This window comes from Humulus lupulus, chromosome 7 (genome assembly GCF_963169125.1).
Source record: "Humulus lupulus chromosome 7, drHumLupu1.1, whole genome shotgun sequence".
NCBI lineage: Eukaryota > Viridiplantae > Streptophyta > Magnoliopsida > Rosales > Cannabaceae > Humulus > Humulus lupulus.
Window position 1 is genome coordinate 196,188,911 of NC_084799.1, and position 72,089 is coordinate 196,260,999.

A 72,089-nucleotide genomic window follows, 5' to 3' on the forward strand; every position below is an offset into this window, starting at 1 on the left:
TGCCCACTGAGAAGCCTCTTAGAGCCAAGGCGCTTTTAGCTTTATCTACCATTCTACCTAAAACATTCGCTATCAAAGTGAACAAGAATGGAGACAAAGAGTCCCCCTGGCGAATACCCCTATAACCTTTAAACTTTCCTCTCGGACGCCCATTTACAAAGACAGAGTAAGAAGTGGAGGATAAACACCCACGCATCCACCTCCTCCAAACTACACCAAAACCCTTCATTTCCAAAACTAAATCCAAGAAACCCCAGTCCACACAATCATAAGCTTTAGTGAAGTCTATTTTAAACACCCAACCTTTTCTTCCTTTGCTTCTATATTCCTCCACTGCCTCATTTGCAGTCAGAACTGTGTCCAAAATCTGCCTTCCCTCGACAAAAGCACCTTGATTTTCGGCAATTATGTCTGAAAGAACTCCTCGAAGTCTATAAGCCAACACCTTTGAAATAACTTTGTACAGACTAGTGACTAGACTGATAGGCCTGTAGTCCCTAACCCGACAGCTATTCAATTTCTTCGAAATTAGGCAAATGAAAGTTTCATTGGTCCTTTCGTGGATAACACCATCCTTGAAAAAATCATGAAATACATCCATCAAATTCTTTTTCATTACCTCCCAATTGTTCTGATAAACTGCAATGGAAAACCCATCTGGCCCCGGGGCTTTAGAGCCATCACACGAAAAAACCGCTTGTTTGATCTCTTCTTCAGCAAAAGGACGCTCAAGGAAAGAAGCCATAACCGCTGAAATTGGAGACCAGGAAATCCCGTCCACCCCCACCCAATATCTCGGAACCGCCGAATACAAAGATGAATAAAAACCCACAATAGCCCTTTCAATATCGGGGTCTTTATCCCAAATAGTTCCATCCTCTTCCTCAAGCCTAGAAATGAAATTCCTTCCTTTCCGAGCACTAAGAATGCTATGGAAAAGTTTGGAATTAGCATCCCCTTCCTTTGCCCATCGACACTTAACCTTAAACCAAACACTTCTTTCTTCTTCAAAATCAATTTGCTGCCAATCCTCCTTCACCTTTGATCGTTCCAAAAGAAGATTCTCATTCCAAGAACCCCCTTCCTCCAATCTATCCAACTCAAACAATCTTCTTTCCAAGAAATGTTTCCGCATTTTCCTCTCCCCAAAGACATGACGACTCCACTTCTTAATATGACTACGAATAGAAACTAGTTTTGACATAAATTTCATGCCCGGCCCCCCTTGCCCCTTAGCTGAACCCCACCACTCCTGGAAAAGAGAAGAGAAATCCTTGTGCTCCAACCAAGCATTATCAAATCTAAATGGAGAAGGGCCCCAAGATGAAGGATTAGAATCCAACACTACCGGACTATGATCAGAAACTACCCGAACCAAAACTTCCTGTCGAATGAAAGGATAAAATTCCGACCACGAAGGAGAGTGAAAAAACCTGTCCAGCCTACAGCAAATTGGCTTATGTTTGAAGTTTGACCATGTATAACGACCATTTTGAAGCTTTGGATCAACCAATTTTAATTCTCTAATCAAAGCGTCGAACATCTTCATGCTCCTAGTATTAGAATTGCTATTCAACTTCTCCTCAATTCTTCTAACCACATTGAAATCTCCCCCAACACACCAGTTATCCCCACAAATAGCACTCAACCCAGCCAATTCATCCCAAAAACTGTCTCTGCAACCATAGACTACAGGACCGTAAACACCTGAGAACCACCAGGGACCCTTCCCCTCAGCCTCCAAGCGAATTGAGACGGAGAAATCCCCGACTAAAGAATCAATTACAGAGACACACCTCGTATCCCAAACTACCAATGTGCCTCCCGAACGGCCTATTGGATGCTGATAAATCCAAGCTTTAAACCTAGATCTCCAAATGCTTCCAATGAAACTCCTATCTACTGAGCTCCTTTTTACCTCTTGTAGGACAATAATGTCTGGGTTTACTTTACAGATCAATTCCTTAATTGCTTTCCGTTTTCCTTTATTGCCACAACCTCTCACGTTCCAAGTAAGCATTCTCATAACTTGTAATTGTGCCCCAAGCCCCTATTTTTCCTGTTTCCATAGTTAACATTAAAACTCAGCTTGCGTAATTCCCGGTAACTTCTCTGAGATAGACTGACAGATTCTCCTAAAATTTCCCCTCCCAAAGCAGAATGGATCACCGATATACCCAAAGAATCCATAGACTTAAGAAGTCTAGAAGACTCGCTCAACTTCTCCTCATCCTTGCTCCTAATATTGTCGAGAGAGGCTTGCCTCTCCTGCGAAATACCGCCCTCTGACGACCTTTCTACACACGCAGTCCCGTGAACTTCCTCAACCTTAGTGCTTTCTTCATATCTTCCTCCATCCCACAGGTATCTCACCTGCTCAACACAGTCCTCTTTGTCATTCTTTTCGCCGTCTCCAATCTCATCCACATATTCATCTTCTGAACTGCCTGAATCAAGCTCCTCCTCTATTGGAAAAACTAAATCCTCCTCTTCTCCTACAGTTTCAAAAGAAGGCTCCCCCCCATCTTGATCTTCTATAAAATACTTACTTTCTACGCCACTGTTATTTTGCCTGCGAGAATACACTTTCAATCCAGCCATGTTATCTTTAAACTCTGACTCCTTCTCCTCAAACTGCTCCAGCAGAACACTCTGCTTCGTATTGAGCTTTCTTCGCAATGGAGCATCCCAATAAATGATATTCCCTTGTGAAAAACTGCCACGCTGCTTAGGAGAAATTCCTTTTGAATTGGGCAGCTTAGCTTTTGATTCTGTCCAACCCAAACCATGGCCCAAAACCTTAAACATACTTATTGGATTGAAGAGAGCCCTTGGCTTGACAACCAAATTAAAAAGACAAGGCCCATTTGCCAAATAAATTTCAATCCGGCCCAAAGAAACTGCTGAAACAACCCAACCTTTTTCCTTAAAAAGCCACGTGTGAGAATCATTTTGAACCTCCTTTTTGAAAGTGAAGCACGTGCTTGCCATCCCTCTAAAATTAATAGATAAGTCTGACTTTATTCTATTAAATATTCTCCTTAATGGCAGGCATAAGTTACGTGAAGCAACGGAATACTCATTAATGTCGACCATGTTTGGCGTCGGTCCTCTCCTTGCTGTCTGCAACTTCCGATCAGTCATGGCCACCATGGCGCCGCCTTCCATCTCCTCAGCTTCCCCATACGTCTCTTCCTTCTCACCGTTGGTCCCCTTCTGCTTCTCCAAAAAAACTCCTTCATCGGGACCCGAGCCACACCTAGACTCCCTGGACGTTTTCCTCACCCAGAATTTCCTGACCGGAAAAAACTTCTTCCCTCGAACTTTAAACAAACGCAAGGAAAGTTGATTGCCATCATACGGGAAAGAGATCAAACTTGGAATAAAACCCGAAGCATCCCCCTTCACTTTAATACAGGCACAAAATAAATTCTTCCTTTCCAAAGTATGCTTGTCTATAGCTAAAAGCCCTCCACAGATTGAGCCGATCACCTTGAAAACATGGTGGTTCCATATATTCAGCGAAATACCTTCAATACCAATCCAATCATGTTTACAAGAAATTTTCCTATTCACCAGTTGATTTCTCCAACTCCATTTTGCAAAGGAGACTGTTGACACTCCAGGAATAGTAACCGAGCCAGTAGAGATCAGCCTTTCCTGCGCCCTCTCATTTGCACACTAGATTAGAGCCCTGTCGTCTGAGAAATTCGAAACACATAACTTTTTCCCCCACCATCTTTGGACTCCCTCATGAACATCCGACCAAGGGCACCGACTGTCCCTTTTGAACATGAAAACAGCCAACCTCCAATCGAAACAGGCCTCATCCCCTGTTAACAAAGAATGGCAATCCTTGAATAACACATTTTCCGGATTGACTGCCCCTTCCTTCTCATCCATGATCACCTCCTTGGGATTTCCTTTAACGATAGAAGCCCAAGAGACTTTTCTATCCACCTTCCTTCCGAGATCTCCTTGTAAATCAAAGCCCTTCTTCTTAACCAAGTGCCTCAGGCAATCCTCTAGTCCTTTCCATCCCTGAGCAAAGTCCTCCTCCGGAATGATGATCAAATTGAAAGCACTGTTCTTGAGTACGGAAATCTTCAAAAAAACTCCTCTAACGTTTTGAAAACATTCCAGCAATACCCTCGTGGAATTATCCCTGTAAGTTCTCCTCCGATGCACCCTAAGGTCAACTTTAGCATCGATCGACCACACTAACAGCCACCTAGAAGCGTCTAAAGATAGTGAAATCTCATAACCTGATAGCCTTGTCCTCTCACAAATCCTTACTGAGCCACCATCCTTAGAAAGGGTCAACATAAACACCTTGAAGACAGTACGAAAACTCCAATACCTCTTACCAGAAGACAAGATGGGACCCCCGGAACCAGATTTTTGTCCAAATCCAGTGGGAAAATGGACATATTTCTTCCCATAACCAGTGGGGTTATGGTGCGCATTAGATCTGGACATACACTCTCTCTCTCACTACACTCTCTCACCACACTCTCTCACTACTTTTGTTGTTTGGTTGTATTATTAAAACTAGCTAATCATATGATTATATAACTCAAAATCCCTTTAATAAAGTTAGTTCATTGAGACATTTTCACAAACATATGGTTTGCATTATTATTAAGATTGTAAAAAAAAATCAATAAACAAAATAAATATTATAGCAAAGTGTAATAGATTATACAAAAGTTTAATGCAAGAAATGGGTACTCACTGTCATTTTAATCCAAGGAATCAACTCATTCATATATATATATATATATAAGCTGAAAGAAAATAGAACAAACAACAAAAACAAAAAAGTGGGAAATGCACCTTGGCGTGGTAGTGGGAGTGACTATACTTTTTTTGTTTTGCTTCTTTTCAATTCTTTGGTAATTGTATTATGAGATCAATATTGTATTATTAATATTGTAATCAAGGAATGGAAAAAAAAAAGTGTGAAAATGGGGCGTTCGGAAATGATAGAAGATATTATATATATATATAGGGTTTTCAGGGTAAGGCTATTTTAGTAATTGTATTGTTAAAATTGTAAAAAAAAAATAAAAAAAAATATTACTCAAATATAAAGAGGTTATATTATTAAAACTAGTTAGTCATACGACTATATAACTTAAAAGCCCTTTAATAAAGTTAGTTCATTGCGACATTTTCACAAACATATGGTTTGCATTATTATTAAGATTGTAAAAAAAAATTAATGAACAAAATAAATATTATAGCAAAGTGTAATAGATTATACAAAAGTTTAATATAAGAAATGGGTACTCACTGTCATTTTAATCTAAGGAATCAACTCATTCATATATATATATATATATAAGCTGAAAGAAAACAGAACAAAAAGCAAAAACAAAAAAGTGGGAAATGTACCTTGGCGTGGTAGTGGGAGTGACTATACTTTTTTTGTTTTGTTTCTTTTCAATTCTTTGGTAATTGTATTATGAGGTCAATATTATATTATTAATATTGTAATTAAGGAATGGAAAAAAAAGAGGATAATTGTGGCATAAGTACCCATGTTTGGGTTTTGTACGCAGCATAGACCTAATGTTTATTTTTAGTGGCAAAAGTACCCAAAGTCAGTAAAACTGTAATTCCGTCAGCCTCCACCGTTAGGTTCCGTTTCGTAATGACTGGACCAACACGTGTCACTTCGTGATTGGTCCAACTCAATAATATATTAGAGATATTTGCGGCATAAGTACCCAATGTTTGGGTTTTGTTCGCGGCATAAGTACCCAATGTTTAAAAATAATTATGATTTGGACCAATAAAAACATGACACGTGTCTGCCTAACGGAGTCTAACGGAGGAGACTGACGGAATTACAGTTTTACTAACTTTGGGTACTTTTGCCACTAAAAATAAACATTGGGTCTATGCCGCGTACAAAACCCAAACATTGGGTACTTATGCAACAATTATCCCAAAAAAGAGAGTGCGAAAATGATAGAAGATATTATATATATAGGGTTTTCAGGGTAAGGCTATTTTAGTAATTGTATTGTTAAAATTGTAAAAAAAAAAAAAAATATTACTCAAATATAAAGAGGTTATATTATTAAAACTAGTTAATCATACGGCTATATAACTTAAAAGCCCTTTAATAAAGTTAGTTCATTGAGACATTTTCACAAACATATGGTTTGCATTATTATTAAGATTGTACAAAAATTAATATACAAAATAAATATTATAGCAAAGTGTAATAGATTATACAAAATTTTAATATAAGAAATGAGTACTCACTGTTATTTTAATCCAAGGAATCAACTCATTCATATATATATATATACAAGCTGAAAGAAAATAGAACAAAAAACAAAAACAAAAATGTGGGAAATGTACCTTGGCGTGGTAGTGGGAGTGACTATACTTTTTTTGTTTTGCTTCTTTTCAATTCTTTGGTAATTGTATTATGAGGTCAATATTGTATTATTAATATTGTAATCAAGGAATAGAAAAAAAAAGAGTGTGAAAATGGGGCGTCTGAAAATGATAGAAGATATTATATATATATAGGGTTTTGAGGGTAAGGCTATTTTAGTAATAGTATTATTAAAATTGTAAAAAAAAAATATTACTCAAATATAAAGAGGTTATATTATTAAAACTAGTTAATCATATGGTTATATAACTCAAAAGCCCTTTAATAAAGTGAGTTCATTGAGATATTTTCACAAACATATGGTTTGCATTATTATTAAGATTGTAAAAAAAAATTAATAAACAAAATAAATATTATAGCAAAGTGTAATAGATTATTCAAAAGTTTAATACAAGAAATGGGTACTCACTGTCATTTTAATCCAATGAATCAACTAATTCATACATATATATATATAAAAGATGAAAGAAAACAGAACAAAAAACAAAAATAAAAAAGTGGGAAATGTATCTTGGCGTGGTAGTGGGAGTGACTGTACTTTTTTTGTTTTGTTTCTTTTCAAATCTTTGGTAATTATATTATGAGGTCAATATTGTATTATTAATATTGTAATCAAGGAATGGAAAAAAGGGGAGTGTGAAAATGGGGCCTACGAAAATGATAGAAGATATTATATATATATATAGGATTTTCAGGGTAAGGCTATTTTTGTAATTGTATTGTTCAAATTGTAAAAAAAATTAATAAAAAAATAAATATTACTCAAATATAAAGAGGTTGTATTATTAAAACTGGTTAATCATACGGTTATATAACTCAAAAGCCCATTAATAAAGTTAGTTCATTGAGACATTTTCACAAACATGTGGTTTGCATTATTATTAAGATTGTAAAAAAAATTAATGAACAAAATAAATATTATAGCAAAGTGTAATAGATTATACAAAAGTTTAATACAAGAAATGGGTACTCACAGTCATTTTAATCCAAGGAATCATCTCATTCATATATATATATATAAGTTGAAAGAAAACAGAACAAAAAACAAAAGAGTGGGAAATGTATCTTGGCGTGGTAGTGGGAGTGACTGTACTTTTTTTGTTTTGCTTCTTTTCAATTCTTTGGTAATTGTATTATGAGGTCAATATTGTATTATTAATATTGTAATCAAGGAATGGAAAAAAGGGGAGTGTGAAAATGGGGCATGCGAAAATGATAGAAGATATTATATATATAGGGTTTTCAGGGTAAGACTATTTTAGTAATTGTATTGTTAAAATTGTAAAAAAAATAAATTAATAAAAAAATAAATATAATACTCAAATATAAAGAGGTTATATTATTAAAACTAGCTAATCATATGATTATATAACTCAAAAGCCCTTTAATAAAGTTAGTTCATTGAGACATTTTCACAAACATATGGTTTGCATTATTATTAAAATTGTAAAAAAAAATTAATAAACAAAATAAATATTATAGCAAAGTGTAATAGATTATACAAAAGTTTAATGCAAAAAATGGGCACTCACTGTCATTTTAATCCAATGAATCAACTCATTCATATATATATATATGCTGAAAGAAAATAGAAAAAAAAAACAAAAACAAAAAAGTGGGAAATGTACCTTGGCGTGGTAGTGAGAGTGACTATATTTTTTTTTTGTTTTTCTTCTTTTCAATTCTTTGGTAATTGTATTATGAGGTCAATAATGTATTATTAATATTATCACCAAGAAATGGAAAGAAAAAAAAAAGGAGTGTGAAAATGGGGCGTTCGGAAATGATAGAAGATATTATATATATATGGGGTTTTCAGGGTAATGCTATTTTAGTAATTGTATTGTTAAAATTGTAAGAAAAAATTAAAAAAAATTAAAAAAAAATATTACTCAAATATAAAGAGGTTATATTATTAAAACTAGTTAATCATACGACTATATAACTTAAAAGCTCTTTAATAAAGTTAGTTCATTGAGACATTTTCACAAACGTATTATTTGCATTATTATTAAGATTGTAAAAAAAAATTAATAAACAAAATAAATATTATAGCAAAGTGTAATTGATTATACAAAAGTTTAATACAACAAATGGGTACTCACTATCATTTTAATATAAGGAATCAACTGATTCATATATATATATATATATATAAGCTGAAAGAAAAGAGAACAAAAAGCAAAAACAAAAAACTGGGAAATGTACCTTTGCGTGGTGGTTAAGCAGCCAAATATGTACACAACACCACCTCAGCTCTCCACTCAAGGTTGGGTGAGCTTCTCTTTCCCTTTACCTGCACCACATAGCACCCATGAGCCAAGGCCCAGCAAGAAAACACGATAAAGCATGATATAATATCAACAATGATCATAATAACCATTCTGGACTATCAGTCCATAACAGATAGGTGACAATAGCAAAAGTCACAAAAGTGGGTACTGCTCCCTTTAGCCATGTGACGATAGGGTCACTAGGGCTTAACTAATAAGTGGTCCCTTCATAAGCTTAATCAGGATAGGTGCATGGTGATTGGTCACCAACATAACCTTCCACCCGACTCTAGAGTCGTAACTATGGACAGCGTCCCCTAGCCATGTGACAAACAGTCACAGGGGCCATATGCCCTGGCTATGAACATCTGGTCTTAGACCAGGCAAGCGCTTATAAGTTCTTTGACTTTAGGGTCGGTCCATCATTAACGCCATAGAGCCATTCAATGCATGTTCATCGACTTTAGGGTTGGTCCCGGACTAGTCAGTGCCATAAACAAGTAATCAACATTTACCAGCATTTAATATGCAATCCAAGTCCACATATATCAACCAACATGCTTCAATAACAAACCACGCATGTCATATACATATATAGGGTGCAGCTGTATCCATACACTGTTTTCTTACCTCAGGTTCGAGCGAGAAATTCAACAAGGACGACCCCTGAAAACGATCGATCTTTTAGTTCCTTAGCGGTTACCTAGTCACAACCAATGATAACCTCCATTAATAGGAATCCACATAAATAGGGTCTTAACCTAAGCACCACTCTCGGGACCTCGAAACATGCCCACACAGTGAGTAGATTCGATCCCGGGCCTTAAGGATTGAAACCCCAAGTCAAAAACCCTTAAAAGCACTCAAAACGGGACTTAGAAGGAACAAGGTAGCGCTACAGCGCTCAACCCCTAGCGCCCCAGCGCTATACTCAGAACCACCCAAATGCCAAAAAGCCTCCTGAGGAGCGCTGTAGCGCCCTAGGGTGGGCGCTATAGCGCTACCTCCAGACCCAAACTCCCCTGAACCGACCCTCTTCAACTCCTTCGATTCTAACTCGATTTCCAAGCTTCCAAATCCTATTCTTTATGCCAAATGAACCCAAAAACCAGTCTAACACACCCCAAACATCACAAGCATGGGAACCCTAGCCAAAACTCCCAACAAAACCAAGAATTCACCCTAGAAATCTCAGCTGCAAAACAGAACCAGAACAGGGCAAACCAGAGAAATCCATGGTTAGAAACTTACCCAAAGCTCGGCTTATGATGTTCTTCAATGGTGGAACACACTCCCAAACTCCCAAGGCTTGCTTCCCAAGCTTGAATCCTCAAAATTGGTTCAAAAATCACAAAGAAAGGTGAAGAGAAGAAGGTACGGGAGAACTCTTAAGCATGCTCTGTTTTTCCACTATCTTCTTCAGCTATCAAAGGATATATCTATCCTAGGGGTGAAATGTCCATTTGACCCCTAGGTCAATTAATAGTTTCTAAAGGCTCCCAAGGGTATATTTGGTACTTCCCTCCTATCTCGTTAATCATAATTAACGCTCTCCAATTCCCACTATTCTCAATAATCTCAAATACCAATAATTCACATCTCGTTACCCTTTAATACCCGGTAACGCTCTAATCATTAAAATCACCTCGAGACTCAACCCAAGCCCCGGCACCTTAGCCTGTTGTGACTAAACCGCTAGTCAATACTCTACGATCGTCTCATGCCGAATAGCTCAAACAAACCCACATTATAATGTGGTCTCAACACATATCATCGACACACATACAATTATACAATTATACTCTCAACGAGTCAAATGACCATCACACTCCTGTAATTAAAAATGCGGACCCACATGCATGCATTTAACATCATATTATAATATAATTCACATATACATGCATAAACACATTTAATGACATAATTAAACAGTTATGGCCCTCCCGACCTACTAATCCATCCATTAAACCATAATAGGGAATCCGGGGCATTACATAAATTATGGTGGAAATGACATGTGGCAAGCTACCATTGGTTGAGAGAGAAGCACATGAATTGCTAATTTTTGTTGAAAAGAAGTCACTTCTCTTAGTTGAAAATAAAACACATGGATTGTCAATGTTTGTTAGAATGAGTTGTAATTGACATATTCTATTGGTCGAGAAGAAATTGCATAGATTGGTGACATGACATCTTCATAAATTAGATTGGGCTTGATCTCTTCAAAATGTCAACTTTCTTCATTTTCTAACACTTTTATCTCTTTTTCTTTTATTCAACAAAAAATGTATCATTTTCTTACAAAATAAAAACAAATCAAATCAAAATTAAATATTTTCAATTATAAATATATATCATTAATTCCATGAACATATTAATTAAAACTTAATTTATTTTAACAATTAAACCCAAAAAATGTGTATTTTTGCTACTAATCAATAATCAAAGTACTTAATCATATTAAGAGTTTTGAGACACTGCAAATTATATTTTTTATGTTTTTTTTTTATAAATTTTTTTAGAGTGGGGAATTTATATCTTAAGTAGTTATTAACATTTTCATTGAATGATAATATAATATAAATCATCACATTTTGTGCTCGGAAAATAACCTTTTATTATAAATAAATTTTTAGAATAAGTGAAAGACTTAAATCATGATTTACAATGAATTTAACATGGTAGTACCATTGCAACATGTATAATAGAAAGAATGAGAATTTATTTAAACAAATTGTACCATTGTGAAATTTGTACCTTAAGAGCTAAAAATTTGAAGCAGGGACATTAATAAGGAAATTGTATCATTTTTTAGAATAAAAAGTTTGTTTATTTTATAGTTTTGTCTGCTGAATATAAGACCCACCTAAAATATAAGTTAGAGACTTTTGTCTTAAAATAAAAAAAAATAAGATTATACAACACTAAATATTCTCACAAGATAACAATAGTTAAAATCTAATGACTGCAATAAAATATAATATTGGGAACTTTAATTATTAAAAAAAATTAAAAATATAAGTGCAACAAATTAAAAACTATTATGGACTTTTGCCGAAAAAATAAATGACAAAATTTTCACCTAATGCACTTGTCTTGTTTTACACATTCCTAACAATAGTTACCATCTTTTCATGAATAAATTATTTTCATGTGATTGGAATTTGGATCTACACAGTAACCATGCTAACTAAAAGACAAGGGACAATCTTGATACTAACAAACCTACACACATCGAAATGACTGTCACTGTCATTAATTATGATTAGCCAAACTTTAAGTTAGCTAAAAAACAAGGGACATTATTGATACTATCGAAATGATTGACTAATTGAAGAGTTTATGACTCAACAATGGAATGCACAGAACCTGTGCTTCTTAATCACCATAGTAAGTAAACTTATCTGAGAGAAAGAGAGAAAGAGAGAAGAGAAGCATGTGTGAGGTGGGAGTAGAGGACTTGGTCAAGGCTGGGCTAAGCACTGAGGAGGCCAAGTATTTCCAAAGGGTCCTTGAAGATATAGTGAATGGAGCCAAAGGGTTGGACCCAAGTGAGGTCTGGAGAGAGGTGGTGGCTCGGAGACTGCTCAAACCATCACACCCACATGAGCTCCACCAACTGCTTTACCACTCTGTCTATGCCAACTGGGATGTCTCAACCAGAGGCCCCCCTCTCTACTGGTTTCCTTCTCTGTAATCTCACAACTTAATACTTCACTTTGACTCTCTTACTATGTTTAATTAAGTGCTAATGTATTCAAAATTTGGGAATTTGTTGGATAGAAATGTTTAAAGATAAAAAGAAACTAATAAAGTTCAACTCAGCCTCTTATGTTTGATGATTGCAATAGTCTAAACTTGCTGCTCTTAGCTTAACAGACACAAATTAATGGGTTGAGATAAACTTAATCTATGCTAACTTCTATGTTTTCTATTTCTAAGACATCAGTCGAAAACAACGAACTTGGGACGTCTCATGGAGAAGTATGGTTCAGAAGTTTTAGGGCCTTTGTATAAGGATCCCATAACAAGTTTTAGCCTCTTCCGAAAGTTCTCTGTTCAGCAACCTGAGGTACAGTGCATATTATTTACTTTAAGATAATGCTTACTCAGCGTTAATCTTTTTGACATGGTGCTTATTAGGCATACTGGTCAATTGTTCTGAAAGAGCTTTCAGTTTCATTCCAAGAGGCTCCAAAGTGTATTCTAGACAGTGCAGACAAGTCAAAGCGCAGCGGATCATGGCTGCCAGGTTCGGTTTTGAACATTGCTGAATGTTGCTTGTTACCCACTTCATATCCAATGAAAAGGGATGATAGTCCTGCAATTGTATGGAGAGATGAAGGTTATGATGATTCTGAAGTAAATGTTTTAACACTGAAGGAACTCAGAGAGAAAGTAATGTATGTATGCTCTTAAATCAGATTCATTCAAGTTCTTATGTAAACTACTCTTGATGCTTTCATGGTCATGTTTCTATGAAATGATTCTCAGGTTGGTGGCGAACGCACTTGATGCAATGTTTTCAAAAGGCGATGCAATTGCAATCGACATGCCAATGACAGTCAATGCTGTTGTTATATATTTGGCAATCATACTATCTGGTTTTGTAGTAGTATCCATAGCTGATAGCTTCGCTGCAAAGGAGATTGCTACTCGCTTGCGCGTGTCAAATGCCAAGGCTATCTTTACTCAGGTTACTTTTTATATTTGTAGAGATAGTTTGTATGTTTAGAAAAATGTATTAACTGTTTTGTTTTTTCATTAATTGATACACTATATATGAAGAAAAGCACACTGAGAGCAACCTGCTAATATGTTAAAACATACATTATTAGAAATTTACACTGAGCATTTACTTGTCTCACAGTAGTGTAATCTTTTCAAATTTGTGTTTAGGATTTCATACTGAGAGGAGGCCGCAAATTTTCACTATACAGGTATAATACTATACCAAAGACTACACTGTATTGAGAAATCTATTATAATAGACAATTCAAAACAAGTGAAATGACCAACTGAAAATGAACATTCTAAATTAGCTTTAAGTAAAAATTAGCATAATAGGTGTGACTGGAGCCCTTGCACCTATTCCAATATGCTATAAGTTATATAAAAGACTGGTTTGAGGCAAGTAGAAGATTTTTTATTAATGTTTATTACAATGCAAATTCTAGGCTTTGCATCACCTGTTATAACTTGCTCTAATTCCTTCGTGCAGTCGAGTTGTTGATGCTGCACCGCATAAAGCTATTGTCCTCCCTGTGAATGGCAGTAATTTAGGACTTCAATTAAGAGAACAAGATATATCATGGGAAAAATTTATTTCCAATGTTAGTAACCAAGCAAGGTAATGCATAACAAGACTATATTACTTGACATATTTAGGACAGCCTTTTGAATTTTTCCAGAATAATCTCTTCTTTTGTGGCAGATCAAACCATTACACTCCATTTTATCAGCCTGTTGACTCTCTGATAAATATACTATTCTCTTCTGGAACCACAGGTAAAACATTTGTTGATACTAATAGTTAGTTTTTAGTATGTTTGAACCTCTTTAACCTCAGTTTCTTTATCTTCCCATATTCCTTAGGAGAACCAAAAGCCATTCCATGGACACAACTTTCTCCGCTTCGTTGCGCAGCTGATACATGGGCTCATATTGATGCTCAAGTTGGAGATGTTTTCTGCTGGCCTACCAATTTAGGATGGGTGATGGGTCCAGTTTTACTATTCTCTTCATTTCTATCTGGTGCAACTCTTGCTCTTTACCATGGTTCTCCTCTAGGCCATGGTTTTGGAAAATTTGTTCAGGTAACAACTGCTGCAATAGCTTCCATCAGTGACTTGGTTTCTTCTTACTTAAACACTTTCACTAGAACTTCTACTTGATGCATGTCCAGGATTCAGGTGTGACTATTTTAGGCACAGTTCCAAGCCTTGTTAAAGCTTGGAAAAACACACAGTGTATGAAAGGCCTGGATTGGACAAAGATAAAGTAAAAAAAATCTTACAATTCAGACTTTTTTTTGGTAACTTTGCTTGCTTGACATGGAAGTATGAACCGATGTATAATATGTACAGGGTGTTTGCTTCCACCGGGGAAGCTTCTAATGTTGATGATGACCTTTGGCTCTCTTCACAAGCTTATTACCAACCCATCATTGAATGCTGTGGAGGGACAGAACTTGCATCATCTTACATACAAGGAAGTCTAGTGCAACCACAAGCTTTTGGAGCGTTTAGCACAGCAGCAATGACAGTTGGTCTTGTCATTCTTGATGAAAATGGAATTCCTTATGTAAGCTGGTGTTGATTAGTTTCCAATTTCAAGTACCTGTCACTAGATCATATCACAATTCAATTTTGTTATGCTAATGGTAAAATAAAAAAAAAAGCATTTTGATCAACTTGGCAGCCAGATAAGCAAGAATGTACCGGTGAAGTTGGCTTATTCCCTCTGTACTTGGGAGCAACTGATAGACTACTCAATGCAGATAATGAAAAAGTCTACTTCAAGGGAATGCCTTTATATAATGGAATGGTAAGAGCTTAAAATTACCCTTTTCACTTTTCTTTGTAGAGAGACCAAGCTCTTTCTGTGTTCTTATAATCTAAACTACAGTAACCTGTGGTTTTCTGAAGAATCATATTCTAAAAGCTGAGATATGTATTGCCAGAGCCTTAGGAGACATGGAGACATCCTCAAGAGAACTGCTGGAGGCTTTTTCATAGTACACGGCAGGGCTGATGACACCATGAACCTTGGTGGCATTAAGGTATAACATGGTGTAGTATAAACACTTGAGATCATTCCTCTCTTCAATTTGAATTAATCCTTGACTTACTACATTGATATTCTTGATTCGTAGACAAGTTCTATCGAAATTGAACGAGTATGCAACCGAGCTGATGAGAGTGTCATGGAGACAGCAGCAGTTAGTGTAGCTCCAGTCAGTGGAGGTCCAGAACAGCTGGTTATGTTTGTAGTTTTAAAAAGTGGACATAACAACGAAGCAGAAAGGCTTAAGAAGAAGTTCTCAAAAGCCATTCAGAGCAATCTTAATCCGTTGTTTAAGGTTTGACACTAATTTTCCAATTTTTTTTTTTTTATATATATATATTTGTAAATTGCCTCTTCCTTTGTGTGATTTTCCAACACTTGGATTATAACAGGTGAGCTTTGTGAAGATTGTTGAAGAGTTTCCTCGAACAGCATCTAACAAGTTACTAAGGAGAGTTCTGAGGGACCAAATGAAGCATGAACTGCTGGTTCGAAGTAAAATTTAGTGTAAACATTGTTGACTCTGCTGATTACATTTATAACCAATAACCAATGTGTACTGTGATCAAAGGCTTGGAATTTAAATATCCATATGATAATAAATTATAAAATTTTCATATTATAAATATTTAAACAGAAACTGAGAAAGTAGACATTATCTAAAACAAAAATTATAATTTTGTATAATGTGTGAATAATTTATATGCTATTAATGTTAATATCTGATATTTAATTATAGTATTTATAATAGTGAATGATGGTATATGGACAAATTCTTTTTATGGCACATTCTTAACACTATCGAAATGATTGACCAATCGAGCTTGTACAGGTGAAGTCAAAAGAATGAATGCGTATTCATTAAAAATGAAGACAACAATGATTAAATGAAGTTTACCAGAAATATGAAAAGGGGTAATCAATGAGAATGAATTAAGATGAATATGCTGCAATCAAAGGGCCTTTAGTTTACCCTGTTTTTAGAAGTGTAGTTGGAGTTTAAAGCAAAAGGAGAGCAACTGCTACACTACATTATAAGGTTAAAAACATGGAATAAATAAACCACAAAAAAAAAAAGTGTTAAGAACAAGGTTCATCCTTGATTATTATTATACAAAGAAATGATTCTCAAACTTGTCCAGTTACTCTCGCACCCTTTCCCTTTTCGTCTCCCCAAGGCGGTAGAGAAGAGAGCGAGCTGCTATACTTTCTTCTTAATGTTCTCTATCAATGGGTTCGCAGTTGCAACAACATTTTCAGATGAACCTCGATATTTAACTAATTCTCTTGGATCCTTGCAAGTTTTCAATATAGCCGACATTGCTTCAGCTTTTCGAAGAATAGAGGATCTTCGCGCACGAGATGCGTCTCCATCTCTTTTATAAGTATCTGGCAACTTCGTAGAGTGGGGAACAGAAGACATCATGCCACATACTTTCTGTGCCATCTCAGTCATTCCTTGTTTCTTTAGTTCATCATTTAGTCTCTAGAAAGTAAGATACTGAGGAACTATGCCCCTTCTGATCATATTTCCAAATTCCAAACTCGCCTCTTCGAATTTTTGCATATCACAAAATAGATGGATTAACATTGTGCTTGTAGCTAAGTCCTTATCACATCCCCTGGATCTCATTTCTTCAATAACTTGAACTGCCAACTCAAGTTTCCCATCCTCGCACAACATCTTTAACAACAGATGGTATGTGAGTCGATCAGGAGAATATCCAGATTCAATCATCTTAGTATACAAGTTCATTGCTTCCTCAAATTTTCCCAACTTTGAAAAGTACTTAAAGAAATAGTTATAAGTTGTTGGTGTTGGGACGAATCCCCGACCTATCATCATCTTGAGAATCTTCCTTGCCCCGACAAGATTTCCTGCCTTGCAAAAACCCTTCACCAGAGAATTGTATGTTGAGATAGTGGGTCCTGATTCCAGAACCAAAAAGCGCTCCATCATGCCCAATGCCTCCTTGAACATCCCGGCTTCCCCCAGCGCGTCAATTATTGGGTTATACACAATAGCATTCGGCTTAATTCCTTCTGTTTTCATCTCACTAACTAGTTCAATTGCCCTTTCAGACCGACGCATCCGACAGTAACCTTCCACAAGAGTACCATATGTCACAACAGTAGGCTTCACATTCTCCTTTTTCATCTCCATCTAGAGTCGCTCTGCGTGTTTGAGCTTCCTCATTCGAAACCAACCATTCAACAGAATGTTGTAAACTCGAATCGACGGAATCCAACTTGAGTCTGACTTCTTTTTCCTATCAAAATAAGCTGAAGCATCTCTAACATGCCCTTCCTTGCAAAGAGAATCCAACAAAATCTCAAACAAACTCATTTCTGAACCCAAACTAACAACTGTAGTCAAAGTACTCGCAAATTCAAAAGTTCGAACTGCAGATTCGGGCATACCTGCATGACCATATCGTCTAATCATGATCACAAACGTATCCATAGAAACCAAAGCGGGTTCATCCTCTTTGTCAATTTGATCCTGAATCAAAGACCACGCTGAGTCAAACTCCCTTGATTTCGCAAGCACATTGACCATGGAGTTAAAGAGCGCAGCAGATGATTGAAATGTGGTTTGCTTCTCTGCCCAAAGAAAGAGCGAGTACACTAACTTGGGGGAAGAATCAAAGTGGTCGACCACAGTTTGTAACAAACTTGAATCGAGCTTGATTCCTGTCCTGTCCAAGACATCATGGAGGGAAGGACTAGAGGAAATGTCAGGGTTGGTGAAGAGCTCAGAAACCGTGAGGAACTCATTCTGAGAAACTTTAGTGCCTAAGTCAGGAACCGGGGCTAGTTGTGTGGCTGGCGGAGTGAGGATGTCGTGAGGCCACTTGATCAGGGGCTTGCCAGGTATGGACAGCCATGACTGATCGGAGGAGAAGAACTGCAAGTAGTGAAAATGAAAAGGTTTGGAATTAGGATTTGGTCCAAAGAGAAGAGGGGTTAGTGGGATAGAGCGGCAACGTTTGAGAACCTAAAATCAATAACTTTCTTTGATCAATAATTGCTGCCACTGATTTTAATGGATGCTTTAACTTTCTTTGATCCTAAAATCAACTTAGATTTCATTTCAGTGATAATTACTAGATATACTAACTCAAGTGTGTATTAGTAAATTAGTTTGCAAACTCCTTTGTCAAACAAAAAAGTATTATGGCCACAGAAGTCCATGCTTCTTTTTACACAAGTAGATTATCAACTACAACTAATAAGAGAGGCTTGTTCTATTCAATTATAATAAATTTCAACTCACAAATATAACTTCTAATGTCAACTCACACTTTTTATTAAAGGCAAGCTAGAAAAGGCTACTGGGGCACTTCTTTATATTCTGTTCCGTTCCGAATTTCAGTTTTTGAAAAATGTGTCATAGCAGTCTTGAGTTAGTTAATTCTGTTATATGGGTGAAAGCTTTGTAATTGTCTTGTAAATACTAGTTCGAACTATATGTATGTACTTAGCACTTGCAAGGGTGATTAGGAGAGTGTTCTTTTGAGGGGCAGTGAAGTTTTTGACTGTAAAATAAAAGTACTATTCATCTAGTCGAATAAGAAGAATAAGCTGAGTTTTTTCCCTTTTGACTCAGAGGAAAAGAACAGTGAAGCTGGAGAAAATGAGAGAAAGAAATGAGGAAAAATGCTTCATTGATCTGGATTGTCTCAATACAATCCTGTTATTTATACAAGCTAGAAACAGAACAGTTACAAGGAGTAACAAACTAAGCTAACTTGTATAACTAGAATCTAACCACCAAAACTTGGATATAACTGTTAACTCTATGCAACAGTAACAAGCTAAGTTAACTTGTCTAATGGAAAATTTGAGGAAAAATATGAAGTCTGATACTCGTGTTCAAGTCTCATTTTAACTCAGTTTGTCTCATTTTGTTTTCACGCAAGTCTGGAACATCAACAATGATTTTAATCATGATCCTATCGTTTTCTAAAATTTTGCTACTCCTTAAGAATAACAATCACAACTGACTCAAGGTGTTTGGTACAACCATAACAACTAATGGCCATTGTGGTACAATAATAAAGGTGTTTGGTAAACGGTCAAAAAATAACTTATTAAAAATTTTATGCAAAAGGTATAGCTAAAAGCTAAAGTTGGCATAACCCATCTTTTGTTTTTTTTTTTTTAAATTGCTTTTTGAAAAAACTCTACAATGAATATGTTTTTTTTATCTAAATATATTTAATTATTTATTATATATTAATTAAAATTAAAATATTTAAAATAAAGTAATATGATAATAACATAAACATATTTAAATCTTAAATATTTTTATTTTGTTCTAGAAATATTTTTATAATTTTATATTTATTAGAAATTTTTAAATATTTTTTATTTTAGTAATTTTATATTAGCAAACCACATTAATATAGAATTGATTTTTATAAATGTCTTTTTATTATACACTACATTATTATTTTTGTATTTCATAGTATTTTTAATTTATAATTTATCAAACATATATTAATTTCATGCTTTAGAAAAAAAAAAGAAATAATTAAAAACATAAAAAGTGAGAGCTTCGTAGGACTTAAATTTTATATATTTTTTATTATATCACGAAGAGATTATTATACTATGCTTATTATAATTAGAATTTCAGCTACACCGACTAGTTACAATATATATATACAATTATATGTATATTTTATATAACTAGATATAAGCAACGTGCAATACACATTTACTTAGTTTTATTTATAGAATTTATTAATTATTTTTATTAAATTTGTATCATTGTTATATAAATTTCAAATAAATAAACAATATTATCTATAAAATAACGACATAAACATATTAAAAGAAAAATTGAATGAAAACATTTTTTATGGTTTTTTTAAAAAATATATATAGTATGATAATCATTTTAAATATAAATAATATTTTTTTTAATAAAAATTAAGATTATGTATTATATATCATTGATATAATGATATTTTAAAATATTTAAATTTATATTAATACAAGTACTAAATATCTAGTCTTGTATAAATATTAGACATTTTTTTATATAATGACCAAAAAGTATTAAAAACTAACATATTTACTGTAGCACAGAATTTTTTACTTCCGTATCGAAAAAAAATTGAAAATTACAAAAATACTACTTCATCTCTCTCTCGGTCTCTCTCTTGCAAGCGGCAAGCTATACCCACAGCGACTTCCGGCTGCAACAACATCCAATCTCCACCTCAAACAACAACGAAACCGCAGCCAAAAACTCTATCATGAAACCCATGACGATTTTGAATCCAAACAACGGTGAAGCTCAACCTAAAACAACAAAAAAGCTACAGGTGATTACGATCTGAAACAACACCCAACTACCTACGATTTAGATCTGAAAAACAACACCACAACAACTACAGATCTCGATCTGAAAAACAAAACCACATCTACAACCCGATCCCAATCTGAGAAACCAGCAACAACAATGACGTACTGTTTGAATTTGGGCAGAAATGTTTACAACAAAAAGACAACAACAACTATGTTGAAAATGGCTAGACACATTCAATTTCTAGGAAAATCAAGTCAACTATAAGCAACAAAAAACCCAAAAAAAAAACTAAAAAATTAATTCATCAAAACTGCTTGAATAATCTCATAATCTTTGCTTCAATTTTGTAGAAAAATTCAGATCAAGGAAGAAATTGTTGGAAAATAGTTGTTGTAACAATTAATCTCATTAAAACATTACAACCAAATATGTATTTTTCATATAGATTCTCCTCATTGTTCATCCAATTATGCTGAAAAAATATATTTGATATTTATGATAACAAATTGACTAAAGAATTTAGACTGTACATATTATTTGTTGCTCTTACGTTGTTTTACAGTTGTTGCATATGGTAACCCTGCTATTTAACATTTCAGCGAATGGAAACAATACCAATACTGATTCAGAGCAACAGAAAATGGGATGACAACAAGAATTACGTTGATTTGAATCTAGTGGAGAATTGATACCTAGAAATTGCAAATATGAAGAACTTGTGCATGCATTATTGTTGCAATTACGTTGCAACCCTGCAACAACACAAATGCAACTACAGTATCAAGTGAAGGATGACTACCCACCCCTCAAAATAGTGGATGATGCAAGTCTCCTTTTCTACTTGCAGCTAAAAATAAACGAGTCTGACTTCACAAGATATCCACTATGTGTGAACACAGTAGACAACATGGCTACAACATCAAATCAAATTCCATTCTACGCATATAAAGAGCCAACAGTAACATCGGAACTGACGATGATTGAGAATGGACCACGAACAACAGAATAAAAAATAGAGCAACAAGAATGTGAAATCACAGAAGAAATCAATAAAAAATTTGACTTCATTGACTATGCAAAGTTAGCCACTGCAGAAATGTTGGAACAACTAGAGAACAGCAAGAATAAGGATCAACCGCTTGACAATATAGATTCACTTGTAATCACAAACCCCCACCATCTCGAAATCAAAATCGGTCAGAACTACAAAGACAAGGCAACACTAAAAATCATTCTCAGCTACTTTGCAATAACAAACTACTTCCAATACAAGGTGTTTAAATCATGCTCTAAAGAATATACATTATTTGTTTGGACAAAAACTGCAAGTGGTCCATAAGAGCATCAAGGAATGGAACAACACAAGCATTCATCATCAGAAAATATTACAAAATACACACATGCTCTTTGGAAATCAGATTTGGTGATCAACGACAAGCAACATCAAAATTAATAGGCAACTACATAAAGAAAAAGTTCCTCAATCTGAAAACAACATGCACTCCACTAGACTTCAGAGGTGACTTGAATGATAGATACTGTATAAAGATGAATTATATGAAAGCATGGAGAAGTAAGGAACATGCACTCAACGAATTATGAGGAAATGCAAAGGAATCTTACAACCTCATACTGAGTTACTTGTACATGCTACAAAAACCAACCCTGGAACTATAGTTGACATTGAAAAAGGAGAAGATGATAGTTTGTTGTTTCTATTCATGGTCTTGAATGCATCTTTGAGAGGCTAGGAAAAATGCAAACCTATAATAGTTGTTGATGACACTTTCTTGAAGTCTGCATATGGAGGAACTAGGGCTGAGCATAAAATTCAAAAAACCGAATAAACCGCTCAAACCGACTACCCAAACACCGAAAAAACTGAAATCGACGAAACTGAAAACCACTGAAACCGCCTTGGAAAAAACCAACATTAAATCGATCGGTTTATAAGTTGGCCGCAAACCGACCGCACAAACCGAAATCGACCGAATATGGTTAGGTTCCAAATTTGTGGATATAACAGTGTAGCCATGTGCTTAGGTTTTCAAATCATAAAGTTAAAATCTTTAAGCTAACAAATTAAATGAATTAATTTCATATTAAAAAAAGCTAAAAAAATGGATTCCAATAATTTATATATTTTTTACCTTAAATTTCCTTAAAAATTATATAAAAAATAAAAAAATCAAGTTCGGTTTGGGCGGTTTTAACCGACCGAACCGCGGTCTAAATTGGTTGGTTTTTTTTGGTGTTGTAAATAGGTTGGTCGATTTTTGGATCGCACCAATCCGAACCGAAAACCGAAATCTGTATTTTAGAATAGAAAAAATTGCCCAAACCGACCGATGCTCAGCCCTAGGAGGAACGTTGCTCTCTGCTAGTGCCCAGGATGCAGGAGGTAAAATATTCCCACTTGCTTTTTGTATAGTAGATTTTGAGAACAACAAGTCATGGGAGTGGTTTTTCACAAAATTAAGAGAAACATATGGAGTTAGAGAAGACTAGTGTATAATATTAGATCGACATGAAAGCATAATCAAAGCAACAAACAAAGTTTTCCCAGAAATAACACATGGCTACTGCATGTTCCACCTATTAAGCAACCTAAAAACAACCTACAAGAAACATGCCAAGGAGTACATTGTACTTTTCTTTGTTGCAACAACTGCGTACACAGAAAAGAAATTTGAATATCATATGAAATGAGCTTGAAAAATTGGATAAGCGAATAAGGCCTTATTTGGAGAAAATTGGATATCATAAATGGTCAAGATTCTACTCCAAAAACAAAAGGTACTCGGCAATGACTTCCAATATTGCTGAGTTACTTAACGCAGCCATCGTGACAACTAGAGAAGTACCTATCACAACACTTTTGGAGTGTTTGCGTGGATTACTCCAAGATTGGACATACACTAATAGGAAACTAGCTCAAAAAACAATGATAAGATTGACACCGGCTGCAGAACAATCACTCACCAACAACTTCATATGCTCTTTGAGATTAGCTGTAAGATTGATCAATTTTTTAGTTTTTTTCAATTATTTCTGCCCATCATTATTGTTGCTATTATGTTGATCTAATGTTGCCACCGTACCTATACAACATATAATACAGGTAAAGCCAGCAAATGAATATCTATTTGAGGTATTTAAAGAAAATAAGTCATGGATTGTAAATCTCAAAGAACGAATTTGCACTTGCAATAGATTTCAGAAGGAAGAAATGTCATGTGGTCATGCTCTTGCTGTGATGAAGGAGATGAACATAGACCCCTACGATTATTGTTCACATTACTACACAACAAAAGTATGGTTAGAAACATACGATGCAACTGTGTATCTAGTAGGGAAACAAAAACATTGGGAATTACCAAACTTTTTCAAAGACATCATAGTGTTGCCTCCATTTGAAAGAGTGAAGAATGGAAGACCAAAGAAAAGAAGAATTATAGCTACTTGGGAAACTAAAAAGAAGAACAAGTGCAGCAAGTGTGGACAAAGAGATTATAATAGGAAGACATGTCGAACCCGACCACCAAGAAGTTGAGAATAATAACACAACAACACAAAAAAAGATGCTAGTTTATCAAATCACCTAAATAAATAACATTGGTTTCAATTTTTTATTTATTTTAAACACTTAAACATTGGAAGGAAATTAATTAATTCTTGTTGCTCCCTTGTTTTACAATGAAATGTTTTTTTATTGTCTTTATAGATTTTGCGACATATGCATCATACTGATATTAAATCATAATTATTGATGACCAGTTATTCTTTTTAAAACATAATTGCTTATATTATGAGGATGTTGTTGTTTTGTTTCTATATAGTTTTAATAGTCAAACAAACAAAAATGATAAAGAATAGAAAGATGAAATTCTGGAAATATATTGAAAAGGAAATAGGACCAACAAGATAATTGTTACCAAAATAAACCAAGAAACTAGACTATTATCTAGAAAACTAAAATTACATAAAAAAATAAAATAAAACACAATGTTTGAATTGTTCTATTGTTGCTAAAGAGCTGTTACAAAGTTGCCGACAACAAAAACACAATCATGAATCCTTCAAATGCAGCTTTTTACACTTTCTTCCAACTTTTTACTAATTTTTTTAGGAGACTTCTTTCGAAGTTCAAGTTGACTAGAAACGTTCTCTATCTGCTTCATTTGTCCATAAGAATAAAGAAGAACAACCTGTAATATCCAACATTTTTATTATAAATCAGAGTTTTAATACATAAAATGTACAAGTTTACAAATTTAAGAAATAGTAATGGAAAAATAGTGTTTAAAATATGATTTTATGTTTTAATGAGATTAAAGAGAGAGAAACTTGAGCAGTCAAGTATTGGACCCAAATGTCATATAATTTTAATTGGGGATTTTTATAAAATTAAGAAAGTTTTGCTAAAGGGCTTATTTGAAAAGAATTTTAATATTTTGGGTCCAAGTGTAATTTTAAAAATAATTTAAAAAAAAAAGAAAAGAAAAGGCTTCAGCCTTTCTTTTTTTTTTACCCGAGTCTCTCTCTCTCTCCTCAGAAAACCCCTCTCTCTCTCTCTCTCTCTCTCTCTCTCTCTCTCTCTCTCTCCTCTGCGTATTACTGTTGCTGACGATGCAGGAGTACTTTCCGGCCACCATTTTTAGCCACGCGCCGGACCGTTGGATTCAGAGGCCTCCGAACTATCGACCCACGTGGGAATCTAGAGCTCACTCGCCGATTAAACGCCTCAACCACTCGATTTAAGTTCGGCCACCCTGCGACTTCAAAGTTGCGATTCGGCCACCTCGGGCATCCGTTTGCCGATCCGTCACCACCATCGTGCTCCTCGTGTTGTGGGCTTCAAAACCCAATAACTTGTTCCTACATCTACCATAGTTGGGTGGTGGGCCCACCACGAGCCACCGCGATCCACCGTAGACCGACGGTCGAAACTTAGTGTTCGAGGTTCCGAAGTACGTTTTGAGTCTCAGAAAATCATCGTTTGACTTGTTGTGGAACCCGATCACTTTGGTATAATTTCTTTTACCTATATATTGTGATTTAATTGTGATTGATTAGAATAATTGTTATTATGTGTATTTATAGTATATAATTATATATTATTGATATATGAAATATTTTTTTTGTAATTATACTGGCTATCTGGAATTATATATATTTTTGATACAGGTTTTGATTTTTGGAATTGTCTACTTTATAGCCGTTGTGCTGTCCAATTTTCTAGAAAATATTAGATATTAAATAAAGTATAAAAATACATATTTAATTGATTTTATATTAATATGGAAATTATTATGATTAAGTAATTTTAATTATTATTGTTATTATTGTGTTAAGTAAATCAAGAATATAGTTTCATACATATATATATATATAAAGTGTGATTTATAGTAAACATGTTATTTAACAATTATTCTGATATATTAATATTTTGTTAATATTTGAATATTAAAATAGTATCAATATTAGTTTCTTACAGTTATTGATATTTGTAAGACCAGTGAATTTTGGATAAAGTATATTTATTATATCACTGGAATTGATATTATGACTAATTAATAATAATATAAATATTTATATTTATATTATTATCATTATACTGATTATTACAATTTTATGTTAAAAATATGATTTCTTTTATAAAATGACTATTGGAATATATACATTCATATACGTATTGTTATTGAAGTATTTTGTTATGAATATTGAAATAAGTTTATTTATAGACGATAATTATTATTATTGTTGGGATTATTATTATTATTATTATTATTATTATTATTATTATTATTATTATTATTATTATTATTATTATTATTATTATTATTATCATAAGAGTACATTATCTTATGAGCAAGGTTTAAAGCATGGTTTTATATGAAGAGTTATTTGCATTACGTTGATAATAATTATTATTATCATTTATATAGTTTCTGGTATTATTAATATACACTATCAATAGTGTATATTTATGATTTTGATAGAATTTAATAAATGATGTGCCTTGAATAGGATTTGTATGGATTTGATTGATTGACTCTTGGTGAGGAATTTTAAAATAAGCTAAGGACCTAAGGTAAGTAAATCTCACCTTTTGTGCTTAAGTGTAAGATGCATGACTACATTGATTGTGTACATCTGATGAGTTAAGTATGGTATGATGATGATGCATATGATAAGTATGTGAAAAATGGTTATATGAACACCATAAGGGTGTTGTGTGATATGTAATTGATGAATTCTGTGATATGTGAAAGATGTCTTACTTGGTTAAGAATGATATGAATTATGTGCAAGTATGTGTTCTTATGTTGATGGATATGTGGATTACTCTATGTTCATGATTTGTTATATGTTATGATATATGAAGCGTTTAAGTTTTTAGGCTGGAAACCTTAGACCTGAGCCATAGCTCTACGTTAAGGTATAACAACGCCACCAACCCAAAGCTTCATGTATTATGACTAAAGACGTTTTGAGTTATATGAGATGTGATACAATGCCTTGATTGAATACCATCAACATGAGTCATGAACATGAACATTGGCATTTCAGCATCAGCATGTATGCATGGCATGTACAGTTATGTGATACATTATTATGTGATATAAGACCATGCATATGAATATGAGAAAAGTTATGAAATGCCTTAAAAAGTCTTATGTAAAGTTAAACATTTTAATGACACAAGGCTTAAGCAAAGTGATAATAAGATGTTAAAAAGGGTGCCACTGTTTCGATGAAGCAATTAAGTAAGTGTAATGAAGAAGACGGAGGTCTATAAGACTTATAGTGGCTGCCCCTAGTGTGGGCTAGGTCAGAGTTGACCATTCAGATATGTTTGCCATGTTTCCGTCTTTCTCCTCCATATGTGTAATAAGTATGGCAGCTATGGCAACGATGAAATGAGTGTTATGATGAGCCTAGCTGAGATGATGGCTAGCCGGAGGAGAACCCATGGGATTCTATATGATATGTGTAACAAGCCCTGCAGGCATTGGCTGAATCAAACAGTGTGCACAAGTGATATTGGGCCCATAAAAATGTGAAACTAAAAGAAAGAGCATAAAAGTAAAGTTTGAAAGTGCATGAGCAATAAATGAAATGCATAAGTATATAAGTCAGCATATTAGTATATGTGCACTACAAACTCACGACATTCATGTGTATGTGTATGCATGAGATTTGCTTACTGAGCGTTAGCTCATTATGTTATTTTCCAACATTTTTCCAGGTGTGGCTTTAGCTGTTGAGCAACTTGTGGAGCACGGACTCAGTAGCAATGCAATAATAGTTTAGAGTTTTCATATGGCTGCCTTAAATTTAAAGTATTCATACGTGTAATAATTTCTTCTAATAAGTTTATATAAAAGTTTTAAATTTTTCTGTATTTCTTCGTATCAATTTATTTAATTCTTTTGGTCAAGTGCCTTACATACTCGTAAACCCTAGAATTACGAGTATGTGGCAGACGTACCCTACCTTAGGGACGTTACACAACCAATCTAGAACGGTGATCTTCAACTGAAAAATCACTTGATGGAATTTCCTTGCAATCAACAAAATACTCAGCAAATGATGCAACAAAAATACCACAATCACTACAAACAGACCCCATTTAATGGATTGGTAAAATGTAAATAAGCATTAAAAATATTAAAGAGAACAAATAAAAAAAAGCATAGGACATTACTTACTTGTCCTCTTGTTGATGCAATCCATCAACACTAACAATAGAAAATGAGCCTTGGAATCAATAGAAATTTCACTAGGGTCCTTTCTAATATTGTAAAAATTTAGCAACTCAAAAAACAATGGCCGCAAGACAGAATATGGCTCCATAGCTACCGCTTTATACTGCTAGACTTCAACAAGTTATACATGTAAAGAAATTTTCCCCTTATATTCAAACTCCCTAGAATCCAATGGCTCTCCTTCCTCATATTGAATGGAAACAAAACATGGTCACACTCAATCCATCGTTTACCACACATAAGCTTTTTACCCCTTATAAACTGAGCAACTGAATGCCTAAGGTTAAGAACTGGTGCATCCCGATTCTTTTGCAAAAATTTCTCATAAAGAGAAGATATGCTATCACTAAAAAACACAATCGGTTGTAGTGAAGTTCACCTTAGAAGAAGTTGAATACTTCCCCTTCTTCCTTAAGTAATAGAATATGACATCAATATGCTGAAAACAACATGAAAGAATAACAAAATAAATTCTCATAAACCACATCATGACAACATAAGCGCAACACCATATCAACATTAGAAAAAATACAAAAATTATATATAAGAACAAAAAAAAAAAACTCACCAAGTCTGTTAGACATTCTCCACAATGAGAAAGTGTGTGGAACCACATCTTATCATTCACTGTATGAACTACAAAGTCAAATGCAGGCTTAAATGTATTCTTACCCTTCAAATAAACATTATTTTTCTTGAAATAAAGAAAAAACATATTAAAAATAAAAAGAACAATATTAAATAAAAAAATTACTAATAATATGTAATATCCAAGTAGCTTAGTTACTTAATTGTTTGCTATTTAGTTATGACATGTTCATTAATAGTGTTAATTTAAAATAATACTTTTAGTTGTGGTATTATTTTAATTAATTTTAGAAAAGTGAGATGATTGCATAGATTACCATAGAACTAGGTTATCAGAAAAATTGGTATTTGTCTGAAGTTTAGAAAATACTCTATTTAATTATTTAAGTTCCTTGAGTTTAAAGATAGTTGTTAATATCTATTATAGATAAATTAAGGATAATTAATTTAAAATCTAGTTAATGGACTATATACATATATGTCGACCAAAATGGGAATAAGTTGATTGTTTTTCTTATGTTATTGGAATATCTACAATATTCAAAGAAGTTGGTAGTATTTAAATATTTCTTGAACGTTGTTGATATTACTTAATTAGTTAGTTATAATTAATAGTGGAATATATAGATATTTTCTTTGATATTCAGTTATAGAATTCAATTTGAATTGAGTTATTTGGAGCTAGTCTAAATAGTTTAGATGGTTGAGAGATTCTAGGTAGATTTGTTAAGATATTTAGAATTTTGAAATATGAATCAATGGTTTATATTATTTTTGGTGAGAATATGTTATAGGGAATCATGTGCATGTTAGTAATAATAATAATAAGATAATTGTAAAAGAAGTTGTTAGCATAAATAATTATTGGTATTGAAAAAAAATATTATTTTATTATTATGAAAAGAAGATTTCAGCTGGGCCTTATTGAAGTAAAACAAAACAGTTAATAGATATTTTAGAAAATTAGTATGATATTCTTGTGGTTTCAAAATTGAATAAAAGTGAATAATGTTTAGGTCTATATATAGGCTTTATTAGAAGCAAGTCAGATATTAAGAAAGAGAAGCTGGAATATTAAATAAGGAGGAGAGAAAAGGGGGATCGTTAGTCGTAGACCTTTCCAATTTTTCTTTGGAATCTCAAAGTGCAACTTGGTTAAGGTAAGGTTGTGTTACATTTTGATTGGTTGTTTAAATAATTTTCTTAGGAAGGTACTGATGAGAATTTTTTTTTAGGGCCCTAGCTTTGCGATCTCTCACATTCGTAATCTTTGAGGTAAGGAAAATTAGATAGTTTAGTATTGTGATCCAGTTTATGTAATGTATGATATAGTTTATGTTTGTATGACCTAACATTTCAGGTACAATAAAGGGGTAAGTGTGTCTGGACCTAAGGTGTCCAATGATGTATGACGGACTATGTCTGGTAGGCTCGGTTGCCAAAACTTTATGACAGACCTATGTCCGGTGTATGATGGACTTTTGTCCAGGGCTTAATTGCCACCCTTATATAAGCACTTATCTTTTTATTATATCTTATTTGTTATTTTTAGTTATGATAATGATATATGACCTATAGTTATGATTTATGACCTATGATCTATGACTTATGACCTATGACTTATGACTTAGAGTATGATTTATGATTTATGGCTTAGATTATGATTTAGAATTATGACTTAAGATATGATATGATCTAGATGTTTGTGTTTGTATGACTTTGGTGAATATATGTTATGTTTGATTATATGACTAACCCTTGTTTGTATTTTCCTTACTGGGCTTAGAAGCTCACTCCTTATGATGTCGTTATTTCAGGAAATTAAAGATAGAAAGGTCGGTGGCGAGTAGGACCTAAGAGCTTCGTGATGTATTCGTTGGGGACCATATAGTCGAGCAAGATCAAGCGAACCAAATTATTTATTTATTTATTTTAAAGTTTATTTTAAAGTTTGTTTCATTTAAATGTTGCTCATTTTTATGTTAAAGACAAGTATTTTATTTTTATAAAAACATGGATCCATGTATTTATTTTTAAGTTTTTATTAAATAAAAGAGCAATATTTATGATTATGACCCAACGCTGTGTTCTCAGTAATCTATGAGAAATTAGGGCGTTACATAATACTAATAACATACTTCGCTCTTTTATTTCAACCATCAAGAAGCCAAAGATCAAATTCCTTCTCATGCTCCTCATTAGGGACCTCTCCACCGTTGTCATCCAGCGGAAACAACCATTCTACATAAGTCACCATCTGAAATGCTTCACCTTCTTCACCAGAACCAGAAGATACAAAATCTTGCTGGAATTGAGATTTCAAAGCTACTCCAGGCTTCATAATTTTCTTCTCTATAATATTACTATCCTTAACCTCAACAACACTACCAGAAATAACAATATTAGACTCTTGCGCTGGTACAACACCAAGTCCCTCCTGACCTAATTGATCACCAATGACCATGCTTTCAACAACTACAGAGGAACTGGAAGGAATATCTGTAAAACAACACTGGATTGAAAATTGTATGCAATAATAGCAAACATATATAACAACATGTCAACAATAAAACATCAACAAATAAACAACAACCTAAACCTTCATTTTTTAAATAACCTCTAGTCCAAACAGCAAAGTTTCGTCAATTTGAAGCTGACTTAACCCATTGAAAAATGCATCAAAATATTTTTCACTGGGAGCCTTCAAAAATAAAAATAAAAAGTAAACAATGGAATGAAATAAATATTTTTTTAAAAATAAAATAAAAATAAACAAACTACATTGCCCGAAACAATATCTTTTTCATCAATAACATCCTTAGACACAACAACATCATTTTCAACTATGTCCTCCTTAGACAAAACAACTGCATCATCTTCAAAATCCATAGATTCATTAGAAGCATCAAGTTCACACTCCTTCATAGGTTTCACAACATCAGATACAGATGCTACAACATCAGCCACCTATAAAAACAACAACAGAAAAACATATTTACTGAAATATTTTAGTAACAAAATTGCAACACTACAACGTTAATAAAACAACAATAATGAAAAAATAAAAAGAAAACTATACATACTTAAAATATATAATAACAATAATAATGAATATATAACTTTATGCAAAAAAAAATTGACAATAACAATGACCAAAACAGAAAATATCCATTGAAAATATAAAATAATTACAACCATACAATGATAATTATCCAAAAAATGGATATGCATCAAACAACATAAATACATTAAAGCAAGAACAAGACAATAACTAAACCTATTTTTAGTCCCAAAAAAACAAAAAACAATGTTAAAAAAAACTACATTTAACAAAATAACAAAAAACTAAAGTTTCAAACATAATAACAAAAACAATAAATAAATCTTCATTTTGATGCCATGAGTGGACTGAAGTTGGCTATATAGATACCTTATGTTCCGTGTCACTCTGAGTGTCTTCACTGTCAACCTCATCATCATCTTCTCCACTAATCTCATTTTGCTTTCCTTTAATATCTACACCGGAATTTCCTTCTTCCCCCTTATCCTCGCCTTCATCTTTCTCAGCATCCTCTTCTTCTTCCTCGTTAACCTCTTCTTCATTTTCATTAATCTTCTCACGATCGTTGTCACTCCCTTTATTATCATCATCAGAATCATTCTCTTCACCCTACATTTAAAAACCAAAACATTAAACAACAAACATATATGCATCAACCAGGGTTGTAATATAACCAGAACAATAATATAACAACATATAAACAACACTACCTTATCAAATGCATCCACAAAAAGAGTGTCGAACTTCTCCTGCATAGCAGACAATAGAGCAGTAACAAGAATAAATTGAGAATTCACATACTCCTTCAAATCCAATCACTCTACAACCATTCCTTCATGCTTAGACACCAGCGAATCCATCTTAGCATGTAAATAATCAAATTGGGTGGACCCACCAGGGAGGGTAGTTGGGATTTCACCACCAACAAGACCCACATTAGACACTAAATCTACTTTTGCTTCCCTAACTTCATCAACGTTTGCGTTGAAAGCAAATCCACCCAACTTGTAGACAACAACCTCATTATCATTTGACTTCAGATTTCTCAACATAAACTACAAAACAACAACCAAAAAACATAAAAACATTAAAATGTAATAGGCAGACAATGCTAAAACAATAGTAAACTAACATATAAACAACATAAAACTATACCTTCTTAGCTGGAATATCAAAAACAATAACCTTCAACAATCTCAGATCAGGAGTACTAGAACAACTCCACCTAGCAATCGTCAGAATAGTTTCAGAAACCAATTTGCAGTACTTCCCAACCATATAGTTGCAACACTCATAAAACCAAACTTGAAACATGTAATAACCTGGATAGCCAAGACTGCTACATTGTGTGTTTATAAAAGTGCCAGACTTGCTAATCAAGTCATTTAATTAAAAACGTGTTACAGAAACTATAATGGAACTAGGGTTAAAAGATTTTGGTCTCAAAAGCTGCATTTCTTATAAATAAACATTTTATGTTTGCACGGGATCCCAAAATTAATAGAATTAAAACCATTTACAAAAGATTCGAGATTTAATTACAGTAGTAGCCATACTAAGGCAAAACAGACAGTTAAGCAATCCCTGTCCTGATCCACTCCTCGGCCATGGCGACCGAACAGCTGACTATGTACATTCTTCCCCGCAGCCCTCCACCTCAGGGTTGGTCCAACTTGCCCTTGCCTTTACATGCACCACGTAGCACCCGTGAGCAAGGCCCAGCAAGAAAACACAATAACAGAGCATAAGCAGACAACAGACAATCCAACATCTCATATCACATAGGCATGTTCTCAATCATATAAGCATTCATGATAATCAAGTATTCAACATACTAAACATATCAACTCATATCAATCACCAATTTACAAATGATAACTAGGGTTAGCGCCCTCAGGCCGCACCCTCTGTTTATCCCACTGACTCCGGCCCGCTTAAACCAAGCTCAGTGAATGTTAAGCTGTCCTCGGCTACCAGTGGCCAAGTCGTGCCCTGTGCGCAAATATTGTATATGGCACCCTTAGGCCGTCTATCACATGTCCATGGCATAATACCATCATTGACATTATACAGATATCGGGAGCACTTAGTCCCATCACAAACAAAATACCGGGTGCAATTTTCTTACCTTTTGATTTGCTAGCTTTGTTCACTCGATCCTTGAGCACGATCCCCCCTTTGAGCTCTAGCACGCACCTAGTCACAACCATAGGTCAGAACCATCACCAAACCTCAAGTCAAAAACCTAACCTCGGGACCAATTCCGAGCCCTCGGGAAGCTCTTATTCCACCAAACGGGGTGGTGGAATCGAATGTAATGACCCAACTACTCTAGACTTTTGGACCATTAACGAAAACTATACATAAACACTAATTCTTAATAACACTTACAAGTGATAAGATCATAACTTTATTAAAACTTAAAAAAAACAAAGGTCAAACTTACATAAAATTTAAGTTAGGATATGGGATCCCATTGTTTTAAAATCAAAACATGACATATTGATAATTAAAAAGAGATTACATAATAAAATGCGGAAAAATACATATAAAAACCATAAGAAACAAAAACTACATCCTCAAATCGAAACTCTCAGTTCTTTGAATCCATTCCGCCTCAATACACATTCCCCAAGCTTCCAAGAACCTTTCCCGCCATTAGAACTATTTTCCTGCACACATAAACAAAAAAGAAGTGAGCCTAATGCCCAGCAAGGAAAATCTAACATATAGCCATATACATAAAAATTCATAATGCAACATAAAAACATACCATAACACTTATGTCACATACATACTATAATGGGCATTATTACTTGGGGTCCCATAAACTAAACAAGTCATATGCCCATTATATTAGTGGGGTCTTGCTATCTAAGCAAGTCATATGCCCATAATCTATTTGGGGCTTGTTTGCTGTATAGGTCATATGTCTAAGTCTACAAACATACTTAACATAGCATTTTTCATAACACATATTCATAAGATAACATATCAAAATCATATAACTCACATAAATCCTATCCTATTTTCCTTACCAAAATAACCGGGATATGAGAACTGATTTGGGACCTTGGAACACTCCTAAAAACCATTTAAAATATGGTGAGTATATTGAAGAAAAGGGATGAAAGTGAAGAAGGATCTATGCTATATACTTACCAAAAACCTTGTGCTTAAGAACTTGGATTTCCTAACCAAAAATAAGAATAAGGTTAGAATGAGTAGAAGACTATGAGAACTTAAAGAACATAATACAGAAATGGACTAGAGTTTGGAAATACCTTGAAGACTTATATGATCAATCTAAACCTTGAACCGAAATGTGAATAAACCTTACTTCCCCAAGTGTTTGATAAGCTTATAATGATCAAGCTTCTAATTCCCAACCCAAGTGTTTACACTCTCACACTCACCTAGCAACTTGCAGCCTCTGAACTTAGAGTAATAGATGAATAAATGGCTGGGTACTAGGTCCTATTTATAGAGTTTAGGAATGAAAAGATCTCATTTAACTTGAATAAAAATAATGGCTTTTTAAGTGAAAATAATTTGAATTATCATTCAGCAGAGGCTGAAGACTCGTTTAGAAAGGTGCTGGACTTATCAAGAGGTTGAAGGTTTGAGTGGAAAACATTTTTGAAAACTTTCAAAATATGCTGAAGGAGGCGATATATCGCCCCCTATAGGAGATATATCGCCTGGACCATTATGCCTGAGGCAATCGTGCATCGTTTCGTGTTTTTCGTATCTTCGTACTGCGATATATCGCCCCCTATAGCTGCGATATATCGGCATACGCTGAATATTTAAACACGAAATTACACATTTTTAGCTTAATTTTAATTGAATAAACAGCCTTGACTAAGCCCTCTAACGTTTTCAAAGCTGCTGACTAACCTTAGAGTGTTCAAATTTTAACCTTAATAAATTTAATCCTCAAAATACTTAATCATTAATAAACCTATACATAACATGTGCTATTATCTTATTGGTTCTTATCTAAACCTTATAGTATAATAAATATTATCCTTAATATCAGTCATATTGATCAAACCTTAGGTTAAAATTAATATTCCTAAACTATAGGTTAAACTTAAAAAATCTACAAGTACTACTATGAGTGTCCAAATAAATCCCGGTCTGAACCAAAAATCCACAGTTATAAAGATAGTACTATTATTACTATTATACTACTATCTAACTTAGCTAAGTAAAGTTCTTGGACTCTACAATTCTCCCCTACTAAAAAGAATTTCGTCCTCGAAATTTACTTACCAAATAACTCCGAATACCGGCTTTGCATGTCCTCCTCCAACTCCCACGTTGCCTCTCGTTCAGAACTATTACTCCATAGGACTTTGACTATAGGAAAGCTCTTGGACCGTAACTGCTTCATCCCCTATCCAGGATGCTAACCGGTCGTTCCTTGTAACTTAAGTCTTTCTGGAGTGCTATCGTATCGTACTTGAGGACGTGAGATGGGTCTGACACATATTTGCGTAGCATCGAGATGTGGAACACGTTGTGACTATCGGCTAGTGCAGGCTGTAGGGCTAGTCTATACGCAACTGCCCCCACTTTGTTCAATATCTCAAAAGGACCTATGAATCGGGGACTAAGCTTGCCTTTCTTCCCAAATAGCTTTACACCTTTCATAGGAGATATCTTCAGGAAGACTTAATCTCCAACTTGGAATTCCACATCGCGTCGCTTGGCATCCGCATAGCTTTTCTGACGGCTTTGAGCAGCAAGCATACACTGTCTAATAAGTGCTACTACTTCTTGAGCTTGTCTAACAACTTCGGGCCCTAGAAGCTGCCTTTCTCCTACCTCGTCCCAGTGTAATGGTGATCGGCACCTTCTTCCATATAGAAACTCATAAGGTGCCATCCCGATCGTTGATTGGTAGCTGTTGTTGTAGGAAAAATCTATCAACGGCAAGTACTTGTTCCATGATCCTCCGAAATCAAGTACACACGCACGTAGCATATCCTCTAAAATCTGAATCGTACGCTCGGACTGACCATCTGTCTGAGGATGAAAAGCTGTACTAAGACTTAACTTAGTACCCATAGCTTGCTGTAAAATTCCGCAAAATCTGTAAACACCGATCCTCTATCTGACACTATCCTCTTGGGGATTCCATGCAACCGTACTATCTCTTGGATGTAGATGTCTACATATTGGTCTGCCGTGTATGAAGTCTTAACAGGCAGGACATGAGCTGACTTGGTTAGTCTATCTATTACTATCCAAGCGGAATCATGCTGCTTATTCATCCTTGGCAGACCCGTCACGAAGTCCATAGCTATATCGTCCCACTTCCATTCTGGTACGCTAAGCGGTTGCAATAAACCTGCAGGCCGCTAATGCTCTGCTTTCACTTGTTGGCATATAAGACACTTAGATACAACTCTGCTATGTCCTTCTTCATCCCTGGCCACCAATATACTGCCTTAACATCATGAGTCATCTTGGTTGACCCTGGGTGAACTGAGTACGGGGTACTGTGCGCTTCTTCTAGAATCGTCTTCTTAATACCTTGATCATTTGGCACGCATACCCGATCCTTATATCTCAATAAACCTTGGCTAGAGATTGAGAAATCTGTAGCTTTGCCTTCTCTGACTGCACCCATATGTGCTGCCAGTGTGTCATCATGTCTCTGACCAATCCGTATGTCCTCTAGCAGATTCGATTGGATAGAAAAGTTAGCCAGCTTTCCTATAACTACTTCTATTCCGACACTGATAAGCTCCTGCCGTAACAGCTTTTCTATTCCGGATAAAGCTGCTAAATTCCCATAACTTTTCCTACTAAGTGCATCGGCAACTACGTTCGCCTTTCATGGGTGGTATAGGATTTCGCAGTCGTAATCCTTTACTAACTCCAACCACCTGCGATGCCTCATGTTGAGTTCCTTTTGAGTAAAGAAGTACTTTAAACTCTTGTGGTCCGTATAAATCTCGCACCGTTCTCCGTAAAGATAATGACACCAGATTTTTAATGCAAAGACCACCGCTGCCAACTCCATATCGTGAGTTGGATAGCGTTGCTCGTACTCCTTCAACTGTCGTGAGGCGTAGGCTATCACCTTGTCATTTTGCATCAGCACGCAACCCAATCCTTGTTTTGATGCATCGCAGTAGACAACGAACTTATCGCTGGGTGTCGGTACACTAAGTTATGGTGCTGAGCAAAGCTTATCCTTAAGCAACTAGAAGCGTTCTTCACACTTATCACTTCAGTTGAATCTTTGTTGTTTCCAGGTCAGGTTGGTGAGCAGAGTGGCTATCTTTGAAAAGCCCTCTACAAACTTCCTATAATAACCTGCTAACCCTAGAAAGCTTCTTACTTCAGATGCGTTCTTTGGTCTGGGCCAACCCTTCACGGCCTCTACCTTTGATGGGTCTACTGCAACTCCATCTTTCAATATGATGTGCCCGAGGAACAACACTTGCGAAAGCCAAAATTTGCATTTCTTGAACTTGGCGTAGAGTTGATGCTCCTTCAATCGCGTCAAAATCAACCTCAAATGTTCCTCGTGCTCTACTTCATCCTTGGAGTATATTAAAATGTCGTCGATGAACACAACAATAAATTAATCTAAGTAATCCTTGAAGACCCAATTCATTAAGTCCATAAACGCGGCTGGTGCGTTAGTAAGACCAAAGGACATAACTAAGAACTCTTAATTTCCATAACGAGGCCTAAAGGATGTCTTAGGAATATCTTCTCCTTTTACTTTGAGTTGATGATACCCAGACCGTAAATCGATCTTTGAAAATACAGTCGCGCCTCGGAGTTGATCAAACAAATCGTCGATCCGAGGTAGCGGGTACTTGTTCTTAATCGTTACTTTGTTCAGCTCGCGATAGTCTTTACACATCCGCATACTTCCGTCCTTTTTCTTCATGAATAGTACCGGAGCTCCCCATGGTGAATGGCTTGGCCTAATAAAACCCAAGCCTAGGAGTTCTTGTAGCTGCGCCTTTAACTCCTTAAGTTCCGTAGGTGCCATCCGGTATGGTGCCTTAGAGATAGGCTCGGTGCCTGGTACTAATTCTATCGTGAAGTCTATTTCTCGAGTTGGCGGCAATCCTGGCAAGTCATCAGGAAATACCTCTAGAAATTCTTGTATAACATGGCCACCTCCAACCTTAAGTGGTGTCTCCCTTTCCACATTTGTGATGCTGGCTAAGAACGCTTGACATCCTTTTTCCCATCATTCTCTGAGCTTTGAGAGATGATACTAACGGAGTGCGTAATCCTGAAGCTTGTCCCATGAAGCATAGTCTTTGGCTGTCAGGAGTCTCGAACATCACCTTCTTGCGTTTGCAGTCGATGGTTGCGCCATGCCGTGCTAGCCAATCCATGCTTAATATTACGTCGAAGTCCTTGATCACCAGTTCTATCAGGTCTCCTTCTAGTTCTATATCCTCAATCTTGATTGGTACGCCTCGTACTATCTGTGATGATAGAACTACTTTGCCCGAAGGCAACTCGGTTACAAACCTAGTTCTAAATATTTCACAAGGTTTGTCTAGTTTTTCTATCATTCCTAACGAGATATACGAATGAGTGGCTCCCGAATCAAATAATACTGAACATAAGTTATTGAGGATAGAAACCTGACCTGTGACCACCTTATTGCTAGCATCAGCCTCTCCTTGGGTTAAAGCAAAAACCCTAGCAGGAACCATCTTGTCGTCCTTCTTCCCTTCTGGCTTTCGCTGAGGACAATCTCTTTTACGATGCCATTCCTGACCACAGTTAAAACATTCCTTTGTATTTGCGCGGCATTCTCCAGGATGCTTCTTCTGACACTTAGCACATGGCGGGTATTCCACATAACCCGACCTATTTCCCCCATTATTCGTTTGTGCCCTCTTATCGCTGTTGAATTGCTTGTTATCCGAATGCCGTCTTTTCTGGCTGTTACCGTTGTTGCCTGACTGATTGTTGCCATTATGGTTGTTGTTCCGACTGGTCTGAGGTTGATTCTGCTGTCTAGGTTCAGGCTTATTGGCTTCCTCTTTACTTACATTAGCCTGCAACCTCTCTACTTCTATTGCCGTCTCAAGAACGTCGGCATATGTAGTATTCCCCGGGTTTGCTAATTTAACCCCCATCTCGATCTTCGGTCGAAGTCCTCTAACAAATTTGTTTACCCTCAGAAAATCAGTTGGAACCATCTCAGATGCGAACTTAGCTAAGCGGTGGAACTGACGAGCATACTCTGCCACTGATAAAGTACCCTGCTTCAAGTTGGCAAACTCCTCAACTCTCGTAGCGAGTACAGTCGAATTGTAGTACTTCTTGTGGAAGAGCTCCACAAATCGAGTCCATGTCATGGTGGCAACATCGTGCGATTGCTGGACCAAGTCCCACCATATCCTGGCATCCTTCTTAAGCAATGATGAGACGCAGGATATGCGGTCCGCATTACTGAGATTCATGTGCGTCAGAATCGGCTCCACATTCCTTAGCCACTCTTCTGCCTCAAAGGGGTCTATAGTCCCTTCGAAGTTTGGAGCGTGCTGCTTGCGGAACCTCTCATACACTGGCTCCAAGTGATGTACCGGATATGGCGCATAATTCGTCATTGACCATCCCCCATATGGACCAACTTGTTGGGGTGCTGAGGCCATTTGCTGCGGCTGCGGCTACGGTTGCGGCTGAGTCTGAGTTTGAGCCTGTTGGCATTTTTGCTGCAGAAGTTCCTCGACTTGTTGTCGCAGTCTGGCAATCTCCGCAGTGTTGTTAGCTTGTGGTGCCGGCGCGTTACGGCTAGTAGTAGCACGCACTCCCCTTCTGCGAACTAGAGGGGCATCATTGTTCGCTGGAACAGCGTTGGAGGCGTTTCCGTTGGTGCGTGCAGATCTTCGGAGCGACATCGTAGCAGAGTTCTAACATTTGTAAGAACCATGTTAGAACTTTATCTAATAGGCTCTAAGGCAAAAACTTATTTTAAAACAAACATATCTCGGACCTGTTTATTATGACTTCTTATGAAAAATTATATAAGTCTTTATTATTATTATAATGGGTTTCTATACTTAGAAAAACAAGTCATCTTTATTTTCTAAGTGTGTTTCTAATCATCCTATATGGCTTAATTCTCAGGCTCGAAACTTATCTTTGTTCCAAAGTTAACCATATTGAGGGAGGGCTGGGATCAGTAAAATCGTTCCCACTACTATGGCCCCCTAACTCTCAATAAGGAAACTTGGTTCATTGATTTGTATCCACCCTCACCGAACTTAGTCATTATTCATTTTATTTAGTATTTATTATGATTGCAAAAATAAAATCAAACTCATACATGATAAAATAACATGATATTAATTTGGAAAAATAATTTTCACTTATTACAATCATAAAATAAAGAAAGAAATAAAACAAATAATGAAAACTACTATTCTAAAAATCAGGATCTTCTACATCCGACCCTTCATCTAGCATATTGTCATTTAGTTCCTCATAATCATCATTGTCTTGAGCCTCAAAATTTCCTCGGGGAAGATTCAAGAAGATCCTATGTTTTTGCTCATTAGTGAATTAAAACTCTAAATTAGAGGTGAACTTAAGTATGAGAGAATAATATCTTAGGGCTACTTGTAAGTCATCATCATTATTTATAGTCTCCCATATTTCTTCTAAAGTTGAAATTACTAAAGGAAAATCTTTTAATAGCCTAATTACTAGGACATATTGTTCTGCAGCTCTCATCATGATTTTCTTAGTAATCTGAAGATGGTCTATCTCCTTGTGGAACAAAATCAATCTCCGAGTGATTCTCTTTAGTGCTCCTACGGTGTTTCTTAGTTCCCTTATTCTCTTTAAAGCCTTAATGGCTCGGATATCCTCATTGCTTAATGCTCCGTTCATACTTAACTGACAACATAAATACTAAAAATCGTTAGCTATACACATAAGCAAAATAACTATAACTTAATACTTACTTGGCGGTCAGATTCGGAGCTTTGAGTGTGTGTATCAAGGAGAACTTCATGCGAAGGAACTGTTTCTCTGATACCAACTGTAATGACCCAACTACTCTAGACTTTTGGACCATTAACGAAAACTATACATAAACACTAATTCTTAATAACACTTACAAGTGATAAGATCATAACTTTATTAAAACTTAAAAAAACACAAAGGTCAAACTTACATAAAATTTAAGTTAGGATATGGGATCCCATTGTTTTAAAATCAAAACATGACATAATGATAATTAAAAAGAGATTACATAATAAAATGTGGAAAAATACATGTAAAAACCATAAGAAACAAAAACTACATCCTCAAATCGAAACTCTCGGTTCTTTGAATCCATTCCGCCTCAATACACATTCCCCAAGCTTCCAAGAACCTTTCCCGCCATTAGAACTATTTTCCTGCACACATAAACAAAAAAGAAGTGAGCCTAATGCCCAGCAAGGAAAATCTAACATATAGCCATATACATAAAAATTCATAATGCAACATAAAAACATACCATAACACTTATGTCACATACATACTATAATGGGCATTATTACTTGGGGTCCCATAAACTAAACAAGTCATATGCCCATTAGATTAGTGGGGTCTTGCTGGCTAAGCAAGTCATATGCCCATATTCTATTTGGGGCTTGTTAGGTGTATAGGTCATATGCCCAAGTCTACAAACATACTTAACATAACATTTTTCATAACACATATTCATAAGATAACATATCAAAATCATATAACTCACATAAATCATATCCTATTTTCCTTACCAAAATAACTGGGATATGAGAACTGATTTGGGACCTTGGAACACTCCTAAAAACCATTTAAAATATGGTGAGTATATTGAAGAAAAGGGATGAAAGTGAAGAAGGATCTATGCTCTATACTTACCAAAAACCTTGTGCTTAAGAACTTGGATTTCCTAACCAAAAATAAGAATAAGGTTAGAATGAGTAGAAGACTATGAGAACTTAAAGAACATAATACAGAAATGGACTAGAGTTTGGAAATACCTTGAAGACTTATATGATCAATCTAAACCTTGAACCGAAATGTGAATAAACCTTACTTCCCCAAGTGTTTGATAAGCTTATAATGATCAAGCTTATAATTCCCAACCCAAGTGTTTACACTCTCACACTCACCTAGCAACTTGCAGCCTCTGAACTTAGAGTAATAGATAAATAAATGGTTGAGTACTAGGTCCTATTTATAGAGTTTAGGAATGAAAAGATCTCATTTAACTTGAATAAAAATAATGGCTTTTTAAGTGAAAATAATTTGAATTATCGTTCAGCAGAGGCTGAAGACTTGTTCAGAAAGGTGCTGGACTTATCAAGAGGTTGAAGGTTTGAGTGAAAAACATTTTTGAAAACTTTCAAAATATGCTGAAGGAGGTGATATATCGCCCCTTATAGGCAATATATCGCCTGGACCATTATGCCTGAGGCAATCGTGCATCGTTTCGTGTTTTTCGTATCTTCGTACTGCGATATATCGCCCCCTATAGCTGCGATATATCGGCATACGCTGAATATTTAAACACGAAATTACACATTTTTAGCTTAATTTGAATTGAGTAAATAGCATTGACTAAGCCCTCTAACGTTTTCAAAGCTGCTGACTGACCTTAGAGTGTTCAAATTTTAACCTTAATAAATTTAATCCTCAAAATACTTAATCATTAATAAACCTATACATAACATGTGCTATTATCTTATTGGTTCTTATCTAAACCTTATAGTATAATAAATATTATCCTTAATATCAGTCATATTAATCAAACCTTAGGTTAAAATTAATATTCCTAAACTATAGGTTAAACTTAGAAAATCTACAAGTACTACTATGAGTGTCCAAATAAATCCCGGTCTGAACCAAAAATCCATAGTTATAAAGATAGTACTATTATTACTATTATACTACTATCTAACTTAGTTAAGTAAAGTTCTTGGACTCTACATCGAACCCCAAACCCCCGGGCAAAAACCCTTGAAAATAACTCAGAAACCCCTTTCTGGAAACAGGGAGGGCGCTTTAGCGCTACAAGCAGAGCCCAAAAATGTCCCAAGGCACATGGCCTAGCGCTACAGCGCCCAAAGGCTAGCGCTGTAGCGCTAGTCACAAACAGCCAATGCTGCACTTTTCCTTCCTGCGATTTCCTCGAGCTAACCCTTACCAAAACTCTTCCAATCCTCAACCAAACTTAAAAAAAAGCTTATCAACACACTCCACTCATCCCAAGCACCCCAAATACACAAAACCCAATCACATGCACCCGTAATCTCAAAATTTACCATGGTTGATCCTAAACTGAGAAACTCAGCAAAAACCATAAAAATCTCAGAGTTGAAATCAAAGTTCCTTACCTTTGATTGGAAAGTTGATGTTAGAATATCCTTTACTCTTCCTTGGCTTCCTCCTCCTCAAACCCTTGGCTTGAATTCCCTAGAATTCCCAATCAAAAACTCAGCTTAAAACCACAACTATACCAAGAACCAGAAAGTGAAGAAACCTCAAAATCTTACCTCCACTGAATGGTTTGATCTTGCTAGACCCTTGCCAATTTTTCAAGACAGACCAAGGACTCTAGCCTCAAGCTTTATTCTGGCTTCTCCTGAGTTTCTGCTCCAAAATACCCCAAGAATTGATGGAGATATGCCTAAACCGACCTTGGAAAATACCCTGCTCTTCTTTCCCTTCTTTTCCTTTCTTTACTTTTCTTTACTTCAGAGTTCTATTTCATTCTAAAAACTCCACTAAGCATAAAGCCTCAGTTATGCCTATCCTTATATGCCAAATGACCACAATACCCTCCCCTTTAATTCTAAATCTTTTAATCCACCTAAGGGCATTTTGGTCATTTCACCCAATTCCCGCTAATTCCTCGAGTGTCTCTAATATTTACCGCCTACTTCCCGATACCTAACTAATCGCCAATTATATTCCTCAATATCAAGATAGACCCTGATATATTCTATAAACTCCCATTTATACCCCCAGGCTCGCCCCGAACCGGATATAAATCCCTGCCGTGACTTTTTCGCTAACCTGCTCACTAGGATCGTCTCGAATCACAGATCACAAATATATCCACATAATAATGTGGTCTCAACAATTATCACATATATATATATACAATTATGCCCTCAACGGGCCAAAATTACAATCATGCCCTTTCTAACCTAATCAGGGCCTACATGCATACTAATACACATAGCCATGCATCTCAGATATTCAAATAGTCATATAGCATACTTTTAAATCATTAAATCACATATATTCCAACTATGCCCTCCCGACACACTAATCAAGGCCCTTAAGCCTCATTAGTAAATTTGGGTCGTTACAAAACACATGTGGGCAACCAACCAATGTATAATAAGGTTTAATTTTCTTCTCCTCATTTGAATTTTGTACAACATTGTACCAACTATTTAATTTACCCTTCAAAGACATAATGGTTTCATCAAAAGATTTCTTACCCATGCATACTCACTATAACGACCACTATCAACAACATCTAAATCTATACGCATAACTTGTTTTTCCCTTCTAGATATAAGTAGAAACCACTGCACAAAATACAGAACAACCAACTTTACAGCAGCTTCATCATCATCACCCCACCTCTTAGCCCTAAAACACTCACGAATAGATTGCTTAGAAATCTTATCATAACCTGGCCAATATTTATCCAAAAAGCTATTTCACTCTTGTTTAAAATTCAAATTATTGCACTCCCCTTCACAATCTAAACTAGAAATAAAAAAAAAATAACTCTTCAATACTAAACCTCAGCCTAATACCACTAACCATAACCCATAGCTCATACTCATTTTGCTGCTTGATTTCCCTCAATAACAATCCATGCATGAATTGAGGCTGAGGATTAAATGCAGGAAGATTTAAGAAACTACCAAAACAAGTTTCAGAAAACATTTCTTTTTGTATATCAGACAAATAGTTATTAAGGTTCTTAATAACCTGATAAGTACAGCAAGATACAACCTGGGCGGTAAAATACTGCTTCGAATTGATTAAGTAATGCCAATCCTCACAAAAAAATATAGAAAAATTAAATTAACAAAAATAGTAATGAAACAACCATAAAACAACAAAACAAACATGACATAAACAACAACGGGCATCAAAACAATAATAAAATAACACCAAAACAACCACACAACAACAAAAACAAACAGTAAACTTAGAAACAACAACAATAAAACAGAATCAAAAATAAAAAATAAGCTCCGAAAACAAATTACTAAAACTATAAATTAACCTAATAACTTATAATGCAATTCCAAACAAACATTAAAACAAACACATTATCTTCATTCAACTGTAAATCACGATCCAACACACAATAAAATTCGAAAAAAATGTAATCAGAACAACAATAATAACACAACCAAACAACATGATGATATAAGAAACTTTAAAATGGGCAAATTACTAAAACTACAATACATATTCAAACAAACATTACAACAAACAACTTTTGTAACGCCCTACTACCTTAGAGCCGTTACTAAGTGAGTTTAAAATGTGCATTTAACTTGCTAATAAAGAATTTAGATCAAAAGTGTAACTAAACTGTAATAAAATCACATAATTTGAAAATGCAGTCTTTCATTGAAAATTGTAAAGTGTTTTACATTTGAGATCCCATATACTGTTTATAAATATTTACAACTCAAAGTACGTATAAAGTCGAATACACGACAAAATAAGATTCAATACAAAGCATCTCCCAAAAATACCCCTGGCCGTGACAGCTAGGCAGACCAGACATGTACGCGTCGCTTCACGCTCTCCTTACTCATGGTTGGTCGGCTTTCCCCTTGCCCTTACCTGCACCACAGAGCACCCGTGAGCCGAAGCCCAGCAAGAAAACTCCACACAAATAGAAAACATATGCATATCAATCACTCAGCATATAACAAATCCACCAACAGGCTAAACACATACGACCATGCCATCCCAAGCGCTTTACCAGGCCCTAGGTCCGCGGTCTACACCGTAAGGATATCCCGGGTATCCTTAGGGTCTTACCTTGCAACTCGCACTCCGCGTGCTAAACACTGCTCCCGGCTCCTTGCCATTCTCAGCCTTCGCCGTTCCCGGCCCTTGCCGTTCTCGGTCTTCACCGTTCCCGACTCTTGCCGATCATTCACATACATGCATTCATAGCATAATTAAACAAACACTTAAACATGTATTAATATAATCAATGGGCTACGCCCTGCACATAATCATATAGGGCCGTGCCCTGCAACGCAACTATGGGGCCTCGCCCTGCTTTATGGGTACAACAACTTTCTTACCTGTGTCCCGTGCTTCTTGAGCACCGAAATCTCAAGCATGGTCCTCTAACCCGAGCCTCGCTGAAAACCTAGTCACAATACATACATAGCACTCTCGTTACTAATTAATTCATAATCATCTCCCGGAACCAATCCTGTGCTCTCGGGACCTCCCATTTCCCCACACAAGGTAGCGGAAGCGTCCCCCGAGCCCCCTGAGCCAAAACCCTAAAAACACAATTTTCCCCTTCGCAGAAATTGGCCTAGCGCCGCGGCACAACCCTATAGGGGCCGCGGGGCCCAGAGTGGTGCCCTCCTCCTGATTTAACCTAGCGCCGCAACACGGAAGAACAGGGCCGCAACACTCATACGCGAACCCAGAAAACTGGGTTTTTCCCCACATTTTTCTCGAGCCAAAACTCTTCCAAATCAACACCCAAGTACACCCAAGTCCCAATTCAACTTAAAACCCCAAATGAGCATTATGGAAACCCAGAAACAACAACAACAAGCTCAAATACCCAATCAAATCCATAAATCACCTAGTGGTTTAAAACTTTATCAAACTTAAGCCACAAACCAGAAAACTTAAACCATTTCAGAATATAAACCTCAGAAATGCATGAAGTTCTTACCTTAAACAAGAATTCGACCTTGAGCTTCCTCCAAATCCAACTCCAAGCTAAACCCCTTTGATTCCCAAGCTGAATCTAGCCAAACTTCATCCCAAGAATCCACCAAGCAAAAACACATATCAGCTCCCAACCTTAACATTTCCCAGCAGAATTCAATCAAGAAACTGAATTAGAACTTACCTTTGAACCTAGGTCAATCTCCCGATTCCTAGCCTTGAATCCCTTGAATTCTGGCCTAAAATCCAAAATCAGTCACTTTAGAGAGGGAGAGGGAGAGCATAGAATGGGGGGAGGAGAGAGAGAGAGAAAGTTGGTTCCCTTTTTCCTTCTTTTGTTTTGGTTAAGTGTTTCTAGAGTCCCAGCTCCCAAGTTGAGCATATCCATTTGCCCAAAATGACTCAATTACCCCTTAAGTTAACCTAAGTCCTCATATATCTCTAAGGGCGATTTAGTCTTTTAACACATCCCGCTTAGTCCCCGAGTATACCTAAAAAACCTCATTTAATCCCGACACGTCTAAACCATTACTGAATTACTAACCACTACTCAATAATTCCCGAACACACTATAATATTCCCAAAATACCCCTAAGCTCCTCCTGAGCCGGGTATTTGACCCTGTTGTGACTTTCTAGCTAAACAGCTCCCTAGGACCATCTCGGATCGTGCACCACAATTATATCACCACTCACACGTGGTATCAATCACAATACACATAAATATAACATTTATGCCCTCAACGGGCTAAAATTACAAATATGCCCCTAACAACCAAATGGGGCCCACATGCATATTCAATTCACCTAAACATGCATTTCTAATCACATATTCATTAGATTTACATATTAATATAATATATCAATTATTGCCCTCCAGGCACGCTAACCAAGGCCCTATAGTTTAAGAACATTAATTTTAACCTAAGGTTTGATTAATATGACTGATATTGATGGTGATATTTATTATGTTATAAGGTTTAGATAGACCCAATAAGATAGTAACACTTGTCTTGTGTATGTTTAATAATAATTAAGTATTTTTGAGGAATAAGTTTATTAAGATCAATATTTGAATATCCTAGGGTCTGCCAGCAGCTTTGAAATCGTTAGAGGACTTAGTCAAGGCTGTTTACTCAATTCAAATTAGGCTGAAAAAGTGTAATTACGTGTTTAATATTTCAGCTTATGCCGATATATCGCAGCTATAGGGGGCAATATATCGCCATACGGGGATACAAAAAACACGTAACTTCGCACGACCACCTCGACGAGCCTCGAGCATATTAGCCCAGGCGATATATCGCCTACTAGGGGCGATATATCGGCTCAAGTACCAGATTTTTGAATGTTTTTAAAACCGAGCTCATTTTAATCTTTAACCTCTTGATAAGTCCAGCATCATTCTGACCGAGTCTTCAGCCTCTGTTGAACGATAATTCAAATATTTTTCACTTAAAAATCCATTATTTTATTCAAGTTAAGTGAAGATCTTTTAATTCTTGAACTCTATGAATAGGACCTAGTACCCAGCCATTTATTCATTCCTCAAGCTAAGTTCAGAGTCTGCAAGCTGCTAGGTTATTTTTGAGTGCTTAAACACTTGGGTTGGGAATATAAGCTTTAACTTTATAAGCTTAATAAACACTCGAGAAGTAAGGTTCATAGTATTTTTCGGTTCGAGGTGTAGTTCGGTTATAGAAGCATTCGAGGTATTCATTATTCTAGTTCATTTCTGTGTTATTCTTATAGTTTTCTACTCAAAATCCTAACTCTATTCTTTATTCTTGGTTAGGAAATCTAAGATCTTGAACGTAAGATTTTTGGTAAGTATATTCTCGATGGTATAGTTCGTCCATTCTTTTCATCCCTTTTTCTTTAGTATACTCACCTTTCTTTGATGGTTTTTAGGAGTGTTCCAACGTCCCAATCCTGTTCTCATATCCCGGTATATTTGGTAAGGAAAATAGGATATGATTTTATATGTTATGTTATCTTATGATTTATGTGTTATGCTATATGTTATATTATGTATGTTTGTAGACTTGGGCATATGACTTGTATAACTAACAAGCCCCAATAAATTTATGGGCATATAACTTGCTTAGCTAGCAAGCCCCACAAATCTAATGGGCATATGACTTGTTTAGTTTACGAGCCCCAAGTAGTAATGGCCATTATAGTATATGTGACATATGTTTATGATATGTTTTAGTATATGTTGCGATATGAATTTTATGTATATGATTTACGCATTAGATTTTCCTTGCTGGGCATTAGGCTCATTCCTTTATGTTTATATGTGCAGGAAATTAGCTATGGTGGCGGAAAGGTTCTTAGCAGCTTGGGGGTTGTGTATTGAGGCAGGATGGAATCGGTGGATTGAGCGTTCGATTCAAGGATGAAGTCGCTTCTTAGTCTTTTAAAAATTATGCTTTATATGTATTTTTCGCACTTTATTTTGTAACCCATTTATTTAAAGTTATGTTATGTTTTTATTTTAAAAACAATGGGATCCCATATCATACTTTAAATTTTATGCAGTTTAACATTTGTCTTACAAGTTTTAATGAAGTTATGATATTTCACTTGTGAGTCTTATTAAAGATTAGTGTCTATGTATAGTAGTCATTAATGGTCCAAAGTCTAGAGTAGTTGGGTCATTACAGTTGGTATCAGAGCAACTGTTCATTCGCATGAAGTTCTCCTCGATACACACACTCAAAGCTCCGAATCTGACTGCCAAGTAAGTATACAAGTTATAGTTATTATGCTTATATGTATAGCTAACGATTTTAGCATTTATGTTTTCAGTTAAGTATGAACGGAGCATTAACCTATGAGGATATCCGAGCCATTAAGGCTTTAAAGAGAATAAGATAATCGAGAAACACCGTAGGATCACTAGAGAGAATCACTCGGAGACTGCTTTTGTTCCACAGAGAAATAGGTCACCTTCAAGAGTCTAAACAGATCATGATGAGAGCAACGAAACAATACGTTTTAGTGATTAGACTATTTAGAGATTTTCATCCTATAATTGTAGCCTTAGAGGAAATATGGGAAACAATGGATGATGAAGATGAACTGCCAATAGCTGTTCTTCGCATTTTGAGGACTATATTTCAAAGCCTTTTGTTTCCATCCACTTCTTCCTTGGAGCTTCGAGCATACTCCGATGCTGATCATGGTCGTGATCCCATAGATCAGAAGTCTGCTACTGGTTTCTGTATCTTTTTGGGTGATTCTCTTATTTCTTGGAAAAGTAAGAAACAAACTGTTGTCTCACAATCTTCCACTGAAGCAGAGTATCGCGCTATGTCATCTACTACTAAAGAAATTGTCTAGTTAAGATGGTTGCTTGAAGATATGGGTGTTTGTCATTCTCAACCCACTCCTATGTATTGTGACAATCAGAGCGCCATTCAGATTGCTCACAATTCAGTTTTTCATGAACGCACCAAGCACATTGAGATTGATTGCCATTTTACTCGTCACCATCTGAAGCTTGGCACTATCACTTTGCCTTTTGTTCCTTCTTCTTTACAGATAACTGACTTCTTTACTAAGTCGCATTCTATTTCTCGTTTTCATTTTCTAGTAGGCAAACTCTCGATGCTTATTGCTGCTGCATCGTGAGTTTGAGAGGGGGTGTTAGGGTTGTTATCTTAAGGTTATTTTAGTCTTTTATGTTATTTTATTATATTTTGTCTTAAATAAGGCTTTGCTGATTATTTTTTGTATGAGAACATTTTGCTCTTCTTTTTCAATATACTCTTTCTCTCTTCATCTTTTTTTGTCTTTTTGCTTTCTCTTTGAGTTCTATAGACTGTAATATTTGCATAATTATCACCTATGGAACTGTGTCAACAAGTGAAGTCTAATGACTTGCCTAAATTCGGTTGGGGAATATGTGAAATCAAGTGGTGAGAGGTGTAGAAAGAAATGAGAGAATTTCAAGAAATTTATTAAAAATATTGAACTTCTTACAAGAAATTTATTTACGTAATAATAGAGTAATGAAATTGTACAGTTTCATTCTCCAAGAAAATGGCTCACAGTAAATTTGGTAAATCAGAGTTCTATCATCTGTTTGGTCTGACAACTCAAAACTAAAATGACTATTTTGAAGTGCCAAATTCGTTATTTCGCAGATTACTTTGCATATCAACATAAAACAAGAAGAAGGAAAAAGATTCTAGATCTTAATATGAAGAGATTAAAACACAAATAAAACAATTTATTGAAGAAAAACTATAGCAGTTTCATTTGTACATTCTCAGGAACATTTTTATTTCAGTCCCCAAGGAAAAATATTTACATGGTGATGGTATTGGCATTGTTTGCCATACAAAAATTGTAACAATCATTTTTGTCAATAGTTAGCATCTATCTATACTAATCATCATTCATTAGACAATAATTTAAGCTAGAAACAAGATTGATGAAAGCATCTTCACTGCAAGGAATTGTTAGAGCACCCATTGGATGATCAAATCCAAATTCTTCTTCAGCTTGACATAGCAATTCTTGGAATGAATGGTGGTTCAAGTATGACACGGGGATCACAAATCTTGTCATTTTGTTCTCCCCAACATAAACTGCCAAATAGCCTTTTGGAACATCTTTTGCACTAGAAAAAGACCTCTGAATAAGTTGCTTAGCATGAACTACGCCGGGAAAACGAAAACCCATGTTTGTTTAAGTCTCTAAGGTAGAGATGAAGGAGGAAAGTGTAAGCAAAGAAAGAGCTCTAAAAGTTTTGAAAAAGAAAGCTCTATTACTTGAGAATGTGAGGAGTTGAGATGCTAAAGAACCTAGTCTTATGAGTATATATACTCAATACCCTTGATGAAAAATGTAGAGAAGATAGCTCTTGTGTGGAAATCAATGATGGAGATTGAAGAGGCAATCAGTGAGATGGGGTCTAGGGAGTGGCATAATCTTTGAGCAATCACATGGTTGTGTCTTCCTTCTCATTATTATTGGTTCAAAGTTGAAAACCGACTTATTTGAAAGCCACAAAATAAAAAAGTATTAGTTGATCACATATGTTCCAAAATGGTTTCTCTATAATGGTTATCTTTTGTTTCAAGTGGGGTTCCTTTGTAGGTTGTTCACCTGGTGATGTCTAAAGATATGTTACAGTCACAACCAAGTGTCAACGTATGAGTTAGAGACAAAGGCATGTGAAGATTCAAACCTGCCCAATTTCCTGAGTATGACAGAGAGCCATTCATCTTTATATATATATATATATATATATATGCTCATTACCACAAAGCTAAATCATCAAGTTCCCATATTCTTTATAGAAAAATCATTTGTGATAAAAAATGAAAACTTGGAAAGAAAGGTCAACATGGCATTTTGAATTTTCTGGTTTTGTCCATGGTAAGAAGACTGTCGGGAGGTCACTTTCCAATGCAAAAGAACCAGCTTTGAAAACTACAAACATTCCAAAAGGCTACTTTGCAATCTATGTTGGAGAAGATCAAAAGAAGAGTTATGTATTACCTTTGTCTCCAGCTACTAAGTATGGAAGAAGAAGAGGAAGAATTCAGATATGAAAATTACAATTCTTTGCAGAGATGATATCTTCATTGATCTAAGTTCATAGAATTGTAAATAGCAGCACTAAACAAGAATTGGAGAGAGGAAAGAGGACATCAAGTCCTGTATATGCAATATTGAGCCGCTGATCTTATGATAGAACAAGAAAATGGAGAAGGTTTCTATACCAGAATCTATAAGAAAAGAAGACTTCAGCAAAATAATTCATTCAAGGAAAAGCAATGCAATAGCATTCATTTGTATCATTCTTGGAAACATTTCCTATTGTCCATCCTAAGGACAAATATTTACATTATATTGGCATTGTTTGTCATCCGGCCATTTTGTCTGTACTCATAATTTGGCATTCAACTCAGAAATAAGATGGATGAATGTGTCTTTTTTGCAAGGGAAAGAAAGAGATCTAAGAGAAATGCTAAGGAACCCAGTTATGTTTCTATAAAATCATTGTCCTTGCTATGATATAACTTGGTAGAAATTTATATATACATATTTATATATTCCTTTATCCAAATGAATATTGAAGGCTAAAAGGCCAAGTAGTGGATGGGGTATACTAAGAAGCATAGTCCTTGAGCAATCACATGGTATTGTCTTCGTAACTTTCCTCCGCTCATTGTTTGAATTAAAAAAAAAAAGAAAAAAGGATGATGAGCTAGTTCATAATATATGTTTCACAATGGTTTCTTTGTTGCAAATCTTATAGCACAAGTGGGCTCTGTTGTTGCTTTTTCTCTTCTTAATGGTTAAACAGATCACATGTATAGTAGTCTCAATTACAGCTAAACTTTTATATACGACTTGGAAGACAAAGCCATGTGAACTTTCAAATGCTTATGTCTCTTGCAAATTTGTCAAACCTTCCCAAATGTCTTCAGAACCACTTATTCAGAAGCCTTAGATATGTGTGCATTCATCTATATAAGGGTGCATAACCACACAGCTAAATCATCAAGTCCTCACATTCTCTACAACAAAATATTTATGTCAACTTTAATATTTCGTCTAAAGAAAAATACAAAGGAAGATCAACATGGCATTTGGATTGTCCGGCTTTGTTCAGGGTAAGAAGGCTCTCCGAAGATCACTTTCAGGCATTAAAGAAGTAACTTTGAAGTCTGCAACCATTCCAAAAGGCTGCTTAGCTATCTATGTTGGAGAAGATCAAAAGAAGCGTTATGTAGTACCTCTTTCGTACCTAAATGAGCCTGCATTTCAAGACTTGCTGAGTATGGCAGAAGAAGAATTTGGATATGAGCATCCGATGGGTGGACTCACAATTCCTTGCAGAGAAGACATATTCATTGATATCACATCTCAGTTGAATTGATTGTAATATGTAGCTTTGACATAGATTCACAGAAACACAATTTTGTATATCATATACTTTTACCCTTTTTCTTGTAAAACAAGGGAAAATTTTGACTGGTTGAGAAACTAGTAAATAGAAATTACTCATTTGATTAACACTTGTTCACTTTTCGGTTGAATTCCATTTTTCTTGCTACTATATCTCTTTCTATTCAATGTCTCTCTATTTGCCAACTTCAAAGCTCCCTGGCCTTTATTTGAGAAGAATTTAGAATCAGCTAAAACAATAATATTACTACATCACAAACAATAACATTGCTTATACATATAAATTTATAACTGAGATCAATAATTTCTGCCAAAATGAAGGCACTGATTTTAATGGATGTTTTTACTTTCTTTCTGTTACTACTCCAGTTGGCTTTCATTTTACTGATAATTACTTGATATACTAACACAAGTGTGTGTGTGTGTGTGTATAACTCAATTAGTTTGCAAATTTTGTTTCTTAATCATAACTCCAAATTATACACCTCTTGAGTTAAATTTTCATTGCAGGGACTAGAGATGATATGAGAAAAAGTAGAATATAATAAGCCTTAAACAAACAAACTCACAAGGCAAATACTACAATATGTGTTTCATTTCGCTTTGGAGGAGTAAGCAGCTTCTACCAATAATAAAGAGACAACTTTGTCTAAGAGTAGAACCAAAATTTGTTCTCTGCTTCATCCAAATCAGCTGGTGAAATAATAACTTCTAACTGTGCTGTTGTGTCACTATAAATCTATTAACGTTTCTTTTATTGAAGGCAAGAAGAGGCTGCTGTCACACTTCTTTATATACTGTTATGTGCCAAAACTCAGTTTTCGAAAAATGTGTCATAACAGTCTTGAGGTGCTCTTTGGTCTGACTCAAAACTAAAATTAATGACTATTTTGAAGTGCCAAATTCACAATTTCGCAGTACTATTTTGCAGACCAATATAGAACAAGAAGAAGGACAAGGATTCTAGATCTTAATATAAAGAGATTAAAACATAAATAACACAATTCATTGAAGAAAACCTTTGGTAGTTTCATTTGTATCATTCTCAGGGATATTTTCATTTCAGTCCCTAAGGAAAAGTATTTACATGGTGATAGTATTGGCATTGTTTGCCATACAAAATTGTAACAATCATTTTTGTCAGTAGTTAGCATCTATCTATACTCATCATTAGAAATTGAAGCTAGAAACAAGATTGTTGAAAGCATCTTCACTGCAGGGAATTGTTAGAGCACCCATTGGATGATCAAATCCGAATTCTTCTTCGGCTTGACACAACAATTCTTGGAATGAAGGATGATTCAAGTATGACACAGGGATCACAAATCTTGTCATTTTGTTCTTCCCAACATAAACTGCCAAATAACCTTTTGGGACATCTTTTGCACTAGAAAAAGGCCTCTGAATAAGTTGCTTAGCATGAACTACGCCAGGAAAACGAAAACCCATGATTGTTGAAGTCTCTAAACGAAGAAGAAAGATGAAAATGTAAGCAAAGAGAGAGATCTCAAAGTTCTGCAAAAGAAAGCTCTAGTACTTGAGAATGTGAGGAGTTGAGGTGCTAAAGAACTCAATCTTATGAGTATATATAATCAATACCCTTGATGAGAAATGTAGAAAAGATAACTCTGTTGTGTGGAAATGAATGGTGCTGATTAAGGAGATGGGGTCTAGTGAGTGGCATAATCTTTGAGCAATCACATGGTTGTGTCTTCCAGCGCATTATTATTGATTCAAAGTTGAAAGCCGACTTATTTGAAAGCCACAAAAGAAAAACATTGTTAGTTGGAGGATGCATTAGGTGATCAGATATGTTCCAAAATGTTTTCTCTTTGCTGCATATCATATGTTTCAAGTGGGGTTTCCTTGTAGGTTGTTCACCTTGTTTGATGTCTATGTATGTCACAGTCAAAACCACCAAGTGTCCATTTATGAGTCAGAAGACAAAGCCATGTGAAGATTGAAATACTTATGTTTCTTTTCTAATCCCAACCAAATTAATTGCTTGAGAACCATTCATCTATATATACAGGCACATTACCACAAAGCTCAATCATCAAGTTCTCACATTCTCTATTAAAAAATATTTTGTCCATGGCAAGAAGCCTGCCAGGAGTCACTTTCCAATGTTAAAGGAGCAACTTTGAAGACTACAAACATTCCATAAGGGATAAGGCTACTTTGCAATATATGTTGGTGAATATCAAAAGAAGCCTTACGTATTGTTTTTGTTTCAAGAACTACTAACTATGGAAGAAGACTCAGTTCTCAGAATTGTAAATATTTAGCACTTTCAAGTTCTCAGAATTCTGTTATACTAGTTCGAACCATATGTATGTACTTAGCACTTGCAAGGGTGATTAGGAGAGTGTTCTTTTGAGGGGCAGTGAAGTTTTTGACTGTAAAATAAAAGTACTACTTTTGATCAAGTCGAATAAGAAGAGTAAGCTGAGTTTTTTCCCTTTTGACTCAGAGGAAAAGAACAATGAAGCTGGAGAAAATTAGAGAAAGAAATGAGGAAAAATACTTCATTGATCTGGATTGTCTCAATACAATCCTGTTATTTATACAAGCTAGAAACAGAACAGTTACAAGGAGTAACAAACAGTAACAAACTAAGCTAACTTGTATAACTTGAATCTAACCACCAAAGCTTGGATATAACTGTTAACTCTATGAAATAGTAACAAACAGTAACAAACTAAGTTAACTTGTATAATGGAAAATTTGAGAAAAAATATGAAGTTTGATATTCGCCTTCAAGTCTCATTTTAACACAGTTTGTCTCATTTTGTTTTCGCGCAAGTTTGGAACATCAACAATGATTTTGATCATGATCCAATCGTTTTCTACTTAAAATTTCGCTAGTCCCTAACAATAACAACCACAATTGACTTAAGGTGTTTGGTACAACCATAACAACTAAGGGCTAGTTTAGTACAATTTAGTAAATAGTCAGCAAACAACTTATTGAAAAATTTATGTAAAAGCTACAGCTAAAAGCTAAAGTTGGTACAACTCATATTTTAGTTTTTTTTTTTCTTAAAATTGCTTTTTGAAAAAACTTTATAATGAATGAGTTTTTTTTATCTAAATATATTTAATTATTTATTATATAGTAATTAAAATTAAAATATTTAAAATAAAGTAATATGATAATAACATAAACAATATTTCAATCTTAAATATTTTTATTTTTTTGTAAAAATATTTTATAATTTTATATTTGTTAGATATTTTTAAATATTTTTTATTTTAGTAATTTTATATTAACAAACCACATTAATATAGAGATTTTTTTTTATAAATGTCTGATATAGTTTTTATTATACACTATAATATTATTTTTGTATTTCATAGTATTTTTAATTTATAATTTATCAAACACAATAATTTCATGCTTTAGAAAAAAAATAATTAAAAACATAAAAAGTGAGAGCTTTGCATGACTTAAATTTTATATATTTGTGATTATATCATGACGAGATTATTATACTATGATCATTATAATTAGAATTTTAGCTACACCGACTAGTTATAATATATATATACTATTATATGTATATTTTATATAACTAGATACAAGCAACGTGCAATACACATTTGTTTAGTTTTATTTATAAAATTTATTAATTATTTTTATTAAATTTGTATCATTGTTATATAAATTTCAAATAAATAAACAATATTATATATAAAAGAATGACACAAACATATTAAAAGAAAAATTCAACCAAAACATTTTTATGGTTTTTTTAATATATATATATATATAATATGATAACCATTTTAAATATAAGTGATATTTTTTTTAATAAAAATTAAGATTATGTATTATATATCATTGTTATAATGATATTTAAAAATATTAAAATTTATATTAATATAAGTATTAAATATGTAGTCTTGTATTAAATATTATTATAATAATTATATTTTATAATATTTGAATTTATATTAATATAATTAATAAATATCTATTTTTAATTAGTTTGGAATGTATTTTCCGTTAAATATTTAGAATATTCCGTTAAAGTTAACAAAAACAATGTTAAAACCAAGAATTTACGTTGTCTACACACTTTTTATCTAAATAGATATAACATTTTTGTTGAAGATTACTTTATTAGTGTCTTATCAAAAATATATTTTAATTTGAACATATTTAAATAAATATAATATTTATATTGAAATCTTAGTATGGGTGAATTTATTTTAATAAAATAAATATCACATCTATTTTGGTTTTTTAATATTTAAGAGAACTTTAATCATATAGTTTACCAACCACTCTGTACTTTTTCCAACTCACAACACTTTAAATCTTTAATTTACTAAATACTATGCAATTTTTCCCCGCAGCACAATTACATCTATTTTTGCCTACGACACAACTACAACTATTTTTACTCAAAGTATAGCATTACCAAACTCGCCCTAAGACAGTTAAGTCTATTAATATCTTGTTTGATGTGCAAGTTTAATAATGTAGACCGAGAACATGGAGAAGTATTCTTTTAGGGAAAAAAAGGTTCTAATCAAATAAAATAGATGAGAGAAAACATATTTCCTTGGGAATTATTCAAAAGGACTTATGACTACTTCCTCGTGGTCCCCAAGGAAAAATATTTACAAGATAGTTGGCAAACAAAAAATTGAAATAATAATAAGTTTTGTTAGTAATTTTTATCTATTAGCGCTTACACCCATTACTAGGCATTTAAGTGAGAAATAAGTCTAATAAGATTATGAAGTAATCTTGTTTGAATGGAATTGATAGAGCTCCCATTGGATGATAGAATCCAAATTCCTCTTCAGCTTTGACTCAGCAATTCTTGGAAAGTAGGCTAGTACTCTTATCTAAGAGACTAATGAGACATAGTTTCTAATATTCTTAGAACAACTATATTGGTTTTTTAATGTGCAATTTTCCATGTCATTGATCGATTTGTAAATGTTGGTTGGGCAATACTTCAAAGATCTTAGCTGGTGTTGATGTATTCCAACACAGTTATGCAACTAATTATTTTCCTATGGCACTGTGTTAAGTGATGAGAGGTGTAGAAAGCAATGAGAGGGTTTCAAGAAATTTATTTATGTAATAATAGTAATGAAATTGTACAGTTTCATTCTCCAAGAAAATGGTTCACTGTAAATTTGGTAAATCAGAGTTCTATGATCTGTTTGGTCTGACAACTCAAAACTAAAATGACTATTTTGAAGTGCCAAATTCGTTATTTCGCAGTTTACTTTGCATATCAATATGAAACAAGAAGAATGAAAAAGATTCTAGATTAAAACACAAATAAAACAATTTATTGAAGAAAAACTTTAGCAGTTTCATTTGTATCATTCTCAGGGATATTTTTATTTCAGTCCCCAAGGAAAAATATTTACATGGTGATGGTATTGGCATTGTTTGCCATACAAAAATTGTAACAATCATTTTTGTCAATAGTTAGCATCTATCTATACTAATCATCATTCATTAGACATTAATTTAAGCTAGAAACAAGATTGATGAAAGCATCTTCACTGCAAGGAATTGTTAGAGCACCCATTGGATGATCAAATCCGAATTCTTCTTCAGCCTGACATAGCAATTCTTGGAATGAAGGATGGTTCAAGTATGATACTGGGATCACAAATCTTGTCATTTTGTTCTCCCCAACATAAACTGCCAAATAGCCTTTTGGAACATCTCTTGCACTAGAAAAAGACCTCTGAATAAGTTGCTTAGCATGAACTACACCAGGAAAACGGAAACCCATGATTGTTTAAGTCTCTAAAGGTAGAAGAAGGAAGAAAGTGTAAGCAAAGAAAGAGCTCTAAAAGTTTTGCAAAAGAAAACTCTATTACTTGAGAATGTGAGGAGTTGAGATGCTATAGATATAGAACCTAATCTTATTGAGTATATATAATCAATACCCTTGATGAGAAATGTAGAAAAGATAACTCTGTTGTGTGGAAATGAATGGTGCTGATTAAGGAGATGGGGTCTAGTGAGTGGCATAATCTTTGAGCAATCACATGGTTGTGTCGTCCTTCTCATTATTATTGGTTCAAGGTTGAAAACCGACTTATTTGAAAGCCACAAAATAAAAAAGTATTTAGCTAATCACATATGTTCCAAAATGGTTTTTTTTTGCTGCATATCTTTGTTTCAAGTGGGGTTCCCTTGTAGGTTGTTCACCTGGTGATGTCCATACATATATCACAGTCACAACCAAGTGTCCATGTATGAGTCAGAAGACAAAGCCATGTGAAGATTGAAATACTTACCTTTCTTTTTAATGTCTATACTTATTATGCTTAAGTATGCCAGAGAACCATTCATCTATATATACTTTCACATTACCACAAACAATCATCAAGTACCCACATTCTCTATTAAAAAAATCATTTGTGCTCTAAATGAAAACTCGGAAAGAAAGGTCAACATGGCATTTGAATTGCCTGGTCTGTCACTTTCCAATATCAAAGAAGCAGCTTTGAAGACTGCAAACATTCCAAAAAACGATAATTTTCAGTCTATGTTGGAGAAGGCCAAAAGAAGAGTTAGTAGCTCTTTGTCTCAAGAGCTACTAAGTATGGAAGAAAAAGAATTAGTGGGTGAGTGTACAATTCTTTGCAAAGATGATATCTTCATGGATCTAAGTTCTCAGAATTGTAAATAGCAGCACTAAACAAGAATGGGAGAAAGGTAAGAGGACATCAAGTCCTTTGTATGCAATGGAGAAGATTTCTATATCAGAATCTAGAAGAAAAAAAGACTTCAACCAAATAATTCATTCAAGGAAACGAAATGCAATGACATTCATTTGTATCATTCTTGGAAACATTTCCTTTTGGCCACCCGGTGAAAAAATATTTATAATGTCTTGGCATTGTTTGTCATCATTTTACGTTTCTATAAAATCAATGTCCTATTTAGGATATGATCTAGTATATATATATATTTATATGCATACATATATATTCCTCTATTCAAATGAACTGTGAAGCCTCAAGAGCCAAGTAGTTGGATGGGGCATAGTAAGAAGCAAAGTCCTTGACTAATCACACGGTATTGACCAATCAAAGTTGAGACCAGTAGCTGGATTAGTCTACTTAAGTTTCTTCCTCTGGTTGGTAGAATTATAAAAAAGGATGATGAGTAAGTTCATTATCTACCTTTCACAATGGTTTTTCTTTGTTGCAAATCTTATGGCACAAGTGGGCTTTGTTGCTGTTTTTTCTCTTGGTAATGGTTAGACAGATCACATGTATAAATGTCTCAATTACAGCTAAACTTAAATATATGACCTGGAAGACAAAGCCATGTGAACTTTCAAATGCTTATGTCTCTTGCAAATTCATCAATCCTTCCCAAATGTCTTTAGAACCACTTATTTAGAAGCCTTGGATATGCATGCATTCAAAAAATCCATTCATCTATATATAAAGGGTACATAACCAAACAGCTGAATCATCAAGTCCTCACATTCTCTACTACAAAATATTTTTGTGAACTCTAATACTTCTTCTAAAGAAAAACATAAAAGAAGATCAACATGGCATTTGGATTGTCCGGCTTTGTTCAGGGTAAGAAGGCTCTCCGAAGATCACTTTCAGGCATCAAAGAAGTAACCTTGAAGTCTGCAACTATTCCAAAAGGCTGCTTAGCTGTCTATGTTGGAGAAGATCAGAAGAAGCGTTATGTAGTACCTCTTTCATACCTAAATGAGCCTGCATTTCAAGACTTGCTGAGTATGGCAGAAGAAGAGTTTGGATATGAGCATCCGATGGGTGGACTCACAATTCCATGCAGAGAAGACATATTCATTGATATCACATCTCAGTTGAATTGATTGTAATATGTAGCTTTGACATAGATTCACAGAAACACAATTTTGTAGATCATATACTCTTACCTTTTCTTTAGGAAAAAAGGGAATTTTTTTGACTAGTTGAGAAGCTAGTAAATAGAAACTGTTAGAATATTATTTATTTGGTATATAAAATCAACTAATTGATTTAATATATTAAAGTCAATATTTAATTTATTGACAAAATATTCTAATTAATGGTCAACATTGTTTGTTACCTGATTTTGTTGTTACCCGATTTTTCATATCCCAACTGATTGAGGAAATATCTCAATTTGTGGCAGAGACTCTGATGGTAGGTCTCACTCTATAAATATAGAGTACCGGTCCCCAAGCTCGCTGCTCATTCTGATTTTCAGTAACTCCATCTAAAAGAGTTAGTGAGAGCTTGGAAGCCCGTGTACTCGTTCTAACTTCTGTTCTTTTTTCTTTTGTAGATTTAAAGCTAGATCGAGGTTATCAATAGCAATGGCTGGAGGTATACAATATTCGATCCTTTTTGTATATGTTCATTCTATATATTAATTCCGCTTACATGTATATAGAATTGTTCATATGCCCACTTTCATATTAATCTAACATTTGGTATCAGTCGCCAGTCTACATCTCTGCCTTGCTAATTTTATCTGCATATATATTTATTTGATTTATATATGTCGTCATATTCATATTCATATATATATATATACATATATCTATGTTTTTTTTTGTTGGCCTACATTTAACAAAATTTCTTTTGGTAATTTTATTGTTTTTGTATTGTTTTGTGTTTACATATATGTTATATCTAACATATTTTAGCAATATAAACAAATTATACACATATATTTTTTTATGATTTATAGATGTGCCTATGTCTTCATCTATACACATATATTATATATTCGTGTATATAGTTTTATATATTGTTTGAGGGCCATATTCATAATTTTTTTTTTTTATTATTTTTATTTTGATAGAGAGTTTTAATGTCTCATATTTTTTGATTTTTTGTTTCAAAACTAATTTTCCACATAAGTACCATTAGAAATCCTTCAGATTATTTTTTCTAATGATCTATGTTTCCAAATCAAGTTTTGAGAATCCAAAATCAGTTTTGCAACCTTCATGTACCCGGTTATGGCCAAAAACAATTTTGATATTAAAGTTCGATTTTTTGTTGTTGTTTAATCAATCTAACGTCATGAATCTCTTTAGACATGAATTTCGAACCAATTTGGACAATAAATTTTATCTTGCCAATTTAATTAAAACATATAATTTTGGTAAATTATATATTTGGAAATGAATTAAAATGTGCACTTACTTGATTTTGGTGTATGGTATATTTCTTTTATTCATGCAATATTAAATAATTGTACTATTTTAAGAATGTAATAAATTTTTACAATTAAGTTTGTGCAATTATTTTATTAATTCACGAAATCAGTAAATGATGTTATTGTCTTATTAAGCATGATTTTTTCTGCCATTAAGTATATATATAGAATTATTGTATTTTCGTACATATAATTAATTATACTAATTTGTATGATTATTTTGTTCTTATTCATGCAAAATTTATTTTGAGTATAATTATCTTTAATTTTATATGTATGCCTTTATAATTTTAAATACATTATATATATTCCATTATTGTGCTAGATATATTTAGATTATATTCAAAACATTAAGATAGGTTGAATAATATTTAGCACATTAATCTTCATAATTTATTCATAAAATATTCATAAAACATTTAGGGTGAATAAAATTATGAATAATTCATAAACAATTTTGTGGTTGACATAAGAACGCATGAAACTGAGACAAATGCTCAAATCTAGAACGGTTTTTAATGATCTTCGGACGACCACACTAGGAGCACTACTCTCTGTGATTGCCTATTATGTTATAACGAAATTGTTCTTAGGTCTTCCTAGAGCCTAAAACATAATGTCTAGTGAACCATATAATTTTACATAATTAGGGAGTAGCCACAGCATCTTTAATTATATAAAATTATATATTAATTTGAAAGGATCACATAATGGACAAAATTGTGATTGATTATATAAATATAACAATTTTACCCCACAGGGATTTTATTATATTTATATAATCAATTAGGATAATATATTAAACTAATTTTCTTAATTTACCCACAGGAGTTATGATAATTAATTTAATAGTTTTATCATAAAGTTTAATAAAGATAGAAGTATCAAACCTTACTTTATCCCAAATAATTCGTTTGAATAATCTATCATCCTTTACATCCAATTTTATTAAATTAAAAATTTAGCCCACAGGCAATTTTTGTTTAATAAAATTTCAATCTTCAGCATGTTATACATTGGTAAAACATGACTTCATTAAGCCTCAATCTTCTAAATCTAAGTTTGTTATCCTATTCATGCAGCTTCTTCATCATCCTCTAGTTTCGCTGAAATCCTTACCGAAATTCCTGAGCTTAGGGGTGATAATTTCAAAATCTGGAAGGAACGAGTTCTTCTTCATTTAGGCTGCGCCGACATGGACTACGCAATAAGGAAGGACGAACCTGCTGCAATCACTGCGACTAGCACTGCTGCTCAGATCGCACTATATGAGAAATGGGAGCGGTCCAATCGCCTCAGCATCATGTTCATCATGTCCAAGATCCCTCTGGGAATGCGTGGATCGGTGGAGCAACCTGAGAAAGTCAAAGACTTGATCAAACTGATCGATGAGCAGTTTGACACTTCGGACAAACCACTTTACAACAACCTCATCCACCAGTTCTCATCCACAAAACTCACTGGTGTCAAAGGAGTTAGAGAACATATTTCAAAGATGAGGGACATTTCTGCTCAACTGAAGAAACTCGATGTAGTCATTCCTGAAACCTTCTTGGTCCACTACATCCTTAACCATCTTCCACCTCAATATGGGCCTTTCAAAATTTCCTACAACACACATAAGGACAAATGGAGTATCAATGAACCGATAACCATGTGTGCTCAAGAAGAAGCAAGGCTCCTGCAGGAACAAGGTGAAAGTGCTCACATGGCCACCCAAGGCAAGAAACGCAAACCATCCAAGAAGGACAAGGGGAAAAATAAAGTGCCTCCCCAAGGCGATATAAAGAAGGATTCCATCAAATGTTTCTTCTGCAAAAAGAAGGGACATGCGAAAAAGGAATGTGCCAAGTTCAAGAAATGGATGGACGACAAAGGTAATCCAATTTCATTCGTATGTTATGAATCTAATATGGCTAGTGTTAATATTAACACATGGTGGATTGATTCTGGATCGACAATTCACATTTCAAATTCCTTGCAGGGTTTACAAAACCTAAGGAAGCCAGTGGGAAGTGAGCAAAGCATCTTATCCGGAAACAAGATGGGCTCACATGTGGAGGCTATAGGAACGTGCCATTTAGTTTTAAGTAGCGGTTTTGTTTTAAAGTTAGAAAAGACATTTTATGTACCAAGTTTCTCTAGAAACTTTTCCGTTTCAAGACTTGTTCCTTTTGGTTTTTCCTTTACATTTTCAGACAAATCTTTTAATTTATATAATAAATCTGAATGTGTTGGAAATGGTATTTTGTCTGATGGTCTTTACTGCCTTAATTTACAAAACAATACCGCTTATAATACTGTGCACGTTCACGCTGGCAATAAAAGATGTGTTATGAATGAGAATTCCTCTACCTTTTGATTAATACATGTTGTCTTTTCGGTTGAATTCCATTTTTCTTGCTGATATCTTTATATCAATGTCTCTGTCTTTGCCAACTTCAAAGCTCACTGGCCTTAATTTGAGAAAAAATTAAAATCAACTATGACAATAATATTGCTGAATCACAAACATTACCTTAACATTGCTTCTAAAAATAAATTTGTAACTGAGATCAATAATTGTTGCCAAAATGAAGACACTGGTTTTGATGAATGCTTCTACTTTCTTTGTTACCAAACTTAGTTTTCATTTCACTGATATTTACTTGGTATACTGACTCAAGTATATATATTACCATTGAAAATTCTTCTATATATATATAAATAAATATATAACTACATTAGTTTTCAAATTTTAATTCTCAATCATAACTCCAAATTATACAACTCTTGAGTTGAATTTTCATTGCTAGGACTAGAACTGGTATGAGAAGAAGAAGAATATAATAAGCCATAAAAGAGCAAAATCACAAGGCAGAGGACTACAATATGTATTTCATTTCCCTTAGCAGCTTTTTTTTTGACAAAATTTCCCTTAGCAGCTTTTACCAATAATAAAGAGACAGCTATGTCAAATAGTAGAGCCAAAATTTGTTCTTTGCTTAGTCCAAATGAGCTGATGGAATAATAACTTCTAAATGGGCAATCAAAATTAATAAGATACATATGCACCAAGTAAACCAAGAACATAGACAAGTACTCTTTACAAAGAAAAAAAAAGGATCCAATCAAATAAAATTCATGAAAGAATATTTTTAATGTATTTATTTGGAATCAATCTTGGAGACACATGGTCCCCAAGGAAAAATGGTTACAAGGTTATTTGACATTGTCTGTCAAAAGAGAAAAAGATTGAAATAATAATAACAAGGGTTGTTAGTAATTTTCATGTATCAGTGTTACACTCATGATTCGGCACTGAAGTGAGAAATAAGAGTGACAAAGGCATCTTCTTGGCATGGAATTGTTAGAGCTCCCATTGGATGATTGAATCCAAATTCCTCTTCAACTTGATTCAGCAACTCTTGGAAGGAAGGCTGGTTCAAGTATGACACAGGAATCACAAATCTCTTCATTCTGCTCTCAATCCCAACATAAACTGCCAAATAGCCTTTAACTGGAACATCTTTTGTGCTTGAAAAATGTCTCTGAATCAGTTGCTTGGCATGAACTGCACTCAGAAATCGGAAACCCATTCTTGTATTGTGTATGTCTCTAAAGAAGAGAGAAGCAAAACTGGCAGAGATGTATTAAAGAATTTGCAATGAAAGCTAAATACTTGGGATGCTAGTGATCCTAATCTTATGTGTATTTATACTCAATTCCCTTGATGGGTTATGTAAGACAGATACATATCTACTGCATTGAATTGAATGGTCAAGATCATAGGGAAAATTAGCTGGATTGGGGTCTAGTGAGGAATTTTCCTTGGGGCACTCACATGATATTGTTTATATTTTCCTAGTTCACAACTGGCTGATTTAAAAACAATGTTGATTCATTTGGCTCTGCAATTTTCTTGCTCTTCTCAGTCCCACCACACCAACTCAGAGCTCAAAATTTGCAATAGTATGTCTTAGGCATGTCCAATATCCTAAGATTTTCATATCAAAATCAGAGATATCTTCCATTTAACATCTTTTCTGTTATTCCAGCTGTTATTGGTGCATAATGATACATGTAGTTATCTACTACACCATTGGTTGCCTACTTATCTCGTGGCACAGAAGATTTCGGCATATTCATGGCTTTTTTCACTGTTTACACAGGCCACTCACTATGTTCTTTGCAATAAAACACATAAATAAATATTTAAGAAGAATATCATGTGATGACCACAAAAATCTAGGCTCTTTCTACGCAACCAGATTATCAACCACAACTAATATGAGGCTTGTTCTATCAAAATATATGATTAATTTCAAGTGGGGTTTTCCAGTATGCAGTCCTTCACAAATTGGATGAACTACAAATGTTAAAGATTCAATCAAACCAAGTTCTTTTGACAGAGAACAACATGTGCAACATGTGTAATTCGCAGAGGCTATTGATCATTGCAGTCCTTTTTATATGTTTGAACTGTTTCTGAAATAGTGAGCTGCAGATCATACATTTTACTATGGTGGTTGGATTTTTTCATCATTCCTCTAGTAAAATTTAGAATAAGAAAATGAGCAAGGAATCTATATCAGAATCTAGATGGACAAAAGTTTCAAAAAATACTTGATGTAAAGAATTCATTTATATCACTCTTGGGGACATTATTTTTCAGTCCTCAAGGAAAAAATGTATACATGGTAATGTTATAATGACATTGTTTGCCAAGAAAAAATTTTGTAACAATAATTTTTGTCAGTGATTCTCATCTATGAGTGTGTGTACTGATCAATAATCAACAGGCATTCAATCGAGAAATTCGATCGACGAATTCATTTTCTGTGCAGGGAATTGTAAGAGCTCCCATTGGATGATCAAATCCAAATTCCTCTTCAGCTTGACTCAGCAACTCTTGAAATGAAGGCTGGTTCAAGTATGCCACAGGGATCACAAATCTCTTCATTCTTCTCTCTCCAACATACACTGCAAAATAGCCTTTTGGGACATCTTTGCTATTAGAAAAAGGCCTCTTAATGAGTTGCTTAGCATGAACTATGCTAGAAAAACGAAACCCCATTATTGGAAAGTGAACAAAAAGGAGAAGAATGGGAAAACTAAGAGATCAAAAGGTACTGCAAAGGAAAACTTTGATAGTTGAGAATGTGAGGACTTGTGGTACTACGGAACCTAATCTTACAAGTATATATAACCAACACACTTGATAGAACATGAAAGAAATGAATAAAGACTAGAGAGGCCATTAATGGGATGGGGTCTATGAAGAGGAGTAGAGTCCTTGAGCAACCACATGCTATTGTTATTCTTCTTATCATTAATTATTTAAAATACTCATTCACATCAGCGGAACTTTCTTGCACTTGTTCATAACAGCCCCACAACATTAACTCAGAACTCAACATTAGTTACAAGATGTCTTAGGCATGTCCCACAGCCATGAAATCACATTTTCATATCAATATCTGCTCTTCCATTGGCTGTTTCTGTATTGTGGGACATACTTTAATTAATTTACCATACTTGTATTCCCTGTTTTCTAGTAGAGAATCACTTGTATAAAAATCTTAGGCTTTGTTCATTCCAAATCTCGTCTTAAAATACAGCACATAAGTGGGGATCCCCTTTTTCTTAGTGGCACCAAATTAGTTTTAAGATGAAACTTAAGGACAAGATTAACAATGTTTTAAATGCTAATGTCTCTTACGGTATATATAGTAAATGTTGTACCATAAACAAAGTGTTAGGATTCGTTAAATATATAGTGTGAATAGTTTTATACATAATAGTGTAAAGTCCTAACGGTTTCACATAATGTAAGTGTGAAATTAGACTTTTCTTTGTAGGCATTTAAATATTACAATTGTTACAATTAGTATTAAAAAAGAAAATAGTTTACAAATTCCGAATAAGGGTCCCACTGAATATGATAGCCAATTAGAGTGGTAACTAATTACAAACATAACACTATAACTAGTTACAATTTTTATTTACTGACTCCAATTTTTAGAATAGTAGATTACAAACATGAGACAATACTTGGCTATAATCTTTAGAGTGGTAACTGGTTACAAACATAACATTGTAATTGGTTATAGTTTTTATTAACTAGTTCCAATTTTAAGAGTACTAGCTAGTTACAAATATGACACAATAATAATAGGCTACAAACTTAGAGAGGTAACTGGCTACAAACATGACACTATAACTGGTTACAATTTTTATTAGTTGGTTCCAATTTTAAGAGTAGTAGCCAGTTACAAACATGACACACTTATAATGAGTTACACACCATAATGGGTTACAGTTTTTAGGGTAATAATTAGGTAAAAACGTAGCACAATAACTGGTTACAAGTTGCTTTTGTTTTTCAGAATTGGTAATCAATTTCAGGTCGTGCCCATTAATTTGGGCTGTACAAATATATTTTCTTTATATATTATATATTTAATCGTACTCTGTATATGTATTTTGTTGGTTATATAGCATACAAATATAAGAGCTAGTGTTTTAACTTAATTTAGATAGCATACTAATATACTAAGAACTAGTGTTTTAAATTAATTCAACCTAGGCCCTTTTTAATATTTTTATAAGTTTTAGTTCAACTCTTTTTTACTTTATCACTATTTTTTATTAATTAATATTATTTAACCTTCGACTACCTAGTACATCTTCATCGACGTCAATTTTTTTTTACCTGTGTCAGTCAGTCATGTACTCATGATGTTAGCTAAACATAAAAATAAAATAAATAATTTTGACAATTTTTAATTTTTTGTTTTCTCTTTTTTTAATTTTTTTTCTTATATTTCTTTTCAGTGTTATCATTCCTTATATATAATGAGACTTTTAATTATATTAGCTAGACCATGTTTAGTTTTATTTAAAAAATTTATTAATTATTTTTATTAATTTTTTATAATTATTATATAAATTTTAAATAAACAAATAATATTATATATAAAAAAAATAACATCAACATATTAAAAGAAAAATTAAGTCAAAATATTATTTATATTTTTAAAATAATAATAATAATATGATAATCTTGTAGTTCACAAACTACCTTATTTGGTACAAAACACTTATAATATTATTCAAATCACACTTCAATGATTGGACAAAAAACTTTATTCTTATTAGAAAATAAATATTATTTCAATTTCTTATTTAGTTACACAGTCATACTATTTGTATACAAATGACACTTATATATAATATATTTGTTATGTATTATATATTATTGTAATAATAATATTTTATAACATGTGAATTTATATTAATATAATTATTAAATATTTAGTTTTGTATTAAATATTATTGTAATAATATTTTATAATATTTAAATTTATATTAATATACTTACTATATATTTATTCTAACAAAATTTTATAAAAATTAAGATTAAATATTATATGTTATATATTATTATAATAATAATATTTTATAACATTTGAATTTATATGAATATAATTAGTATATGTCTAGTTTAATATTAAATATTATTATAGTAATAATATTTTATAACATTTAAATTAATAATATCTAATGATATTTTATAATATTTGAATTTAATAATACTATTTTATAACATTTGAATTTATATTAATATAATTAATAAATATTTATTTTTAATTAGTTTTAAAAATATATGCCATCAAATATTTAAAATATTCTGTTAGTTAACAAAAGAAATAGTTAAAACTAAGAATTTTGGTTATTTACATATTTTTTATATAAAAAAATATATAAATAAAATATGTAATTATATCTAGGGATATGTATATATATAAATAAATAAATAATATAT

At 34.0% G+C, this 72,089-nt stretch overlaps 7 protein-coding genes and 1 pseudogene across 8 annotated transcripts; 4 read left to right on the forward strand and 4 right to left on the reverse strand.

The window, feature by feature from the left end:
- The first annotated feature begins 12,022 nt into the window (after positions 1-12,022).
- On the forward strand, positions 12,023-16,102 carry LOC133789085 (probable CoA ligase CCL12). Of its 2 annotated transcripts, XM_062226807.1 has the most exons (14): positions 12,029-12,381; positions 12,631-12,760; positions 12,832-13,091; positions 13,183-13,384; positions 13,588-13,628; positions 13,910-14,038; positions 14,123-14,196; positions 14,284-14,504; positions 14,594-14,688; positions 14,775-14,991; positions 15,109-15,234; positions 15,371-15,469; positions 15,563-15,769; positions 15,867-16,102. In XM_062226807.1, exons 1-14 carry the CDS (start codon positions 12,125-12,127, stop codon positions 15,978-15,980), a joined length of 2,172 nt encoding a protein of 723 aa, XP_062082791.1. In that variant the 5' UTR covers positions 12,029-12,124; the 3' UTR covers positions 15,981-16,102. The 2 variants fall into 2 exon arrangements, 1 of the variants encoding a protein (XP_062082791.1); XR_009873457.1 differs by lacking the exon at positions 15,867-16,102 and having other exon boundaries at positions 12,023-12,381; positions 15,089-15,234; positions 15,563-15,675.
- A 276-nt stretch (positions 16,103-16,378) lies between these two features.
- On the reverse strand, positions 16,379-20,752 carry LOC133792536 (pentatricopeptide repeat-containing protein At5g11310, mitochondrial-like; annotated as a pseudogene).
- A 2,848-nt stretch (positions 20,753-23,600) lies between these two features.
- LOC133792538 (uncharacterized) lies at positions 23,601-24,347 on the forward strand. The gene is made up of 2 exons (XM_062230448.1): positions 23,601-23,807; positions 23,916-24,347. The coding sequence occupies exons 1-2, from the start codon at positions 23,601-23,603 to the stop codon at positions 24,345-24,347; spliced, it is 639 nt and encodes a 212-aa protein (XP_062086432.1).
- A 30,335-nt stretch (positions 24,348-54,682) lies between these two features.
- Positions 54,683-55,238, forward strand: LOC133789058 (auxin-responsive protein SAUR21-like). Its single transcript, XM_062226773.1, has one exon. The coding sequence runs from the start codon at positions 54,770-54,772 to the stop codon at positions 55,064-55,066; it is 297 nt and encodes a 98-aa protein (XP_062082757.1). The 5' UTR covers positions 54,683-54,769; the 3' UTR covers positions 55,067-55,238.
- Positions 55,239-60,398: 5,160 nt separating this feature from the next.
- LOC133789060 (auxin-induced protein 15A-like) lies at positions 60,399-60,980 on the reverse strand. The gene has a single exon (XM_062226775.1). It carries the CDS (start codon positions 60,864-60,866, stop codon positions 60,591-60,593), a length of 276 nt encoding a protein of 91 aa, XP_062082759.1. The 5' UTR covers positions 60,867-60,980; the 3' UTR covers positions 60,399-60,590.
- Positions 60,981-61,473: 493 nt separating this feature from the next.
- LOC133789059 (auxin-responsive protein SAUR21-like) lies at positions 61,474-63,011 on the forward strand. The gene has a single exon (XM_062226774.1). It carries the CDS (start codon positions 62,649-62,651, stop codon positions 62,943-62,945), a length of 297 nt encoding a protein of 98 aa, XP_062082758.1. The 5' UTR covers positions 61,474-62,648; the 3' UTR covers positions 62,946-63,011.
- A 4,461-nt stretch (positions 63,012-67,472) lies between these two features.
- LOC133790084 (auxin-induced protein 15A-like) lies at positions 67,473-68,222 on the reverse strand. Its single transcript, XM_062227663.1, has one exon. It carries the CDS (start codon positions 67,858-67,860, stop codon positions 67,570-67,572), a length of 291 nt encoding a protein of 96 aa, XP_062083647.1. The 5' UTR covers positions 67,861-68,222; the 3' UTR covers positions 67,473-67,569.
- A 658-nt stretch (positions 68,223-68,880) lies between these two features.
- Positions 68,881-69,446, reverse strand: LOC133790085 (auxin-induced protein 15A-like). Its single transcript, XM_062227664.1, has one exon. It carries the CDS (start codon positions 69,336-69,338, stop codon positions 69,057-69,059), a length of 282 nt encoding a protein of 93 aa, XP_062083648.1. The 5' UTR covers positions 69,339-69,446; the 3' UTR covers positions 68,881-69,056.
- Positions 69,447-72,089: the final 2,643 nt, after the last annotated feature.

Coding starts and splice junctions, on each gene's coding strand:
- LOC133792538 (XM_062230448.1), top strand. CDS start 23,601: ATGACTTCCAATATTGCTGAGTTACTTAACGCAGCCATCGTGACAACT. Junction 23,808..23,915: donor TATGCTCTTTGAGATTAGCT/GTAAGATTGATC, acceptor CATATAATACAG/GTAAAGCCAGCAAATGAATA.
- LOC133789060 (XM_062226775.1), bottom strand. CDS start 60,866: ATGGGTTTCCGTTTTCCTGGTGTAGTTCATGCTAAGCAACTTATTCAG.
- LOC133789085 (XM_062226807.1), top strand. CDS start 12,125: ATGTGTGAGGTGGGAGTAGAGGACTTGGTCAAGGCTGGGCTAAGCACT. Junction 12,761..12,831: donor TCTCTGTTCAGCAACCTGAG/GTACAGTGCATA, acceptor GGTGCTTATTAG/GCATACTGGTCAATTGTTCT. Junction 14,039..14,122: donor AATGTTAGTAACCAAGCAAG/GTAATGCATAAC, acceptor CTTTTGTGGCAG/ATCAAACCATTACACTCCAT.
- LOC133789058 (XM_062226773.1), top strand. CDS start 54,770: ATGGCATTTGGATTGTCCGGCTTTGTTCAGGGTAAGAAGGCTCTCCGA.
- LOC133790085 (XM_062227664.1), bottom strand. CDS start 69,338: ATGGGGTTTCGTTTTTCTAGCATAGTTCATGCTAAGCAACTCATTAAG.
- LOC133789059 (XM_062226774.1), top strand. CDS start 62,649: ATGGCATTTGGATTGTCCGGCTTTGTTCAGGGTAAGAAGGCTCTCCGA.
- LOC133790084 (XM_062227663.1), bottom strand. CDS start 67,860: ATGGGTTTCCGATTTCTGAGTGCAGTTCATGCCAAGCAACTGATTCAG.